General features: G+C 41.2%; 1 protein-coding gene across 1 annotated transcript; it reads left to right on the forward strand.

The window, feature by feature from the left end:
- The first annotated feature begins 1501 nt into the window (after positions 1-1501).
- LOC135698211 (coagulation factor VII-like) lies at positions 1502-48990 on the forward strand. Its single transcript, XM_065218106.1, has 7 exons — positions 1502-1627; positions 1689-2207; positions 2263-2607; positions 3660-3755; positions 47593-47796; positions 47863-48384; positions 48443-48990. Exons 1-7 carry the CDS (start codon positions 1528-1530, stop codon positions 48760-48762), a joined length of 2106 nt encoding a protein of 701 aa, XP_065074178.1. The 5' UTR covers positions 1502-1527; the 3' UTR covers positions 48763-48990.
- The last annotated feature ends 23099 nt before the right edge of the window (positions 48991-72089 follow it).

Here is a 72089-nt window from a genome sequence, read left to right on the forward strand (position 1 = left end):
CAACAATTGAAAGCTCTGTTGATGTTCTTTTCGATGCAGCCAACCACATCTGCACCTTCATGCAGCTAAGAAAGATACACACTTAATCTAGCTCGGTAAAATGTCCAACAGTCGATTACCTCGGCATTTACTTTTGCTGATATATCTGCAAAACATCTGTTTGTTAGCTGATATCTCAGCATAATGATATTTGTTTGCTGAGTCTCGGCAATTGTTTTACTGAATCTCAGCAAAATAAATTGCAGAACTACTCGGCTGTTGGAATCTCAGCGAAAAATTTTAAGTGTGTACACTAGACTGATGCAAAATTTGAAATTTTCACTCCACAGTGCTCAAACGATTTCAAATCAGGTCCTGATTAGTCTTCAAAATTGAAACTTATTTTATAAGAAACTGACTTGGCACAAACTCAGCTACAACTTTGTTGAAAACCAACTTTTCAATCAAATGTAAGGAACAAAAGTTATTAATGATTCAAGTCACTGATGTCTCATGATTATGCTCATTCAACTGTTCAGCAGGCAAAATTGGTGTTTCTGGTGCGAAGAATAGAGCACAAATATCATGGCTACTATGTCACACTGCAAGAGCGAAAATTTCAAATTTTGCATCAGTCTAGTGTACACACGTCGAAAATGTGATGAAAAAGGTGGAAAATGTAACAATAACTCATACAATTGAAATGATAGGAGTACAGTGCCTTTGAGGAAATCGTGCATTTTTATCCTACAAACAACTTTGTTGAACATTGTAAAGCTCTAGAAATTGAAAATAAATACATTCTGCTTTAAAAACTGTGTTTTGCGGTTCATTTTTAAACAAATGTTCTCTACATGGTTAAGGAGATCAACTCAAATTTGAGTTCAGTTTACTCATAATGCGTAGATTACTCAGCGCATGAGTAAGCTACGCTTTTAAAAATTTCTTTATACGAATGAGTAAAAGTGACTCACTCTCTGAGTAAGATTCGTTTTCAATGTACAACACAACAAACACTCCTGTAAAGAGTTGAGTTATGAAGTTCACATATTCACACATATCCGAACAAAAATGTCGTTGTCTCACGTCAACAATGCGCTCGTGTTTTGTACACCACCCTCAAACTTTTTTTTCTTTAGATATCAATTTTTTGACAGCTTCGAATAAATTTAAAAAAATGAGTACAGTAAACTCATTTTATGGGTAATTTTGAATTAGCGTGCAGCTCACGGTTCTATCAACCGGTGGCAATTAGCGATTTAAAATTGGCTCACTACTTGACTAGCCTATTGGTTCCAGGCAAACGATTAACGTACCCCATTCTAGTCGAAATTCAAGCACCGACGTTCTATCCTCTACAAATTCATAACACTTTCGACCATTGATTGCATTATTCAAGGTTACGGCAGGTTCCACGTATATCACGTCGGGTGATGACACTACTTTGCATTTCAATTCACCTACCTGCTTGGCTTGGGATTACGTAAGCTCCTTCATATACATTCTATCGCCTATGGTCTACTGCACTTGCAGCGACCAGTCGTAACGATGCAACCGTCCGGCTTGCTTGGATTGGCAGTGTTCGCAGCTATCGTCCGCTTGACGAGGGCCAGCGACAGTGATGCCGCCAATCGAATCGCTACCTTGAGTTAGTGTTCTGGAAAATCTACGATTAATCATTCTGGTGTTATCCTTTTGTTTTGTTTTAGAATGTCAACACTATCTGGACATGGTTTCGATCCCACACGAAATCATGACCCTGGAGATGGATTCCCGCGTCCGGAAGGTGTTCAGCGTGCATTGTCCGCTGCACAATCCGTACGTCGTTGGCGGCAGGCGGGTCGCGAAGCACGAGTTTCCGCACATGGTTGCCCTCGGCTTTCTAGGATTTGGTCGAGGTACTACTGGAGTGTACGTGTTCGAGTGTGGTGGAACGCTGATTAGTGAACAGTTTGTCCTGACGGCGGCGCACTGCATCAACAATGACCTGATGATCGTTCGAGTGGGAGTGGTGGACCTGAACGATTTGGAGGCCGAGGATTTCCGCATCGAGGAGATGATCGTTCACAAGGACTACTCTCCGGAAACCAGGTACGACGACATAGCTTTGCTCCGGTTGAGTCGGAACGTGACGATATCACTTCACGTGCGGCCAGCTTGCTTGGGTACCGATCGAACGGAGCGTATTCACAGGGCTACGGTCACCGGATGGGGGAAATCCAGCCAAGGTAAGTAGAGGAGATTGTGGGTGCCCGATGCCTGATGGACTGATTTTTCGCGTAGATTCGTACCTTTCCGACAAGTTGGGGAAGGTGTCCTTGGATGTGCCTACCGATCGGAGGAGGTGTGCCCGGATGTACCGGGGCGCTGGCCAGAGTCCACTGATTGATCGACAGATCTGTGCCGGCTCGTTGGAGGGTAATCAGGACGCTTGTCACGGCGATTCCGGAGGACCGCTGCAGGTGTTCGAGGAAGGCGAGTGTCGCTACCACGTGGTCGGGGTGGTTTCCTATGGGAAAATCTGCGGCTCGGCAGAGTACGGACTGTACACGAGGGTTTCGCGGTATCTGGAGTGGATTGTCGAGACCGTATGGCCGAATGAGTGGACAGACAAGGAACATTGGGAAAGCTGGTAGAATGGGGGGGCTTGATGTGTTTTATTTGGTTGACTTGGTCCAGATTGCTATTTCTTGAGGCCATTATATAATATCCACCACCTACGTACGTACAAGCGTGCGCAACTACCGTTTTGTTTTCATTGCGTTCAAGTTCAATGCACCTGCACCAGCGATCATCACCTGTCCCATGATTCACGTTACGATCATGCATTTCTAATGTCGTTTTCGTTTTTGCTACACTACACCGGTGTAGTGTAAGCAGCAATAAGCGCAAGTCATTGACAGCTCATCATCATTTCTTTGTAAGCAAACGCGCAACCGATAGGTACACCCTGAATTTGTTCGGTGTTCGGCGGTGTAACACCGGTGTAGCTACACCGCAAAAACGAAAACGACATAAGTCAATGGTAAAGCCCCTTCCGCAAACTCTATCGCAAAAAACCGGTTGATTAAAATATGTAAACACCGGCTCCCCATGGGAAACCACAATCAATCATTCGGTTGTGGTGGATAAGCCTCTTCGCCAGCTGCGATTGGGTCCCCTCCGCAGTAGCAATAGCAAATGCAAAGTGACAGCTAATGAGCGCTCTCCAGTCAGCATTGTGATTGTTGATTTGTTTGCACAAACCTACGGTGATCGACGCCAGGCTGTTTTGAAGACTGCTAGTTGATCTTCGCACAGGCAATCTTCCTTCTTTCGCTGCGATCGTCTGTGATGGAGGCCGCGACCGCGTAATCCACCGCTTCGCGCTCGCTCGCCGATGACGCTAAAATTCGACAGACACGGAGAGGAAAACCAGCTTTACAGCCTCAATCGAAGATCAGTTTTCATTCAGTTGTTGACTGCGAGCTGCGAAATAAACATCCGTTTTTTTTTGCGCGGCGGCAGGGTGTTAATCAGTCAGTTGCTCGCTCTGTCGGTAGATAATTCGAAACGATAGAATAGGTAGCAAACGTTGAGGCTACTCCTTACCTATATCTTTGCCGGCTCGTTGGTTTGTATTGTTTACGGTCATACGGAGGAGGTTGTTTGTTTTTTTTTTGTTGTTTTTATTGAGTGAGGTGAAGTAACTAAAGTGCCCGATACGATGCAGGCTGGATCACTATTTGGATTGTTGGTCGTTTGGAGCTGCCTGGTGGCAACAAGTGCCTTGACAGGTAAGTTATATGAGCAGCAGCTATCCTAGTGACCGTTGAAATCGAAGTAACGAGGCTAATTACGAGGCTAATGATGCAATCGAAGCTGTGTTCCATTTGATGAATTTTCACTTAAATTTGACACTTCGAACATAAATTATAATGTTCGAAAATCCCTCGGTTGTTGATCGTCAGATTTTCGAGAAAGTGTTTGTCAAATTTGATTCCTGTTCGGTCAGAAATAAGTCTGGTACAATAGCAGGTTTATTTGAAATTGTTCCATCTGTCAAATTGAAGTGAAAATTCATCAAATGGAACACAGCCTAAATATAAAATTAGACAGACTGCGGTAATGAGTAATGTAAATATTCAACGTTTGATTTCTTATTTTCTGCTAACGGACGGCATTCGTTAATTGAAAATGAAACACATTTGTTATGTTAAAATGGTTGAAGCACTTTTGAAACAGATTGATATTTTAATGTTGCTGAATGTTGACAGATAAGAGTTCTTCAACTGGACGGAACAGATAAGTCTTACTAACGGCGAATATTCAGTCCTATTCTGCGAGTCGTGTGACTCTCTGTTACTAGTGAGGTGACAAAAGTCACGCCGTGTGAGGTGGCTCTTCATTTTATTTGCACGGAGAGTCATCTCACATTACGTGACGTTTATCACCTAGCTAGTGACAGAGAGTCACACGACTCACAGAGTAGGTCTGATTGAGCGTATACATAACGGAGGTTATCTTCACTTGTGACTAAAGTCACTGCGATTCTCGGAATAAACCCCAACATTTTCCTAAATTTAAATCCCAGTTTTTCCGTCGCATCAATTGGGTTCTTTAATTTTGAAAAAAATATACATCTAGACTAACAATTAAAATAGGCTTTAGATCGAGGGGGACGAAAGTAATCCATTCTATATATCTGTTAATTTAACTAAAATTTGCTAAATAATTCAGAATTTTTGGATAAACTTGATTCATAATGAATAATAACACGCGCCTGCCGATAACATCCGATTTCATCCACTATTCTTCGATAAAGGGTGATACGGTCAAAATTTGGTCAAGGGAAAACGCGTGTAAATCGGTGAAATCGTTTATTTAAAAAATCAAATTAAATTTCTTTTTCAAGTTCAATTAGTATAAAATTCAGGAAAAATATTCAGTTAGGCTTCCGCTTTTCCAAATCCGAATTGCCGGGCCTTACGCTTGACCCCTGCCATCAGATTTTGTACAGCCACCTTGTCCACCTTCTTCGCCGCAGAAAGCCAGTTTGCCTTGAACTGCTGCTCGCCCTTAGCAGTTTTTTTGGTCTTCTTTAGGTTCCGCTTGACAATAGCCCAGTATTTCTCAATTGGGCGGAGCTCTGGCGTGTTGGGAGGGTTCTTGTCCTTGGGAACCACCTGCACGTTGTTGGCGGCGTACCACTTCATGGCCTTTTTACCGTAATGGCAAGATGCCAAATCCGGCCAAAACAGTACGGAACAACCGTGTTTCTTCAGGAAAGGCAGCAGACGTTTATTCAAACACTCTTTCACGTAAATTTCTTGGTTGACAGTCCCGGAAGCTATGAAAATGCTGCTTTTCAAGCCACAGGTACAGATGGCTTGCCAAACCAGATATTTCTTTGCGAACTTTGACAGTTTCATGTGCTTGAAAACATCTGCTACCTTTCCCCTTCCTTTTGCCGTATAAAACTCCTGTCCCGGAAGCTGCTTGTAGTCGGCTTTGACGTAGGTTTCGTCGTCCATTACCACGCAGTCAAACTTCGTCAGCATCGTCGTGTATAGCCTCCGGGATCGCGCTTTGGCCGTCGTATTTTGTTTATCATCGCGATTTGGAGTCACTACCTTCTTGTAAGTCGATAGTCCGGCTCGTTTTTTGGCTCGATGCACGGTTGTAGCTTATTTGCGGCATCTCGGAGAGAGAGGTTAGGGTTTCGCTTGAAACTACCGGCAACTCTCTTTGTCGTCTCAGCGGCTTCCGGTTTTCGATTTCCCCCCGATCCAGACTTCCTGGCTGTCGACAAACGTTTCCCAAACACTTTAATTACATTTGTAACGGTTGATTTGGCAACTTTTAGCGATTTTGCCAATTTTGCGTGCGAGTAGCTCGGATTTTCGCGATGCGCGAGCAAAATTTTGATACGCTGCTCTTCTTGCTTGGACGGCATTTTGACAACTGAAGAGTGAATTCCAAAATCAAAATAGGAGCAACATTCTACACACACACACCTTCAAAATGAGGGGTGTTCAGGTTTTTTAAATGCAAAATTGAAAGAAATACGTCAAGTTGATATTGACCAAATTTTGACCGTATCACCCTTTAAGTCAGAATTAAGTGTCATGTCGGTTTGTCGGTGGTGATTCGTCACCCCCTGGTTGTGAGTAATGTCAAAAGTTAAGCAGAGTACCACAGAACAGAAGGTGAAGTGCAAACAAATCGGTGAATCAAAAAGTGGTTCGTTTTTCTGCTCAACAAGCGATGTGTTGTGGTTGTTCCACACGGACTTTCTATGTGCACTCATAGCATGCTGCCTATCTTAACTGCAAGCAGAAGATGCCTTCTACCGCTAGGTGCGCTAGCGTTCGCAAATGACAAGTGGAGCCACTTTCCAGCGGCGTTTCCTTAACCTCAATCTACCTGTGCAACAACTCTCAAAACATAAACAATTATCAAAATATTTCTTGCACTGGATAGATATTGAGTAAACTAGAAGATTAAGTGTATTTTTCAACCGATTCGAGTATGAATATGGTATTAAATCTGGCTTTGAAAGTTTGTGCACAGGTAAAAAGTGAGGTTACGCGACGCCACTGCCACTTTCTGATCCGAAGCTCCACTCCTGTGAGAGTACCCACACTGCAAAGCTCAGCATAGAGATTGCTTACGTTTATCGTACGCACACTACGTCACGTATACGTATACGCAAAATGTTTTCATCTGGGAAAAAAAAAAACTTTGCGGGCCTCCGTCCGATGCTGACGCATCCAACCACACAGCCGAGAACCACCTGAACCTCTTTTCGCCCGTTGGAACATCCCTGCCTCTGGTGGGGCTCCGTCTCATTCGGATCGTTTTTCGAGCCCATCAACAGCTACAGCCGCTACATCAACGCCCTGGACTATTGGATCCCCCCCCCCCCCGCCTGGATACCGCGGATCTCCTTCTGACATGGACACCACGAGCGACGCAGCGGGCGACGCGGACGACTTCGACGCCTCGGATCGTTATGATATCCGGCACTCCGCTAATCTGAGCCACGAAAGTGTCGACTCGGCAACCGCCTTTCCGAAGCCAGCTTTACCGGAGCCCGTCAACTCTCTGACTCAATTGAAAATAAATGAGTATCTCCAGCACGATATTGACCAGCCTGATGTCCCCTGGATAATCGCTCTACAAGAGGTCAACAAAGTCACAACCGACTAATTAAATCGTTCGCTGGGAGGGAGATACGATTTGAGTTACAAGCGCTGCGCCAATTTCAGGCACTCCGTGGCCATCGGGGTGCTTAGGAGCATTCCACACGAAGTTCTTGACCTCCAAACTGACCTGCCAATCGTCGGCGTCCGCCTTAAGAACGCCGCTAACTTAGCTATCGGCTGTGCGTACCTGCCCTGCGGACGGATAGCCAATCTGGATAGAGACTTAAGTGCAGTTATTTCCAAGTTTCCGGAACCGCGGCTTTTCGTCGGCGACATCAACGGGCACCATCCGGACTGGGGCAGCCCTCACCCAGATCCCAGAGGTTCTATCCTGGCGAGCATTTTTGAGAGAGAGGACTTGGTGGTGCTGAACGATGGCGCTCCCACCTTTTTTAATGGACGGCACACTACCGCGATCGACATTGCCACTGCCAGCCGATCTATAGTGGACAGGGCACAGTGGAATATCAGTACCGACCTGCACGGTAGTGACCACTACCCGATCCGCATACCGCTTTCCGTAGGTGCGGTTCCCCCAACGACTCGGAGACCCAGGTGGCGCTTCGAGGAAGCCGACTGGGACGCCTTCAGGGAGAAATCCGACGCTCTCTTTCAGCAACGCGAACCGAACGACATCTCCTGCTTCACGGAAGTACTCTACGACGCTGCAACACTATCCATCCCAAGGACTAGTAGCGTACCCGGGCGAAAAGCCCTACGTTGGTGGAACGAGGATACCAAATGTGCGGTAAAAGCGCGACGCAAAGCCTTACGCCGGCTTAAGCGCCTAGCCTTAGACGATCCTGGTAGGGGGGAAGCGCTGAAGGTCTACCGAGAACGCCATCTCTCGTGCAGACAGGTGATCCGTGGCGCAAAGCGATCCAGCTGGATGGATTTCCTGGATTCAATCGACGAATCCCAATCGTCGAGCGACTTGTGGAATCGCGTCAACGCTCTAAGTGGCAAGCGGCGGTCTACTCCACCTACTATCCAAGCTCATGGCACCACGATCTCAGAACCGAAGGACATCGCTGACAATTTAGGGAACTCAGTGGCTACGAAAGCGATTTCGTCCAGCGCGTCAAACCTTCCACAAGCAGCATTCGTGACCTGCGAATTCCACCCGATGTCCCTTCCCTCCAGATCAACGATGCTCTTACCTTCCGGGAGCTTCAGTTTTCCCTCGGCAGCAGTACTGGTAAATCTGCCGGGCCGGACGAGATTGGATACCCGGTGTTTAAAAAACTCTCCCTCGACGGAAAAACTAGGCTACTCGCCCTCTTCAACGACCTATGGCTCACTGACTCGTATCTGGACCTCTGGAAACAAAGCCTGGTAGTGCCCATTCCGAAGAACAACGCGGCGAGTGGAGAAGCCTCCTCGTTTAGGCCGATTGCGCTCACTTGCTGCGCGGCAAAAGTGATGGAGAGAATGGTAAATCGTCGACTTAGGCAGTTCCTGGAGTCTAACAGTCTCCTTGACGAACGGCAGCATGCATTCCGGCAAGGACATGGCTCCTCCACTTACTTTGCAGCCCTCGGGAATGTACTCAAAGAAGCCCAGGACAACGGTCACCATGCGGAGTTAGTATCCCTTGATATTTCAAAGGCGTTCAACAGGACGTGGACGCCTTGCGTCATCAGGCAGCTCATCGGCTGGGGCCTGAAAGGCCACATCACGCATTTTGTACGGAATTCCCTCCTTGATCGTATCTTCCAGGTGACTGTCGGGAACACTCGATCGGATCCGTTCCCCGAGGAAACTGGAGTGCAACAGGGATCCGTCATAGCGGTTACGCTATTCCTGGTGGCAATTAACGGGGTGTTCAGCCGACTGCCCAAGAACGTGCACGTAATCGTCTATGCCGATGACATACTCATCGTCGTAACGGGACGAACGACTAAACGGACCAGGAATATTGCCCAAGCAGCTGTCTCCGCCGTCAGCAGGTGGGCGCTTTCTGTTGGTTTCCAGCTCTCCGCTCCAAAGAGTGTACGGTGCCATATCTGCCACTCGGGCCATCTGATTCGGGGATCGCCGATCACCATCCAGGACCATCCAATTCCGCTTAAGAAAACAGTACGTGATCTGGGGGTACTTCTGGATCGGACTCTAAGTTTCAACCAGCACTTCTGATCGGTGAAAGAAAACTGTCGTAGCCGCATCAACATCGTCAGGACAATCTCCCGCCCGCACCGCTCCAGTAACCGCGAGATCCGCCTTCGTGTCGCCCGGGCTGTTATCGACAGTCGACTTTTCTACGGCATTGAAATTACCTGCTTAGCCACCGAGAAGCTGAACCGCATCGTCGCTCCGGTATACAATACCTACGTACGCATCGTATCCGGCCTACTACCTTCCACGCCTGCAGACGCTGCTTGTGCGGAAATCGGAGTCCTCCCTTTGCGCTATCGATCTGCTGCAGCTACTGCTACGAAAGCCGCTGCCCTCGCTGCTAAGACATCCGGGAATGATAGGGTCTTTCTCCTCAACGAGGGGAACAGAGCCCTCCGCACTGCAGCCAACCTTGACCTCCCCCCGGCATGGAGAGAAAAGTTGGCGATCTAACGTTATCAAAATAGATAGGCGGATTAAGAGAGGATTCCAAGCCGGAGATAACTCTGTAGCGTTGAGGCGTTCAGTTGCAGAACTTCTTGGGTCGGTCTATCCGGGGCACGTTCATCGTTTTACGGACGGATCGCGATCACGGGCTGGAGTGGGACTCGGAGTGGCAGGACCAAACTCCGCAACAAGTCAAAGTCTACCGGAGGAGTGTTCCGTTTTTTCCGCAGAAGCCGCTGCTATTCTTGATGCAACCATCACTCCTGCAGATCAACCGATTCTTGTGCTAACGGACTCAAACAGCGTCATCCAGGCGCTGGAAGCCGAAGCCCCGAGCCACCCCTGGATACAAGCCATTACACGATATGCCCCACTCTCAACCGTTTTTACGTGGATTCCCGGGCACTGCGGTGTTCCCGGAAATGAGGCTGCGGACAGGCTGGCGGGATCCGATCCATCTGGTCCCCGCTTCACCAGGAACGTACCACTCCTAGACGTCAAGCGTTGGATCGCGAATATTATCATGGAAGCCTGGCAGGAGGAATGGTTTCAGTTGCGGACCACTTTCCTGAGAAAGATCAAAGAAACCGTACGACCCTGGCTAGACAGCTACAAGTACAAGGACCAACGGATCATTTCAAGACTCCGGACCGGCCATGCGAGGATTTCCCACAATTTTGGTGGGACACCCTTCCACAAGGTTTGTCCAATCTGCAGCATCCCTGCCTCGGTGGAACACGTGCTGTGTGTCTGCCCAGAGTTTCAGAGGCTACGCGAACAACACCGACTCCCAGAGAACATCAGGGAGCTACTTGGCAACGATCCCTCGACGCTGGCTGCGCTGATTGCTTTCTTGAAGAACGCCCACCTGACAACCAAATCTAGCACTCTCGTCGTTGGCTGCGCTGTCCGTGTTCTTCCACCTTCCTATTTTCCTGCCGTCGGGGTATCTCTGCCGAACTGCGGCACTGTCTCTTACGGTGGAGCTCTATCTTGTTCGCGCATCCATTCCTCACCACAGCACAGTGGTCTAAAAGTGCCAAAACGTGCGTTTTTTAGCTTATGTGAAAACGGTCCATTTAAGCCATATAGTGTCTTCGAAGAAATTTGTGCACTAAAAAAGCCCCTTCTTTTGAGCATAGCCATTTTATGATTAATCCACCTAGCAGGGAGATGAAAAATTTACTTTTTTTGTTTGTCGATATAGCAAAATGGCGTCTTGAGCAAAGTTTTAGACAATTTTAAAACAAACATTTTTTTTCAAGACCTCAACCCTCTATCTCTTATGTTTACAGATATATGTCATTTTTTTGATAAGAGTCTTCAGAAAATCAATTTTTTGCTAATAAATTTTCAGGAAGCAATTTTTGACATTAGTATGTTCTACACAAATGTTTGTTTATTAAAAATACACCATTTCGTCTTGGGAAGCAAGTCCCTATCTTCAATATTTTTTGAGATATTCAAGGTTTTGATCCAAAATTAGCACTATTTCCAAGGCCAATAGCTCGAAGTTGGGCAAAATTGGGCAAACCAGGTTGATTACATTTGAAAGTACACATAAAATGCAGCCCAATGCATACCAAATCATAATTCTTCTTTAGTATTCTCTGCCGATCTGCATATTACCAAACTATAGGGTCACGACTTCCCGTCAATTAATTATATGATTTGAGTAGTAGCTATACTGAAGATCCGAGAGATGTCGCCCCTTCAGTGGTAGGAAAATCATTTTTGCAGTATGGAGAATATCAGAAAATCCACGATTTGTGACTAAACATGCTTTCGCCGAAGGAAACAAATAAACGAGTGTTTACCTTATCACCATAGTAATGTACTCGTGCAATTTTTGTGCATCTAAAACTGCCCATAAAGACGATAATGAATAAAAACTGAAAATTCTCATGCATTTCCAAATGGTTTCCTACCATTCCCATACATTCGAAATGACTGGCCCTCTGGATGTGGATGATGTCAAAAACAACAAAACATGATTAATTGTGTTACTGTTGTTCTTTTTTATGAACATTAAAAACAACATTACTACCTCAAATGATTACTACCTATATCTAAGTATAGTTATATTTCATCAACCATTTCATACAACATCAAAGAAAAAAATTATTCATCGCTACCCATTTCGTCGTCACGTTCAGAATTGTCGCTTACTTCTGTTTCACCATCGGTTCATGCATCGGTAGATGGAACTAGAAGAGTTTGAGCATCTTCGGACAAAAGCAGTTTTGCTTGTTTTGGAAGGGGTCTTATTGTAGAAATTAACGGGTCAGATGATTCAAGCAGACGGTTCAGAAGGTCAACGTTTGTTACTGTTCGGGAGATTTTTCGTGTATGGCCCATGCGAAAGCGCCTGATGTCTTTATTCCTTGACTCCTGGGCCTCCTCGGATAACTGCCCAATTGGCACAAGAAAAGATTGTATGATCGTCGAGCCATGGATAAGTATTTTATGCACCGTTACAGGCAAATAAAACCACGGGTATTCTTCCACGAGCATCAGTGCCGTTTGCAGACAGTATTCATCAAATTTAGTGCTTTCGATTTGGCATCCGGATGCCAATGCCTGCAATATTGACTTGCAACGATATAGCAGTATTGGATTCAGTCCCGTTATTTCCGCAGATTTCTCCCATTCTCGAAAAAAACGCCAAGCGGTATTACCGTCATTTGATGTTCCAGAACCTCCAGACCTCGGCTTATCAATGTGTAAACCCATTTCCACGCGGAACTTCTGTTGAATAAGTTTTTTTCGTCCTCTCATTGTATCACCGTCCGGTCCTTTGGGCTGCCACTTTTTAAAGTCCATGCGATAAGCCAGGTGTATAAAATACTCAAAAAAAACGTATCCATGCATGAAGCGTGGACAGCCCGAACTGAAATACTTCTTCGTTTTCCGTACGCTCCTTTACCTGAGCTATATTATTCATCTGCGATGGAACAGCACCGCAAATGTAGCATCTCTGTGATGACTTCGTCAATGTAACTGCATTACATACCTTCCCGTCCACCATTGTCATCAGCATTTCATATCTATAGTGCAAAAAATTCTAACAGAACAAGATCTTAATACTAAATATAAAATCATACCTTATTACGATTGTTCGTCCATTACGTGAGATTGTTGTTGGATTCAGTTCTGAAATTTGCTGTTCCACGTAAGCTTTTTCCAGTAACGAAATCTCTGCCGTTTCAGCAACGAATTGTATACGGAGAGGCCGGCAATATCTAGTTGAAGAGGGTCGTGGGTTTTGAAATAAACATTTTCCTCAGGTATCTGCCTTAATAGGCACGATGGATGTAATGAAGACGTGTGAATCAGAAAAGGACCCATCATCACCTATAACAGTAGTGGTATTTACTCAAAAATAGAGGCTTATCATAAAGTTCTGGCATAAGTAGAAAGGGGATACACCAGAATAGATCAAAATATTGGTCGTGGTGGTATTATGCCTCCAACACAGAAAAAAACCTCACCTGTAAATTTTTGCTTGAATTCATTATGCGATGAGCTGCCGTCGAATCCCCACTTGATTGTAAACACAACGTTGAGAAGCTCTTCATCACTAAAGTTTGGTAGTGTTTCGGAAACCGCTTCAAAAATTCTAGTGGATGTGTGGTCAACCAGTTCTTGCAGTTTAATTTCGGCAACAGTTTCAGTCACGGTTATTGCATCAGGGTAGCAGTTTTTTTTCGCCGTCAGAATTGTATGATATGCTGGATATATGTTCGCATTCCTCACCTTAGCTTCTTTTTGAAGTTTTGTGTACTGCGACTTTGTTAGGTTAGTATCCAGCATCATCGCCAAAGCCTCTTCTGGTGTATATTGTACAATATTGAGTTTGGGGGATGTTTTAAAACTCGACACTACTTGTTCTGCTCGCGAAGGAGTTGCCTGAATAACGTCTCTGATGAGTGCAGCTTCGTCTTTTCTTCCGGATTCTCGAAGCTTCATCTGCGCAGCAAAGCAAAGCTCATCTGCTTCATGTTCGGCCCGCAATTCGGCCGTTTTTTGCCGTTTCACACTGTCTGTGCTTTTATCAAAAGGCAATACTTTTCGGCCAGGTCGTTGAGAATTGGAAGAAGATGGAAGCTTAACACGTATAGCTTGAGGCAGTTGTACCGGATTATCAAAGTATGCCTTATTATAGCCAAAAACATTCTTAGCTGTGCAATTATGTTTGACCCACAGCTTTTGGAAGTAGTGACAGATGCTCTTGACATATGCCTCTACTTCTGAAACGACATCTGGCATGATGTTCATATCTATTTTATGAAGAGCCATAACCTCGGAGGCTACGCAGCCCCATTTTGTATGTTGGTTCCCTGCGATTCTCCTCCAAAGATTAAACAACTCACGTTTGTCAATAGTTTCTAAATATTTGAAATAAATCACATATTTGTGCTTCGTCACTTTTTAAATAGTGATCTAAACAAATTGCACTTACCTGAACCAACCAAAAAAGATATTTCTTAGCTCATTATCGCAATTAGATACAACCGCTCACGTTCAAAAGCAACAGACACCGGGACTCAAATAGTGGGAGGAACAAGGACCAATGTTCGTTCAGTTAACCGATTAATACAACAAACACCGAGAATCACATTCCGGGAAGAACAAGGACCACTGTTCGTTCAATCAATCGGTCACTACTACCGACACTGTGAATCACCTGCCGGGGGGAACAGAGCCCAATCGTAGTTCAGTCATTTTTTTATCACTACAATAGACACTGGGACTCACCTGCCACGAGAAGCAAGAACCACTGTTCATTCAGTCAACCAATCACTACAATAGACACTACGAATCACCTTCTTGTGTTGTCAACCGGTCACTACAATTTAGAATTTGGAATCAAAAGTTTTATCACACGCTGCTTTGCAACGCCTACTCTTTTTTTGCATGCCTACTTCGATTTAACCGAATTCGAATTTTCTTCCTTCAACACCAACAGTAAGTGACGTATGAAGTAGCTGCTCTATGTACAAATGACGGATTTCACGCCAACTCGTCTTCGGAGTTGGCAGCACCCTCTCAGAACCTTATGAAACTTTGTGGGTGTGGAGACTTAGCAATTTTAAGCAACTTTGCGTACTTATTTTTTTCAAAATTTATCTCGCCTAACATTTGATAAGGGTCAAAGTTTTTTGTCGATTTTTTTTTCAAATCGATATAGCTTAAAAATGACAAGCCCTACAAAATAGTGATGTATGGCGAACTTTTAGCAAATAATCTGAAATTTTATAAAAAAATTTAAATAAATTAAAAAATTGGTGTCTACACTCCAAAAAAATATATTTAAAAATTAAAAGTCATTTTCCCAAAAATGGTACCCCTCAGATTTGCTTGATATTTTTTCTCATGAAAGGCAATATAATTACCTAACTTTTCTTCATACATCGCAAAGTGGGCGCTTTTAAGGAAAAAAAGTTGTTCGAACAGCAACTTTTTCATGTTAATTTTTTTTTAGCGTGTTTCACTCAAAGTCGAATAGTAATACGCGCACAACCTTATTAAAATCCGTTGAAACTTAATGAGCATAAAGATTTTGACCTTTTGATAATCTGGGCGTGCTTAAAACAAAAATCTAGCCTAACATTTGAAAGGGCCTAATACAGAGGATTTTCCTGCATTTCGAATGGTGTTTTAATAAATGAAAACTCTAGTGTTTTTGTTTAGTGCATAATTTATTTTCCTATAATTCTCCATACATAATTTGAGTTTTTCATTGATTATTAGTCTATCGGAAACAGAATGAAATTTTTGTGTACCAGGTATAGTTTTTACATGACTGAACAGCTCCTTGAGTTCATCGGACATCTTTGTGTATTGATCATTTGATATGAAGCAGAAGTTCAATTTTGTTATGCTTGTATCTGTTTGTTTAACTGCCCAGTCATACAGTTCTTGTGGAGTTGTGATTGTGTTTCCATAATCTCGAGCAAGACTTGCTCTCTTTGCCATTCGTTTGAGAGTTCCTCCAATTGCGTCACATGGGCCTTTCCCATGAGACGTTGCGAAGAAGTGCCAATCTGCTTCCAATCCATACTTGGACTTGAAGTTGCACAAACTGGCAAAATTCTTTTTATTTTTGTAATGAGCCGCTGCTCCATCTGACATGAAAGTAATTTTTGTGAAACTAATAGATTGTTTAATGAAATCTAACAATTTTGATATAAATAATTGAACTGCTATTGTATCATGGGTCAATACTTCTGAAATAATAATAAAGCTTAAATTTTCCAACTTGTTTTCTTTTATGTAGTAAATTTCGAAAGGATGTATCGTAGCTTGATTATTGTCGCTGATATTGTTGATATATCGCTGATATTGTTGATATTGTTGAAAAGTCGCAAATCACTAAAATTTCACCGTTTTGAAGAGAATTTTTTTTATTACTTAGGTAAGATGATTGCTCTTTATGAATAGAATCATGGGTTATGAGCTTTTCAACTTTTTCCGTCAAATATTGAACAAACTCATCTGCAGGTTTAATAATAGTTTCCAAATTACAACGGTCGGTAGTCAACCACTGTTGAAATAAAACTTCTTCCATATCATCTGCTTCTAATACTGATGTAAGTTCCCTCACGATACTATCTGTGGAAATGCATTCTTCACATGTACGATAAAAACAATCTATGGTTCTAATAGGACTACTGCAAAGTATTTTGTCTGCAATTTCTTTATATGAATCAAATTTTACACTATTAATAATCAATTTAACATTTTCATGTATAGTACAGACACATACATTATGTGTACCTGTACTATCCAACAGTATGCAATGCTTTGGTCGGAGCTGAGTGAACGAAGTAAATCCGATTTTAACACTTTTGTATTTCTCTTCAAAAATCATAAAAGCCTCTTTAAGAGACATCATCAATAAACGTTTCTGAATATGCTCTTTATATCCATTTCGATATTCAGAAACATAATCATTACTTCCTGGCATAGGCCTACTAATATCATCACTGTCAAAGAAATTTAAAACAATTTGTTTTTCAGTATCATTAAATCCATGACCACTTCTTGCTTTCTTACTACAAAGAATACCTTGTTCTCTGACTAGCCTTTTCATCTGTTTCACTGTATGATGGGGTGCATTAAACTCATTAACTATTTGATTCACTGACCATGATTTAGGGAGCACTGATAACACTTTTAATTTGTCATTTGTACTCGTAGAAGGCAAATTAAATTTCTCCTTTAACTGCATGATCATTTCGTCAAAATCATTTGATTTGTTGACATCGTCTGAATCCATCCCAAATATATTTTTACGCACTGCCTTTGTGATCTCTGCAGATTTTTGAACACGATAATTCATACTTCTCATACTTCTCGATGAAATTGGTGATAACTGTAAGGTTGAAGCTATACAATTGAATTGTTCCACATTATATGGACCTTGGATCTGATCCGCTGATGGGATTGATTCTAGCGATGGATCTGTATCTGTAAAATTAAAGAAAAGAAAAAAAAATATTACCACACATTAATATATAACGCTGTTAAGGTGATAGTACCATGAACGGGGGTGGTTTTGATAATAGGGGTAACTTTGGTAATGCAGCTAAGCCAAAAATTTATGACTTAAGGCACATCGTACGCAATATTTTGGATAGGAAACCGATGTTCCCTTCCAAAATAATGAATACGAAGAGCATTAAGTCATAACTTTTTGGATTAGCTGCATTATCAAAGTTACCTCCATTATCAAAGACATCCCCGCATCTGAATTTTCCCCATGTTTGTGGAGCACGAGCTGCATAAACCGCATATCGTACAGTCGTGAAAATTTGATAGATTGTTCACCGAGGTTGGCCTACCAATCGATCAAATTTGTACGATAAGCGGTTCATCCAGCTCGTGCTCTAAAAAAATGTTGAAAATGAAGTTGTATCTTCGATGTACAATCCTTAAACCACACAGTTGAAACAGTTAAAGTTATTATTATTTACCTAGTGTATCATCAAATTCCTGATGTTCTGATTGCTGATGACTTGTTGATGGTTGCGGCTCTTCAAACTTCCGAGCATGGCTTGATTCTTTTCCATCCGATCGCCTCTTTTTCGGGAGAGGTGTCCTATTGTGCACTAAAATTCCACGACACGATTCACAAATACGCATTGTTACATCCAATTGATGATCAAAGCCCCATGAATGTATTTTCTCTATGAGACTTGATGATAAATTACGTAAATTATTGCGGCTGCAATTGGGATTGTTTATGTTGGCACTACATTGCACCCTTTTAATAATCAATTCAGCAGATTTTTCCATTGTTGTATATATAAACACTTTTTCGTTTCAACAACTATGCAGCACTACACTTTCAACAACTATGCACTACAGCAACTATGAGCATTGTTGTGATATCACCAAACTTAAATATTAGATTATGTCGGTAGAAACAGACTGCAGTGCTTTAAGTTTATACCTTATATCTCTCATGTGACTACCTGCGTTGTTATATAACTGCTATATAGCAGGTAACTTAACGATTATTTTAGGCATGCCTTAAATAATCGTTAAGTTACCTGCGCTATTATATGTATTCACTTGAGATATGAGGTATAAACATATATGCATATTGCTTACTAATGGACACACCTAATACATAAAAATAAATGAATGATTATTTTTCTAATTAAATTAATCACAAATACATGAATTGAAATCTTTTCATGAATAAAACATACTAAGTGATTTTTACTTAGTTTACCTGTTGATTTGGAACAATTTGAGGGTGGTTTTATAGAAGTTGGATAGAGTGTATGCATATATTATAATACAATCCATCACAGGAAAGTGCAAACCATGCTGAGATGGCTGTTCCTCATTAGAACGTTTTGTTCTGAACTCTTATTGGACGATTTGCAGGTAACTTCTCTGTACCCTTTTCAAATGTTAGGTTAGATTTCGCCCAGATTATCGAAAAGTATACCCATAAAGTTTAATCGAATTTTAATAAGGTTGTGCGCGTATTACTATTCGACTTTGAGTGAAACACGCTAAAAAAAAATTAACATGAAAAAGTTGTTGTTCGAACAACTTTTTGTCCTTAAAAGCGCCCACTTTGCGATGTATGAAGAAAAGTTAGGTAATTATATTGCCTTTCATGAGAAAAAATATCAAGCAAATCTGAGGGGTACCATTTTTGGGAAAATGACTTTTAATTTTTAAATATATTTTTTTAGAGTGTAGAAACCGATTTTTTATTTTATTTAATTTTTTTTATAAAATTTCAGATTATTTGCTTAAAGTTCGCCATACATCACTTTTTTGTAGGGCTTGTCATTTTTAAGCTATATCGATTTGAAAAAAAAAATCGACAAAAAACTTTGACCCTTATCAAATGTTAGGCGAGATAAATTTTGAAAAAAATAAGTACGCAAAGTTGCTTAAAATTGCTAAGTCTCCACACCCACAAAGTTCCATAAGGTTCTGAGAGGGTGCTGCCAACCACTGGATGAGTTGGCGTGAAATCCGTCAAATGCAATAAAACGATTATCTGAACACGGGTTGCTATAGTTTGGTAATAAGCAGATCGGCAGAGAATACTAAAGAAGACTTATGATTTGGTATGCATTGGGCTGCATTTTATGTGTACTTTCAAATGTAATCAACCTGGTTTGCCCAATTTTGCCCAACTTCGAGCTATTGGCTTTGGAAATAGTGCTAATTTTGGATCAAAACCTTGAATATCTCAAAAAATATTGAAGATAGGGACTTGCTTCCCAAGACAAAATGGTGTATTTTTAATAAACAAACATTTGTGTAGAACATACTAATGTCAAAAATTGCTTCCTGAAAAGTTATTAGCAAAAAATTGATTTTCTGAAGACTCTCATCAAAAAAATGACATATATCTGTAAACATAAGAGATAGAGGGTTGAGGTCTTGAAAAAAAATGTTTGTTTTAAAATTGTCTAAAACTTTGCTATATCGACAAACAAAAAAAGTAAATTTTTCATCTCCCTGCTAGGTGGATTAATCATGAAATGGCTATGCTCAAAAGAAGGGGCTTTTTTAGTGCACAAATTTCTCCGAAGACACTATATGGCTTAAATGGACCGTTTTCACATAAACTAAAAAACGCACGTTTTGGCACTTTTAGACCACTGTGCACAGTCCCGATGTAACTCCCATTTTTACATTAAGTTTATTTTTTTTAATGTTGTCTCAGAGCCAGTTTTTCGTTACGTTAATGTTAGACTGAAACGTTTCCTTAGAGGCAGGCCCTAAGCCTGACCTTCTACTATCAAATGTGATGAACTAGCCATGCCTCATGTTTTTCCAGGTAGTTCCAGGAAAAAAATCCCGAATATGAGAAGACTAAACATTGCATTCTCTCAGTCTATTGGTACTATTCCTAGACAGGGTAAAATTTTCGCCAATTCCCCTCATTTTCCGGCAGATTTTTGAGGTTTTCCACAGGGAAACATGAGGCAAATTTACACATCGCTGAGTTCCTGCACTTTCTGCGATTATGAGTAAACTAACCTCAAATTTGGGTTGTTCTCATTTGCTATGTAGTCACACTTTCAAGAATTGACAAGATTTTTTTCTTCTAGAACCTCGAGAAAAGTAGCCAACATTTGTGCGTTTCATAAAAAAATAGAAATTAGTTGGTCCAGTTTTGTGAAATCGCTGGTAGAAAGTCACGCCAAAACTGCTTGACAAAGTGGTCAATTAGGAAAAACAAAACGGTGTACCTAAAATTCCTTGGAATGTTTCTCGACGTTTGATCCGAGTATCCGGCTTCTTCATGCGGTGGTGTTGGTGGTGTACGTTCCCGAGCTATTTCACTGATACAATCACACAAACCGTGGTTAACTTTTAGGTACCTAAAGCTTTACAGCCAGATAACAATAATGCTGCTCCCACTGCGACAGTTCTTAATTTATCTTGAAGTAACAGGTTTTAATCGATCAGAAATTCAAGATCAAAAATCAAATGTTTCACACGAACATTCCAAATGGAAATTCAAATTTGCCCAACCTTTACGCGTTTAAATGGTAGCATTAATTCCTGATCGATTGAGGAAACCTGTTTCATTAAAAACGTTTAAGAATTGTCAGTTAATATCTGTTTATTTTTTTTGGTAGAATGTTTGGGTGTGTAAAGCTGGGTTTAGACTAGGCAAGTCAAATGATCAACTCAGTTTAATTCAATCGGCTTCAAAAGTTGAGTCAGGTTCAACTTTTTTCAATTCAAGTGAGTTGATCAAGTCAGTTGAATCGCATGGTTTACACGTTCAATTCGCGTTCAAGTCAGTTGAATTCAACTGACTTGATCAATTGACTTGCTCTATCTAAACCCAGCTTAAAGGATAATGCATTCAATCAGATGCTAGCTTCAGTGTTGGTGAGATCTTGAGCAGAGAAGTCAATTGCGAGAGAAGAAACGAACGGTGAAAGACATGGAAAACTCGTTTCAGGTGGTTTCATATATTTTAAACACTGTGGTGCATCGTATTGGCAATTTAAAAAGTACTTTTGGGGGGTTTCCCCGCAACATGAGACCGAAACTGAATTCGAGTTATAATTTGAAGATGGGCCTTTTTGACATGTTACGTGGAACCCCATTGAACCTTACCATACTTGAATACTTGAATAACTTTTCGAAGAGTTATATCAGATCCTTTAAATCTAAGAGATAAAGGAGACAATAGGGGGCTTTTACCACGCAAACCAGCGCCTAATTGGTCGGTCGAACGTATAGAAACGCGAGAATTTTTACAACAGGGAATCTATTTTCTTGTATTATGACAGTCGACTGCGTCGCCCATAATGAAATAATTTTTGCACAGTCGTTTCCGCGAGAGAAGAAGAACACGTTACAGACAAAAAGGAGCCAGTTGTCTCAGCTTCTTCTTAGCTTTAAATATGGTTCGTTTTTTCTTGTCCAAAGTAAATACCCGCTTCACACTAAAATCGGATTCCCATTACAAGTTGAAGCGGTGAAACAAGACATGAAGAAACTTGTTTCGGTGGTTTCGAATATTTTGAAAGGTGTGGTGCATTATGCAAGCATTTAGATTTGCATACAAAAAACCAAAGATTCCCCAAAACGTGATACCACCATAGCCGGATCGGTTTGGAAGGCCCAGACGCAATGACAACGGAAAAGCCCGATCTTAGTAAGCCTACTTGTCGGATTGAAAGCTAGTTAGTGGGGATGCACATATTATGCCACACTCTAAGGGGTGAGGGGGAGGGGTTATGATTTTGTGACAAGCAATGCATTAGGTGTAGGAAAAACGTCACGAAAGGGGGGAAGGGGGGGGGGGGTTTAATTTTTCCTCGTGACATAATAAATGGATCACCCCTTAGAACCAAATCGACTTCGGTTAGGCATCTTAACGTCATTTGTGACAACTTGAACGTTTGATTCGCTTCCGTTCCGCTTCCGCGGAACGTTTGGGCATTGAAGGAGCACCCACATTGGATCCATTTGCGTTGGGTTGACATCAATTTGACAGTTAGACAATAGATTTAGCTGTCGTTTAGCCGCAACGCATCAGATTCCGATCTAATGTGGATGGCCCTTAAGTAGCGTGATTGCCTGAGCTCGAAAAATATCCATCTGTTTTTTCCTAGGAGAACGACACTCATTTGGATGTATTTTTTTCAGTCTGGTAATTACTTGGGATTTTCGAGGAAAAACATAACCGAAATAAATCAAAACACTCAAAAGCTGTTCGTAATTGATGTAATTTGTTTAAGTGTGTCGTGTTGACGAAAATAGTGCAGAGATAGAAGAATTAAAGGCCCATGCATTATTTGTCAAAAAACCCGAAAACGTATGCATTGTGCGCCGGCCTTAAGGGTTGTGTCCCAAGCACGACCGCATTGTTGACGTAGGACTACGAGATTGTGTTTTGCTTAATAATTTAATTATTAATTACAAAATTATCGATTTATAAATCTTATTGTAAAATAAACAAACACTCCATTCAAAGTTTTTAAATTAGGAGACATTCAATATGCTTAATTTGTTAGAGTTCTTTTTCTCTGGGGACTGCTTTTTGTCCCTCTCCAGGTTTTGTTTAAAGAATCAGGTGACCAGGAAGAAATTGGTGGTAATACTTCCCTTGAAAAAAAAATGCAAGGTGGATCAAGCAAGAAAATAGATGGAGGAAATAGGGAATAGCGTGGTTAAATAATTCGGTAACACAGAAATAGCTTAGTTTAACATGCTGTATTCGTGTTTTTCATGCTTTATGCGTTCAATGTTGGGAAATGAAATGGCGAAAATGAAGGGATCAAAGGTTACATGGCACATTACCGATTTGATGCGTGGTTTGGCTGGCCGACATCGACCTAGCTATGAATTTCCACCTGGTTCAAAGGGGAATCCCCCAACGCTGTAGCTTGCAGCTAAATTATTACTTACCTCTTGGAGCTCCTGGGAATGAAAGCCACGAGTTCTGGGTCTTCAAATATATGAAGCAAAGCCTACTTTGATCAACTCAACATAGAGTGTACGTCGACTTTAGTTCCGTATACATTTCTACCGAATCATTAATACAGCTCATTTCACACTTTCTTAAGCTCATGACTGTATACCGCACACTAGCGTTGTGGTTTTGCCAAACGATTCCTCCCAAGTAACATTGCAACTTTTATGGAGGTTTTAAAACATGCCACAAGTCTAAATTATGGTCTACTGAACCCTTATAAAACCGAAATTGTTTCTTGGGCTCCTTCCTTGTGGCGTGCTTCAAAACTTGGCGGCCTTCACAAACGATTCAGGTACAAACGAGGTGACAGACGGAGCGACTCGAAAACTTTGGTGACGCACCTGCTATTGCAATTTTTCAGTGTACCACATGGCAACACCACTACTACTGGCTTGTACCACATGGCAACACTAAATGTACTAGAATATTTTGGTTCTATCTCTTTCACTCTACTCTAAACTGAAATGCATAAAAAATGACAAAACGATACACTCTTTGCACACTGTCAAAGATCATATTGCACACAAAATCAACTATGTTCAAATCAAAACAAAAATACTAGCCCATCATCGCACAAGCTTCTAAGAAAATTCTATTACAGCGAACTTCCGGTTTTGGAGGCGAACCAGCCTAAGGCTGAAAGCCTCCTAAATAAAGCTAAATTAATTAATTAATTATTACAGCGAACCACATTATTTTCATTGATTTCTTCACCAGTTAGTCATCTGTCACTTCGTTTGTGATATTAATAAGAAATTCGAAAAGAATTTTAGGATGAATTTTAGCGAGAGACAGTTTCCAGATGGAGTTCATAGATGGTTGTATGGAAATGCATAATGAAAATCAAAAGAAATGCCACAGACAAACAGACATAACTCATTGAATATTTCTCACTGTAAAACATCGTCGCTAAAACATTAACGCCATCTGTTGAGTACACTATGGTGGGTAGTACGCTGAACAGATGGCGGTAGTGTGCAAACGTCAAACGCAGGGGAATTGACTATGCGCGCCACAGGTGGCGGTACTACCAACTATGATACTTTTAAATTGACCGTTAAATGCTTGTTCGATGAACAACTTGCGAGTGTTATGTCTGTTTGTCTGTGGAAATGCTATGAAGGGTTTTAAAGTAAAGTACTTGTTCGCTAACTGGGTGTTCTTTAACTGGACTGCTTTTAAACTGGGCATTCACTAACTGGGCTGTAGCTCAGTTAAAAAACCGTGTTGTGCAAAGCGTAACGTTTGTATCCACGCACATGTGTCGTTAGTGGTATACGCGAGGTATACGCAAGTGTTTTGCCCTAAGAGGAAGAGGTGACAATTGGCTTCTTCCTCTTTTATTTCTATCTCTATCTCTATCTTACGCACATGAAATCGGCCAATCAGGAGCTGGTTCCCGTTTGACAGAAAAGTGGTTCATTTTCGCCACCGTATTGTTAGCTCTTCTCTTAGGTTTTGCCTTGTGTCTTGCTCTGTATATAAAATACTGTTTTGTATTGTGATGAATGATGAACGACAGTAAATAAATAAAAGGTTCGTATGCCTCCGCCATACGAGGACAGGACGGCCAGACAATCGTTCGTCTTTTATTTATTTAATTGATTTGTAAAATAACACAACGTACACGGTAAGAAAAAAGTACCCAAAATTGAGTTCCTTTCACCCAACTCGTGGCTTCCGTGGGGCTAGGTAAAATTGAGTAAACATACAAAACTCAATGTTGAGTAATTTATTTTGAGAATCCAATAGGTAAATAGTACCCAATTAATTAATGAAAGAAATAGGTAAAATTTACCCAGCTTTGGGAAGAAAATAATGTGTATATGAATAATCATGTTTTTTTTTCAATTATTATGTATTAAAAGGCACGGATATCAATTTTATTCAATTTAATTTGCAACATAAGCAAACAATTATTTTTAACATTCGATGAATGAGCATTCAATCTATTGATCTTCGAGTTTCGATTAAAACGCGAACTTTAGTTTTTTTATTACAAAAATCAATCGTGTTCGAAAGAGAGAAATTATGCATTCGAAAAAATAACATGGTGTAACAATGGTTTTCATTAATCATATTCACGGTACAAGGCACAGACGTCTGCCACGGTAATAGTGCGACAGGGCGTTTTAGTGCCCCACACTAGAATGGAGACTAACTCGTGAAATTTCCGCAGCAATACGGGTACTTTCACGCCAAACACCGCAAATGATTTTAAAAGTACATCGATGGCCAGCACCGCAGAATCACCCACAACATTAGGTAATAAATTCCAGCTTTCATGTAGTCTGCTACGCAGACCAGATGTAACGGATCCTCACCTTAAGTGTCCTGAGCGCCATCCCTGGCGCAAAGGGCCAACGTGAAAGATCTCCATCCTGGGCGATTGTTTGCTTTCGCCTTGACCTGGGCCCAGATCAAATTCCGGTCGACTTGCTTAATCTCCTTGTTTAGGCTTCGCCGCCATGAGCCCCTGGGTCTGCCTCTGCTGCGATGTCCGGCTGGATTCCAATCCAGCGCTTGTTTGCAGATTTCATTTCCGCTCTTCCGTAGAGTGTGGCCAACCCACCTCCACTTACGTTCCCGAATTTCTGTCGATATCGGCTTCTGGTGACACCGTCGATGGAGCTCGGCATTCGAAATCCAGTTGTGAGGCCACCAAGCACGAATTATATACCGCAGGCATCGGTTGATGAACACCTGCAGCTTCTGTGTGATCTCCGCTGATACGCACCATGTTTCGCTAGCGTACAGCAGTACAGATTTCACGTTAGAGTTGAAAATTCGGATCTTCGTGCGGAGACTAATCTGATTTGACTTCCAGATGTTTCGTAAACTCGCAAAAGCAGCCCTTGCCTTCTTGATCCGTGCACCTATGTCACTCTTGGTTCCGCCGTCCGACGCTATCTGGCTGCCAAGATATTGGAAACTTTCAACCTTCTCCACTTCCTGACCAGCTACCGTAAAATTGGATGGATTTCCCGTGTTGATATCCAACGATTTAGTCTTGCTGACGTTGATGTTGAGACCTGCCGCTGAGGAGCGTTCGGCGAGATCGTCGAGCTTACTCTGCATGTCAGAACGCCGTTGTGATACTAAAGCAACGTCATCCGCCAAATCTAGGTCGTTTAGATGCTCCATTGTAATAGGCTGCCAGAGCAACCCACGGTTCGGCACACGGTCGATCGCACCAACCATTATCTCGTCGATTACGATGAGGAACAGTAGCGGTGATAGAATACATCCTTGCCTCACTCCAGCGACTACCCGAATAGGGTCAGATAGGGCTCCGTTGTGCAGCACCCTGCACGTGAAAGCCTCATACTGAGCTTCGATGAGGTTGACGATTTTATCCGGAACTCCCTTGCGCCTTAGGGCGCCCCACAGGTTTTCGTGGTTGAGTCGGTCGAAAGCTTTTTCGTAGTCAATGAAAACCAAGTAAAGGGACTCTTGGAATTCGTTGACCTGCTCCAAGATTATGCGGAGCGAGACAATATGGTCCACACAGGATCTTCCAGCACGGAATCCCGCCTGCTGCCGTCGGAGAGTCGCGTCGATCTTCTCCTGTATCCGGTTGAGGATAACTTTGCATAGAACTTTGAGAACACAACACAGTAACATAATGCCACGCCAGTTATCGCATACAGTTGGGTCCCCCTTCTTTGGGACCTTCACTAAGACGCCCTGCATCCAGTCAGCCGGAAAAGTCGCGGTGTCCCAGATATTGCAGAATAGTTGATGCAACATTTGTGCAGATAGCATGGGGTCAGCTTTGAGCATCTCTGCTGATATGCGATCGACCCCGGGAGCCTTGTTGGATTTCATGGTTCGGATAGCAGCTTCGATCTCCGGTAGGGATGGCGCCTCAGAATTGACGCGAGTGATGCGTCGCACTCTTGGCGGTTCATGCCGAGATGTTGATGGCTGGTTGACCGACGAAACTTGTAGAAGCTGTTCGAAGTGTTCAAACCAGCGTTTCAGCTGATCAGTGGGGTCGGTGAGCAACTGACCAGTCGCGTCCTTCACTGGCATCCTAGGATTCATCCTTGCTCCACTCAGGCGTCGTGAGATATCGTAGAGGAGACGGATATCGCCTGTTGCTGCGGCTTTCTCACCTTCATCGGCTAGGGAGTCCACCCACGCTCGCTTATCCCGCCTACACGAGCGCTTCACTTCCTTCTCGAGAGCCGAATACAGTTGGCGGGCCTGGTTCTTCGCTCCTCTGGTTCTCGCCCGCTCTATCGCGGCTTTTGCATTTCTCCGCTCCTCTATCTTCCTCCAGGTGTCATCCGTGATCCACTCCTTTCTCTGAGCGCGCAGCTCGCCCAGGTTGTTTTCACTCGTTTCAGTAAAGGCATCCTTGATCGCCGTCCATTGCTCTTCTACGCTGCCACCATCAGGAATATCCGCAGCTCTGGTCTCCAGTTCCTCGACGAATGACCTTTTTACTGCTGGATCTTCCAATCGGCGTGTGTTGAATCGCCGTCCGAGCCGCTCCTCCCGCCGCTGGACCCGCGCGATACGAAGGCGGATCTCTCCAACGAGGAGATGGTGGTCAGACGCGATGTCGGCACTGCGTTTGTTCCGAACGTCAAGAAGGCTCCTTCTCCATTTTCGGCTGATGCAGATGTGGTCGATTTGATTTTCGGTATGTCCATCACGGGAAACCCACGTGACTTTGTGCACTGGTCGATGGGGGAAGAGCGAACCCCCGATCACCATGTCGTTATTGCCACAAAACTCTGCCAACAGCTCACCGTTTTCGCTCATTTCGCCAAGACCATGGCGCCCCATGACACGCTCATAATCCGTGTTGTCGGAGCCGATCTTCGCATTGAAGTCGCCGATGTAGATCTTGATGTCACCTCTCGGAATTTTATCCACGACTGCATTCAGTTGACTGTAAAAGTTCTCTTTGTCCTGTAACTCGGCAGCATCGGTTGGCGCATAACATTGGATTATGGTTAGGTTACGAACCCGCGTTCTGAATCTGGCAACGATTATCCTCTCATTGATAGGTTCCCACTTGATGAGCGCCGCATTTGCTTGGGCGCTAAGCAGGAAACCAACTCCACGGTGGCGGGGAGCGTTTTCACCTCGAATACCAGAATAGAGTAGTACCTGTCCCGACGGCAGCTTGTGTTCTCCAAAGTTTGGCCAACGGACTTCGCTTAGTCCCAGGATTTCGAGCTTCATGCGTCGAGCCTCGCTGGCGAGTTGTGCCAGCTTCCCCTGTTGGGCTAGCGTTAGTACATTCCATGTTCCAATTCTTGTCCGTTGTTTTGCGCTAAAAGTCGTTGCCGTAATATCAGTCCGTGATCTTTCTCTATTGGTTTCTGTAACAGTTGTAAAGTTTCGGGGACAGTAGGTAGTTAGCCTAAGGTCTCCTATCCGCCGTGATGGGGCTGCCATCTTGGGTATAGCTTTCGGGGATAAGCATTTCTTGTTTCAGCCGCTGGATGCCAGGCAGACGCTGTTTGAGCCGCACCTCCATGGTGGACAGACGCTCAGTTATTGTGTAGATGGGGCTGCCATCTTAGATTTAGCTGACACAATACAGCATTTCTTATTCAGCCGCTGGATGCCAGTCAGACGCTGTTTGAGCCGCACCTCCATGGTGAACAGACGCTCAGGCCGTGTAGGCCGAACCCGCTAGGGGCCCCCTTCCCTGTCAGCATATGACCAAAGCTCCCACCGGGGTTGGTTACCCGATCTTCGCTAAGGTTGCTCATATCCCAGGAGACACCACGAGGAGGTAGGGATAGGAGTTACTGGGTAAGAGGCTAATGGACCACTAATGGGGTCTATTTTATCCTTCAAGTACTCGCGGTACTGGTGGTACGCATTACCCAGTCGTTTGCCCCGCTGGCCAATGGCCAGCGGTGATGAAAAGAATATGATACTTTTACATCATCCCAAAATCCTCACCGTTGGTGCGTAAATGTTTCACTACGTGTTGATACTCCGGTTTTTCTGTACTCGGCTGAAAATGGATTATGATATAATTACAAGTCCTAAATATAATATGTAAGATAGTAACAAACCTTTATCCAGCGAATTAGAGGGGCAGCAATCAACTCTTCCAATGTGCTTTCAACATCATCTTTTCGCTTTACCCCACGGTTAGTTAACTTTTTGATGATCCTCAATGCTCCCTTCACGGATTCTGTAAGAATATAATTAATTTCTCATACAATTACAGATTTATAGCTAGTCTTTGATTTAATTTTGACGTACGTAAAACTAAAATTAATTCTTAATATAAACAAGCCCCTTTATTCTGCGTAGTATACTCAAACTATTAGTATATTCCTAAACTAAGTAAAATTTTCATGGACAGGAAAAAAGCGGAAAATTGTAGTCACTTTGCGAACAAATCCACTTTTGACGAAATTCAGTCAACTTGACTCACGTTTGAGTCGTTCTGAATGTCCATTAGTGGGTCAACTTTACTGCACATAAAAACATAGCTGTCCCATCTCTGCTTGATATCATATTCATATGAAACAGTTTTGCTTTTATGGTTTGTTAATACAAATCGAAATAGCAGTTGGAACCCGAGAGTTGTGGTATGTGTGGTGGACCTAACCTTAACCTAATTTGCATATTTAAATGGCGTAGCATACCATAAACCAGTTAAAACTACTTCCCTCTGTAGCGTATTTTATTCATACCTGATATACGATCGGTTACAAATTTTGCAGTGCTTTCCCACCAAATGCTACGCCACTTAAATATGATCCCATTTATGAATACCAGTAAATTTTCAATAATAATAATAATTACTATCTTCAACAGTAATCCAACTGGAACTGTCCATGAGAATTCCGATGTCTAGCAACTTGCTTATGGATCCATTGCAGTTGAAATCAGGATGAAGTTTTGCAAACATTTGTTAAATCTAAAAAAATAAAAAAGTTTTAAGAAAATGTGTTGTAAACAGTGTTAATTGTATTATTCATACCATTATTCCGTTATAGGATAACAAGTGTGGAAACGTTGTTAAAATTCGCTCATACTCGTTGTTCACAATCTGTAGTTGAGTCCACTTTAATAAGTCGACGCAGCTCATCATACCATCAGAAATGCGTTGGCAGTTCAATGGCGTAGGTGGTAACGATGCTAATGATGCTGCCATTTCCTCGATTCCTTCTGGTAACTTTAAGACTGTTTTTGATTTTCGACGGAACAGTCGTTCTTCGGGGGGAACATCTTTTCTCATGTTGCCAACTCTCGTCTCAATGATACTTGTATGGCAGCCTTCATTTCGCCCTCCACACCTCCAGAAAAAATAAGACTAGAAATTCAAATAAAAATGGTAACGTAACATGAAGAGGTGATACACTAAAGTATTTACCTCTGGGGGAGCTCCAGAACCCACTCTTGTTTGCTCCAGCTGTGGGAACGCTTCAATTATTTTGAGTGCCAAGTCATGTTTTTCCTGCCAAGACGGATATCTGATGATTTGAAAAATAGAAAACTATTAATGCATGTTTTAATAAGTCTAATACCCCGGTCATAGTACAACCTATATTTTACGTCATACAGCATTATAATATAAGAATCCATACATCATGTTTTCACTACTTTGTATGATCTTAACAGCAAGACTCTGTTACGTTATATAGTTCGTAGTGTCACAGTGAACGGGGTATTAATTACTGACATTCAATTTTACCTTATCTCACGTAGTATTTGATGTTCGAAAAAGTAGTTCGACAGAATTCGATTCATGAGGCGTAGACCTTTCTTGTCAGGAACGAGGCTGTGATTTAAATGTCGTGTCATCACCTTATGAAATTTCGGATCCCGTGAGAGAATTTCTCGGATGGCTGGAGGCTAAAATTAAAAAAAAAAAAAATTATTTAGCTACAAAACTACAGCGTTTAACTAAATCGTGGAAACTTCATACAGACATAGCTAATCAAACCAAAAATAATAGTATGAGCGATTTGTTGGTATAATGGACCAATGCATGGAATAAAATGTAAGAAAAAATTTGACATTTGAGCGGTGCCGTGTTTACTAAAAATTAATACATGACGAGATGTTGTTGTAACTTTAGAAAAGAGCCTATCAACATTTATAAACAATTTGTTAGGCTCTTTTCACGTGAACCGAAGAACGCCCACGCAAACCAAGAGCACTATCGGGAAGAGGAGAATTTACCCTACCCGATGATGTTGTTGGTTTGCGTGGGCTTACTTCGGTTCGCGCGAAAAGGGCTTAATAAGTTTTGTGACAAAAGTTCATAGGCCATTTCAAATGTTACGCAATCATTATGCATGTGTTAATTTTTATTAAATAAGGCACCGCTGTTGTGTCAAATTTTTATCAGTAGATGAACAAAAGTTCCCGTGCACAGGACCATACCTACGTAGAAAAAGCAGGTAAGATAAACGCTTCTATAGTTGCGGTACGTTAGAAGCGTTATGTTCTTAATTATATTTGCGTATGAAGTCTCCAACAACTATATGAACGTTTACCCTACTTATACTACTTACTTTAATGAATCTTTGTACGTTGTACCTGTTCTGGTTGGTTCGATGTATTGATGTTATTCTCTTCTTGTTCAAGCTGCGCTGCGACACTGAGTATTATCTTTATGGGTCCTTTCTCAATTATTCCCATATCCATCAAATCCGCTTCGTTCAGGTATGGTAACGAATCATCTGATATGAGATTAGCTAAAAAGACAAGATAAACACACAAATATTCTTAGTACATCTTTTTGACGTAGAACTACGTCTTTGTCGACTATACTGGGGTGCAAATCAAAAAATATGTGTGGTGAAGAAGTGTTAGGTTTTGAACGCTTGTAACTTTGTCATTTATAGATGAAATTAAAATCCAAATACGGCAATCGATAGGATATTACAATACGAACCTGCTGAAATATACATTTTTCCAATTTTTCTGTAATTAGACTATTGAAAATGTACAATTGATAATTTTATTACTGTTTTCATGAAATAAGCCTTTTTCCCAAACCCAGTCATCATAAACGAATACCACTTGGTTGCACATCATTCTGCTTATACATGAAAAGATATAAATCAGCGCTGCTCTCCTGCCTCTGCTCATTACCGCTTCGGACGGCGTGACACTAGGTCCTAGGACTAAGTCAGCGGCTGGAGGAATGAGACTTGAAAAAACGTGCATGTAAAACCCTCTCCCCCTTAACAATCTCTCCCCCTCCCCCCTTAACAATAACCCGAAAAAGACATGGACTTGGACGATCATGTTTTCCGGGAAATACATTTTAAGCAAACCACAATTATGTATAAACAATTTATTTTTTACATGCAGAGCCAACATTTTCAAAAAAACATTTGCTTAACAGGGACATACACTCGATGGATTACCAATAACTGACTGTTAAACATATCTGGTACCTCTATATATGCAATTATATTAACATCCAAAGTCCATCCTTTTTTACATATTCTGCACAAAAGAAACTTTTTGCTCCGCCCCATTCATAAAAAAACGGTGGGAAATCCTATCAGGTTTGGTTGCAGCAAGCAGGACCAAGTCAGTGGCTAAAGGTGGATCACGGCGTGACCGCAATGAGGAATGCGACACAATGAGGAAAATAAATGTTTGTAAACCCCCTGCCCCCCTTCACAACAACCTCCCCCTCCCTCAACAATAATCCGAAAAAGACATGGGCTTTGACGATCACTTTATTTCTGGGAAATAAATTTTAAACAAACCACAATTATTAATAGTAAAAACAGGAGTTTTTCCCTTAATTTCTTCCCGCATCATAACTTTCAAATTTGAGAAAAAAATTGCTTGAAAGACATATTCGATGATTTGATGCTGATGAATTACACACCACTGACTGTAAAAGTAGTAGTAGTAAAATTTCGTTTATTTCTGTTGATTATGGTGTATACATTGATTTTACATTTCAATTGATTTGCCTATCTGGCTCTTCATCTTTGTTCATTGGGTATTCTAATTTAGTAGTTGCGTATTTCATCTAGTTAACAGAAAACCCCTTGGGGGTGTGTTTTGTTTTAATTGAAAAATTTGATAACCTACCTAAGTACGAGTCTAACTTAACTAACGTGCCAGATCACCTATGATCTGAAGATCTGATCTCAGACGGGTGTCTCTGAACCTTTCCAAGGAGACCGTTCGTCGCTCTTCGAGAGGCTGAAGACCAGCCAGGCAGTGAACCTCAGAATTTCGGGTTCTGGACTGTTTATCCTAAGGATCTTGTTCTGGAGTTTGTATGTGTTCCACACATGAATTGTTGCAACGTGATCAACAAATCAATATCTATGTGTCGGCCACATATTTAATATATGTACATATAAAAACCATGCGTGACCACACATACTATTCATTTGCGTATAAATTTCATATGTACTTCTGAGTGGATTCTGTTTATGTGTGGTCAAATAAAAATCATGTGAAATTTCACATTAATATATTTGTCAAGAAAAATGTTTAAATTGTTTTGAGTGAACCATAACCGAAACATTGAAATACTTGAAAATTTTAAGATAAAGTATAATAGTCAAAAATGCATGAAAAACATCAATTTTGTGTGGTTCTACGTCATACTGCGGTCGTGTCTAGGACACAACCAATTTAATTTTTTTTCATCAGTATCTAGGTCACACTACCATTAACCCATGTTACATTACGGAATATTTAAAAAGCATCTAACAACTTGGGAGAGCAACTCTGCTGCATAATTAAATATGTAAGTGGTGGAAGGGAATCTAATGTTGATTTATGGATCTGAACCTTGGCCTTAACGATAAAAATGTTCTTTATTGATTTTAACTAGATGAAAGCTTTATTTGGGAGGTACAAGTGTATATTTTGCTTGATAATAAGGTAAAGGTATTGCCAAAACCGGCATACCCGAGCGAAGTCGGAGATCAAAATATCATCAAAATTAAACTACATTTTGTTTTTGAAAACATATTGATAACTTTTTTGGATATTCTTTTATTTTTAACGAGATTGAAATCATGTTTTGATATCATTTTAATATTGCTAAAAATCTGAATTGTAAACATAATTTGAAGTAATGTAATGTATTTATAATAATATATTGCTTTTATTATGCTCTTAACATTATAATAATCATCAATTTTGCACGTTACAAATACATTGCATTTTTATTTATGTAATTTATTAGGCTAATCATCTTTGTATTTCAAACTTATATATGTATTACAGTCATTACTTCCGTCACCGTAGTTTTGCCATAAGCTATATGTTTTTTTTTGTATACAATTTATCCTTATCAACGCGAATAATATTCTGAGATATATTTACTTTAACAGCATATAATGAAGTATCAAAGTCAATCATTTCTAGTTCTTGTATGATAAATGCAAAGTTATTGATATGCTGCGCAACCATTAAAAGAATTCCCAAATGTAGTTCAGAACATAATTCGAATTTAACCACAAAACCTGGTTTAAAATCTGTACCATTAATCTTCAAATGCTTAACTAGTTTAATCATAGTAGGATAATCAAAAAGTAAGGCGGATGAATCAATATCTTGTTTACTTATAACACAAAATGAAATAACTGATGGTTTATCCAAAGTATAGTTATGATGTAATATTGAATTGGCTTGTTTCAAACTCAACCTTTTAGCGAGGCTGTACGGAAGATTTCTTACATTATTGCAGCTTTTTCCCTGACTTTTGGATTCTTTAAACTTGGATTCAAACATCATACAACTACTATAACAAATTGGACCGATTTCAGTGCACTGTTGTGGATAATGTGAAATATGGTGACATTTATTAATGGGTCTGGCTGTAGGAAAACATTCTTTGAAAAGCTTTTGGAATTTATCAATAGCATCTTGTAGATCATTTACCATGGCTGCAGTTATTTTGTTCGAAAAGCTTATGAAACAAATTTTCAACAAAGTGCTCACCAGACATGCAAATATCTCACTCTGCCTTAATATTTTATTAAAAATAAATGGAAATGCTCGCAAAAGCAGCCAACATTGAGCAGCTGATTGGCTTATAGAGCATTTCCTTTGGACTGTAAATTTGTATGTGAAAAATTTGGAGATGGTTTATCGGCTGATTCAGTTTTACCATATTCAAAATTAAGTATCATTTGATTTATCTCGGAACAAGTAATCACATTTTTCTGAACAGAAATATTTAAGATTTTTTTCAAAACCATGGGAACCACTCCTTCCAACAGATCATGCATGGGATCAAAACAGTGATTATTTGTCCATCTAAAGTATTGCAATCTATGCAATACACATCGTTCCTTGATTCCACAGTCCTTTTGAGATTTGTATTTATTTTCAATCGCATCTAGATCATCTTCCACATTGTTGGCGGTTCGATGGACGTAGTTGTCACCGAGCGCTCCCATCACTAAATCCTTCCGTGTAATTAGACACGTTCTACAAAATAGGTTAGCCGATGGCCCTAGCAATCCAAAAATGTCATGTATTGCGAGTGTATCACCTAATACGCTTACCAGAACTCCTCGCAGTCTAAAAAATCCAGTGTTCACTTTAATGTTTACTCCTTCTTCTGATTCCAATATCAATAACTCATCAATGAGAGGCGTCAAAACTTTCTCGTACCCATGTTTCTTTAAAACACTGGATTTTACTACTAAAGCAATGTAGATGCGGTCCAGCGATGAATTGATTCGTGAGTCAAAATTTTGAATTAGTTTATTTTTACCCTTTCGTGATCCAAGTGGGTTACTGTATTCGCCTTCGTCTATATGAATGGAAAGCCTGACTGCATCTGTATATCGGCTCAAATATTCGTGATTCCTGTATTGCTGACCGTCCTTGTATGTGTACATTTCTCCATCTTTTTGATGCTTTTCAGCCCTGATCATCGCACGTGCCTCCGGGTTTAAAACGATAGTTCGAAGCGTGTCAATGATGGAAATGTATTGTACCACTTCCTTTTGAACTAATTTTTTTGTGGTGTACTTTATTTCTGTCAGACGTTGATGATACCTGTTTCCCGTCGGCATCACTCGGGTGGTCGTCTTTGTTTGTCCTAATACAATTTCCCTTGGTTCTGCAATGGGGCATCCAAGTTTAGCAGACAGGTATACTACATTATCCTCAGGTGTTTTTACATCCGAAGTGATGTCAGGAATAAGCAAGTCGTTAATAAAATCAACTGTAGCTTCATCTTGGATAGACCCATTTTTAGCAGCAATATAATTTTTCACTCGAGACATGGTGTAACGTTGAGCCCAGTGCAAAGCTGTTACAAACCCTTTCATAAACTTTTGGAGTTTAGACTCGGGAAGCGCTACGTCGCATCTGAGCTCGGTAATCAATTTAGCAAACGCAGCTTTTGCTTCTTCTGAAGTGATATCCTGTTCATAAAAAAAAGGATTTTGTATTGAACAGGAAAGCTCCTCTGGTTCTGAAGTTTGCAGCGTAGAGTCAGATGGATTGAGTATTGTAGACATCAATGGTACAGAATCCGCTCGTTCTGTTTCAGTCACTGACGCCGTTCGTTCATGTGCACGCACAGGGTGATATTCGAGAATGTGCTTTTTAAAATTTTTGAAGTACCAGTAAATCGATCCACATTTAGAGCATTTGAATGGAAACTTTGCTTTCCGACTTGTAGCTATCCCGTGCTCTCTGACGAAGTGTTCCTTGATCTCATCAATGTATCCATCGATCAACATGCCGCATTCATCCAAGTGGCAGTGAAAATCTTAAATATGTATGCAGCAAAATGTCATTCATCAAAGAAAAAATTATTGGATTCACTTCTAAAAGAACTGAATCACTTCAGATATGTTTGGATTCTCTTTGAAAAGTGCTGATTTACTTCAGAAAAGTTCTTAATCACTTCTGAAAGTACTGATAAATACACTAGCACTAAATCACTCATCCATCTCCCACTGATTCATCCTTTCACATATACAGTCAAGATTCCTATAGTACGGATTCGTTCTTGCCGGATTCCTATAGTACGGTTACCCCTGGATTCCTATAGTGCGGTCGATCCGGCATTAACGAATACACGTAGCATATGGGATTTGACCTAATTGGGACCAAACACTGATTGTAGGGTAATTTGAAGAGATAACTTCCTGGTGTCTTCTGAACAGTTATTAAACAGAATATTTGCCACCTTTTGGGAACATTTAGCATCCGGAAAGTCACAAGTCTGATCCTGTGGAAGACCCGGAACATCCGTAAAAGTGGTCAATTCATGAAACTAATCCTAGAGCTCCGCGGTTTTTTCGAAACTGCTCATAGACGTTTTATCAGAATGAATTCGGAGTTGTGACTTGAATAAGAACCCAGAGGACCACGGGATGGTCCACCGAAAGATCCGGAACATCCGTAAAAGTGGTCAATTCATGAATCTGATCCTAGAGCTCCGCGGTTTTTTCGAAACTGCTCATAGACGTTTTATCAGAATGAATTCGGAGTTGTGACTTGAATAAGAACCCAGAGGACCACGGGATGGTCCACCGAAAGATCCGGAACATCCGTAAAAGTGGTCAATTCATGAATCTGATCCTAGAGCTCCGCGGTTTTTTCGAAACCACTCCTAGACATCTTATCAGAATGAATTCGTAGTTGTGACTGGAATATGGACACTGGAGACCACGGGATGGTCCACCGGAAGATCCGGAACATCCGTAAAAGTGGTCAATTCATGAATCTGGTCCTAGAGCTCAGCAGGTTTTTTCGAAATCCCTCCTAGACGTCTTATCAGAATGAATTTGAAATTGTGAGTGGAATATGGACACTGGAGACCACGGGATGGTCCACCGGAAGATCCGGAACATCCGTAAAAGTGGTCAATTCATGCAATTTATCCTAGAGCTCCGTGGTTTTTTCGAAACCTCTCTTAGACGTCTTATCAGAATGAATTTGAAGTTGTGACCAGAATATAGACTCTACGGACTACGGGATGGTCCTCCGAAAGATCCGGAACATCCGTAAAAGTGGTCAATTCATGCAACTGATCCTAGAGCTCCGTGGTTTTTTTCGAAACCTCTCGTAGACATCTTATCAGAATGAATTTGGAGTTGTTACTGGAATATACACTCCGAGGACTACGGGATGGCCCTCCGGAGGATCCGGAACATCCGAAAAAGTGGTCAATTCATTAAATTGATCCTAGAACTCCACGGTTTTTTTCAAAACCGCTCGTAGACGTCTTATCAGAATGAATTTGGAGTTGTTACTGGAATATACACTCCGTGGACTACGGGATGTTCCTCCGGAACATCCGGAACATCCGTAAAAGTGGTCAATTTATTAAATTGATCCTAGAACTCCACGGTTTTTTCAAAACCGCTCGTAGACGTCTTATCAGAATGAATTTGGAATTGTTACTGGAATATAAACTCCGAGGAATACGGGATGGCTCACCGGAAGATCCGGAACATCCGTAAAAGTGGTCAATTCATGCAACTGATCCTAGAGCTCCGTGATTTTTTCGAAACCTCTCGTAGACGTCTTATCAGAATGAATTTGGAGTTGTAACCAGAATACAGACTCTGAGGACTACATGATGGTCCTCCGAAAGATTCGGAACATCCGTAAAAGTGGTCAATTCATGAAACAGATTCTAGAGCTCCGCGGTTTTTTTAAAGCACTCATAGACGTCTTATTACAATGAATTAAGATTTGTGACCAGAAAATGGACGCTAGGGACTACGGGATAGTTCACCGAAAGATCCGGAACGTCCGTAAAAGTGGTCAATTCATGAAATTGATCCCAGAACTCCGCGGTTTTTTCGAAACAACTTATAGACATCTCATCAGAATGAATTCGGAGTTGTGACCTGAATATGGATACTGGGGACCACGGGATGGTTCACTGGAAGATCCGGAACATCTGTTAAAGTTATCAATTCATGAAATTGTGTGGCCTCATAGCCTAGTCAGTAAAGGCACGGTATTACCAAGCCGGAGGCGGCGGGTTCGATTCCCGGTCCGGTCGAGGGAATCTTTCGGGTTGGAAATTTTCTCGACTTCCCTGGGCATAGAGTATCATTGTGCTTGCCACACAATATACAAATTCATGCATTGGTATTGGCATCGAAAGCTCTCAATTAATAACTGTGGAAGTGCATTTAGAACACTAAGTTGAGAGCACGCAATAAGCTAATATGCGCTAAGCAATAAGCTTGAAATGCGAATAAGAAGAAGAAGTCATGAAGCGATCCTAGAACTCCGTGGTTTTGTCGAAACCACTTATAGGCGTCTTATCAGAATGAATTCAGAGTTTTGAATGGAATATGGACTCTGGGGACTGTGCTATGGTCTTCCGGAAGATTCGGAACATCCGTAAAAGTGGTCAATTCACAAAACAGATTCTAGAGCTCCGCGCTTAATTCGAACCCACTCATAGACTGGTCCATAATTGAAATTGATCCTAGAGCTCCACGGTTTTTTCGAAACCACTCATAGACGTCTTATCAATATGAATTAGGAGTTGTGACCAGAAAATGGATGCTGGGGGTCACGGGATGGTTTACTAAAAGATCCGGAACATCCGAAAAGTGATCGATTCATGAAACCGATCCTAAAACTCCGTGGTGTATTTGAAACCAGTCATAAACATCATATCAGAATGAAATCGGAGTTGTGTTTGGAATATGGACTCTGGAGACTACGGGATGGTCCTTTGGAAGATCCTGAACATCGGTAAAAGTGGTCAATGCTTGAAAATGTCCTAGAGCTCCGCGGTTTTTTTTCGAAACCCTTAATTCAGAGTTGTGACCAGTAAATGGACGTAAAGTATACCATAGTACAATCTGTTAAATATGTTTACTATTTCAATTGCTAAAAAAAATATCAAATTCTCCAAAAAGTGCACAATCCAATGGTCTCTTCAATATTTAGATGGTTATAAGTAGTATGGGTTCCCTTCACCTTTCTAAGTAGATGGTCACGGTAACCCCTATACCAGGTAAGTATTTTTCTAAGTAGATGATTGATAAACTTTACATCCGATCCCTTGTGATTGTAAAGATTGTGGCCATGTGTATAGTGCGATCTTGTATTTTGTTATTCAAAAATCAAAAAATATGTGCAATAATTTAGAATCTCGTTTCTAGCGTGTACAATTGGTTTAAAAAATCGACAAAATTGGTAACGTGGACACTAAAAGAAGGTACCATAAAATGTAGGTAACTTTGAAAGAAGAATATAATGATTAAATTTACCTTCTGCACTATTTACCAATTGGAAACATTAGTTCTATTTTGTAGCTTACGGTATAACCACAGACAAACAGACATAACACTCACAAGTTGTTCATGGAACAAGCATTTAACGGTCAATTTAAAAGTATCTCAGTTGGTAGTACTGCCACCTGTGGCACGCATAGTCAATTCCCTTGCGTTTGACATTTACACACTACCGCCATCTGTTCAGCGTACTACCCACCACAGTGTACTCAACAGATGGCGGTATTATTTTAGCGACGATGTTTTACAATGAGAAATATTCAATGTGTTATGCCTGTTTGTCTGTGGTATAACCTTTGATATGCTATGGAGTTTTTGTATAGTTTGTGTAACATGTTTTACAAATATGTGAATTTTTTTTTATGTTTTTCATTTGTTTTAAAAGACACTCAAACACTCACTTATACATTTTGATGTGATAAATAAAACGTATGACAACTATAACAACATAAAAGATAGTCTCTCGTTAACTTGTAACTCCAAAGAAAAATCTACAAGAAGTCAAAAGAAAGCAGTCCAAGAAATCCAAAGAATAATCTTCAAAAAATCAGTTAAAAGTGCCTTGATGCTACTAAAATGCTTAAATACCACCTAGAAATCATCCATGAAAATATATAGAAAAATCATACCAATGAGCGGTTCTAAGAAAACCACACAGTGCTGAGATCAGTTCCATGAATAAAACATTTTAACGGACGTTCTGGATATTCCGGAACACCATCCCATGGACCCATTTTCCAGTAACAACTCCAAATTTATTCTGATGAGACGTCTATGATTCCATGGTCTCAAGGGTCTATTTTCCGATCACAACTACGAATTCATATTTATAAGACGTCTATGAGTGTTTTCGAATAAAAAAACACCGAGCCCTAGGATCAGTTTCACGAATTGTTAACTTTTACGGATGTTTCGGATCTTTCGGAGGGTCAGCTGGTCCCCAGGGATAATTTTCTGGCAATGACTACAAATGAATTAATTAGACGCCAATGCGTAGTTTTGATAAAAAATGTGGAGCTCTAGGCTCACTTTCATGAATTAAACACTTTTACGGCAGTTCCGGATCTTCCTGGTAGACCATTTCGTGGAACCAAGGGTTCTTTTTCCGGTCACAACTCCCATTTTGTTCTGATACGACATCTATGAGGGGTTTCTAAAAATCGAAAAAGCTCTAGGATCAGTTTTATGAATGAACCATTTTAACGGATGATCCGGATCCTTTGGAAGGCCATTCCGGGGTCCCTATGGTCAATTTTCCGAACACAACTCCCAATTCATAATGATAAGACGTCAATAAGCTGTTTTGAAAAAAATTGGATCAGTTTCATGAATTGAACACTTTTACGGATGTTCCGGATCTTTCGGTGAACCAATCCGTGTTTTCTACGATTAATATTCCGGTCACAACTCATAACATTAGAATAGGACGTCTTTAAGAGATTTCGAAAAAACCGCGGAGCTCTAGGATCAGTTTCATGGATTTACCACTTTTAAGGATGTTCCGAATCTGCCGGAGGACCATAACGTGGTCCCCAGGGTTCATATTACAGTCACAACTCCAAATTCATTCTAAATAGTCGTCAATGAGAAGTTTCGAAAAATCTGCTGAGCTCTAGGATCAGATTCATGAATTAACCACTTTAACGGATGTTCCGGATCTTCCGGTGGACCATCCCGTGGTATCCAGTGTCCATATTCCACTCACAATTTCAAATTCATTCTGATAACATGTCTAAGAGTGATTTCGAAAAATCCGCTGAGCTCTAGGATCAGATTCATAAATTGACCACTTTAACGGATGTTCCAGATCTTCCGGTGGACTATCCCGTGGTCCCCTGGGTCCATATTCCACTCACAATTTCGAATTCATTCTGATAAGACGTCTAGGAGTGATTTCGAAAAACCTGCTAAGCTCTAGGACCAGATTCATGAATTGACCACTTTTACGGATGTTCCGGATCTTCCGGTGGACCATTCCGTGGTCTCCAGTATCCATATTCCAGTCACAATTTCGAATTCATTCTGATAAGTTGTCTAGGAGTGGTTTCGAAAAAACCGCGGAGCTCTAGGATCAGATTCATGAATTGACCACTTTTACGGATGTTCCGGATCTTCCGGTGGACCATCCCGTGGTCTCTAGTGTCCATATCCCACTCACAATTTCAAATTCATTCTGATAACATGTCTAAGAGTGATTTCGAAAAATCCGCTGAGCTCTAGGATCAGATTCATGAATTGACCACTTTTACGGATGTTCCGGATCTTCCGGTAGACCATCCCGTGGTCTCCAGTGTCCATATTCCAGTCACAACTTCGAATTCATTCTGATAAGATGTCTAGGAGTGGTTTCGAAAAAACCGCGGAGCTCTAGGATCAGATTTATGAATTGACCACTTTTACGGATGTTCCGGATCTTCCGGTGGACCATCCCGTGGTCCTCTGGGTTCATATTCAGGTCACAACTCCGAATTCATTCTGATAAGACGTCTATGAGCGGTTTCGAAAAAACCGCGGAGCTCTAGGATTAGTTTCATGAATTGACCACTTTTACGGATGTTCCGGGTGTTCCGGAGGATCAGGCTCTTGACGTTCCGGATGCTAAATGTTCCCAAAAGGTGGCAAATATTCTGTTTAATAACTTTTCAGAAGACACCAGGAAGTTATCTCTTCAAATTACCCTACAATAAGAGTTTGTCCCCAATTAGCTCTAATCCCATATGCTACGTGTATTCGTTAATGCCGGTTCCTATAGTGCGGTCCCTATTAACCGTACTATAGGAATCTTGACTGTATACCATATTGATATTTTTAAAGCAACCATCAAAATAAACAGACAATAGGCTAGTTGCCTCCCTAAGCGGACCCCCGCATCCCAACTCCTTTTTCAATCTACTTAATGTCATTAGGCTGTCTAAATTTTCGTTTGATGATTATGATATCTCATTAGCCTAATTTAATAAATAATTGAAATCTCAAATCCACCCAATCAACCATAACACATGCTTCATTAAGCACCTGCACTTGTGCATGCTATCCAAAATTTAACGTGTCTTAAGTTGTTTTTGACTTTGACCTATACTTATTATATATCAGTTTGTCCCAGGTGACGCCCTCAAGTGACTAAAATGCTTCACTTTGAAGTTAGTTTTCTAGCTGATTTTTAAATTATATAGGGTATATGCTTCAACTACGCTCACACGTTTCCACTATGTTGCTCCACAAAAATACGTATGGGTATGTCACAATAGAAGAACGTCACAGTGGAAATCCCGAGCCATAGTTCAAACACTTATCCCAAACCAAAATGTAGCATATACCTATAAGATTAGTTACAATACCATGTTCAAAAATGGTGTTTAACATTGTTCCTTGAGTTCCTTGGAGGCATATTGTTGGAGGCGTTATTGGTAGCATCCGGAAGTGGAATATTCATTTTCCATATTCATTGGTATTTTTACCGATAACACCAGTTGCTTCAAAAATACATCCCACTTCGCAACCTTAGTTGATATTTTGTACTTTAAATCTTCAAGTTTCTTAAACAATAATATCAATAAATAAAATAAAATCTTAGAATTAAGTACTTACAAAATTTCTTACAACGATGATTATTTTTGGAGGCTAGAATTCCAACATTCAAGGGTACTCCCTCCCCATGGACATGGAGGTTGACGGTACTGAAGCAAAGGGCTATGTTTAATTTTTTTATATTTGCAACGATGATGATTTCCTATAGTGACACATATCACCTTCTTAATGCTTCAGTATGCCTCAAACGATTAATTCTTGGTTGTTAATAGAACTTTCTTGATGAAATCGGCTGCTTCATGCAGACTGAGCAATTCTGATTATAATATCAGATTTGTTCTGTATACAGAGGAACTGGGAGGGCTTATTACAAAATTCTCACCAATAAAGTAATGATCTTCTAGTAAATTTTGCACATAATTTTAATAATATTTTATTTTTTAAGCAAATTATTTTTGTTACAGTCAATTAGCATTAGCATAATATTACTTGCTCGTTTTTGCGTAAAATAATCAATATTTATTTTATTTGTTATTACCTTTGAAAGTTTTTTTCAAGTTTTTTTTTTTTTTTTGTGATCTGAAAATTTTCCCAGTTTGGTTAGAAGTTTCGAAGCTAACGCATGTCCACAGGCCTAATAGAAAGATAGGCAGAAAAAGTGAAGAATGGTTGCATGCAGGGTTGCTTCCACTCACTTGCTATAGATGAGTGATTTTCAGAGTTTTGAATTCGTTAGATGTTGTAATGGAGATTTGTGTTAATGGATGCGGGAGGGGATTGAAGGGCGGGTGTTTGACGCATAGAGCTTATCAATTTCGCTTTCAGAGTGTCGCAGTCAGCGGTTTTATGATTCGTGAGCGCTCGTGATTCGTAGAATCGTTGATTGTGACTGCAAGTGGATTTGGCGGGTTTTGTGTGTTGGACGCTTGCTTTTTGGCCTCTTTTTGTGTCTAACATGTGCAGAGTATCATTATAGCGTCTAATGGTTTTGAGATTCCTGGTTGCGTGAAATACATTTGTGAGAATATCTTTTTGAGATTTAGTAGTCACGTTTTGTTTGTAGTTTATATTTTATTTCTTTCATGTAATTATGGTAAATAATAGTTATTCAATAATAGTTAGTTCATCCATATATTTGTACAATGACGCGAAGCGCTGTGGATTATAAGATGCTCGATGACCCTCGAGGGATCGATTTTGCTTACTGAGCAGAAAATCATGGATTTAACCCCAAGCTCTTCCACAGCACAATAAATCGCCACCATCATTTGTATTATTAACCTCGGAAACTATTTGCATATCAAGCGAAAACGTAGTCCTGTATTGTCGAGAAGCGTTATGGTTCTGAGATGCTCGATGACCCTGGAGGGATCGTTTTTGTTTACTGAGCAGAAAATCATGGGTTTAATCCCAAGCTCTCCGTCATGACTCTTAAAATTCATTATCACTAAACAAAATTAATATGTTCTTTCGATAGCCGGCTATCGAGAGATTAAATAAACAACAAATAAACAATACATACTTTTGGTTGCATCGCCAACTTGAGGTGAATCCTAACCGAATACCCTACTCAACCCTCCAACTCCGTAGCACTTATGAGGGTGTCGCTAAGTCGGTGGCCTCTCGTTAAGTAAGTACTACATCAACATTTCCTTCCCTATCCCTAGTTATGGTAAAGATGGGCGTGGCCGGGAATAGCGACAGTCATGCTTCTGTTACTCTTGTTTAGATTGGAACCAATGTTTACTCCTCAGCATTATTCCTGAAAGTAGTCTAACTGAGAATTTCAGAAGAGACGTGAGTGTCGCTAGTATCCAATCTACGAAGTATATCATAACAACGCTAACGCTAACGCTAAAGCTAACGCTAACACCAGCAAGCTGCCTGTTGTTCCAGACCACTAAGCATAGTCACATGGAACGCTTGCTCCTTAAGAGCAAAAACCATCGAGCTTGCGAACTTCCTCCGCAAGCATACCATGGACGTGGGCCTCCTTACCGAGACCCACCTCAAGTCCGGCGACAGTTGCTGGTTACCGGACCACAACATCATTCTACTTGATCGTACCAGCTCCAGGGGGGGGGGGGGGTGTTGCGATCATGGTCAGAAAAGGGATAAGGAGGTGGAATCGGTGACTGGATACGTCCAGTTCATCGCCGTCTACTGCCCTCGACAGTATGCCGCCAGCAGCGGACTAGCGGCTAAATTCAAGAAAGACCTGGCCGCCATCACCCGTAGCGGTTCCCGCTTCGTTGTTGGAGGAGATCTGAATGCTCGCCATGAGGCCTGGCGGAACTACCAGCAGAACCAGAACGGTCATCTGCTGTTCGACCATTCGCAGCATGGGCTGTACTCCGTTTGGTTCTCGGACGAGCCAACATTCATCTCACCGGCAGGCAACCCATCGACGCTAGACCTGTTTCTTACAAATACCGGCTTGTCATAATGGAAACGTGAAATGGCCGATCTTAACAAGGAGATTGCTTCCAGAATGGTCTCACTCAGGAACGAAAGTTTCGGGCGGCTCATCCAGAATCTGGACGACCGCTCCAGATCATTCTGGAAGGTTGCCAAGGTCCTAAAGACGCACCCCAAACCCATTCCTCAACTTAAAGATGAAAATGATGACGATCGGCTCATAATCACCCCTCAGGAGAAAGCAAATGCGATTGGTGAGCATATTGCCAAATCGCACTTGCTTGGCTCCAACATCCAAAGTCCGGTCGAAGTTCAGGTTGAGCAATGCGTACTCAACCTTGATTCCTCCCCTTGTGCCATCCCTCCGGAGGATAGAATCACAGTGGAACAGATTTGCTCAGCGCTGAAATGCACCAAAAACATGAAGGCCCCCGGGTTTGACGGAATATTCAACTTGGTATTGAAGAAGCTGAGCACGAAAGTGTACTCGCTTTTGACTGCTATCTTCAATAGATGCTGCTGCAATAGATTTGCCGCAGATCCCGCCTCTCAAGGGTGAACAAACTGGCTGTCTACAAACAAATCATAGCACCTGCGATCCTCTACGCAGCTCCGGTGTGGGAATCATGTGCTCAGACTCACAGGAACAAAATCCAGGTTGCTCAGAACAGAGTGCTTAGGATGATCCTTGATCGTCCCTTTGAAACAAGAATTTCAGACCTCCACCAATAGGCGAACATTCCAAAATTAGATTTCAAAATTGATGACATTAAGACTAGGTTTATGCAGAAATGTGATACATCAGAACATGCTTTCATAAGCAATTTGTATATAGTAGGTTAGGTGTATATAGTAGTTACAGGTTAAATGTAGTTGTAAATAGTAGTTATAAGTAGTCTCCTTTTTCAAATTCAAAACAAACCAATCCCACCAAGGTGGTCATACTCTAATAACAGGCCTGATAGGACTAGGAACTGTAAATAATAATTAAAATTTCAAACGTACTAAAGTTGAAAAGACGCATCTGTGTCACTTGATAATCCTTACATGTAAACCAAACAAATACAAGAAATAAAGATCATTTAAATGTCAAATGTCCCAATGCATTATCTTTACCTCGTAGTCTTCATCTAATTTTTAAATAATTTCTTTGGTCAGTTATTTTTATTACATGCTGTTACTAATACCCGAATTGTTGTTTCCATTCCATCAGAGGGCGACTCGTGCCGCTTCCGCCGTGGCACTGGAATTTGCGTCAGTTATAGCGAGTGCCGTCCACTGCTGGAATCCCTGGGAGGCCGAATCAACATTTGCACCTTCAACTCGCGGGAAGCCGTCGTTTGCTGCCCACCGGATTACCGAACCCAACTGCAGCAACTTGCGCAAGAGAACGCCGATCTGAGCGTCAGCGCCAGAAGTAGGTATCGCAGCTTGAAAGTGCAATTAGATCGTGAGATTCATGTTCTTAAATTTTGATCCGTAGAATGCAAGGAGTACCTGCGCGAGGCCACACCCACCGTGTACCTCAGCTCGTTGAAACCGAACGCCGAAGTGATCCAGAAGCGCGGTAAGACGTGCTCCACCGATAACAAACTGATCGTGGGTGGAGAGGCGGCTAAGCTCGGTGAGTTCCCGCACATGGCCGCCCTCGGTTACCGGAGCGCACCGGACGAACCGCTCGAGTTCAAGTGCGGTGGTACGTTGATCAGTGATCGGTTCGTGATGACTGCGACACACTGCTTCACTCAGGAACTGCAGATCGTTCGGCTGGGGGATTTGAATTTGATGTCCGATGCGGATGGAGCGTTTCCGAAAGATTTTGCTATTGAGATGGCTATCAGACATCCGAAGTATTCGGCCAAGTCCAAGCACAACGACATCGCACTGCTGAAGCTGGCCGGTACGGTTAAGTTCAGTACGAAGATCAGGCCGGCTTGTCTGTACCAATCGGCGGTCGTAGATGAGCAAAAGCTGACGGCCATTGGGTACGGAGCTGTGGAGAGTTGTAAGTTAGAATGAGTTAGAGTTAGAGATTACAATGATACATACTTTCCATTTTGCAGACGGTATGAGTTCCAACATCTTGCTAAAAGTGGTCCTGAATCAGTACGATCAGACAACGTGCATGAACTTTTACAGAAGTAGAGGGGCACGGGGGATCATCGATAGCCAGATGTGCGTCGGGTATGATGACGGTGGTCGGGACACTTGCCAAGGCGATTCCGGTGGGCCGTTGCAGATCCGTGACGCCGAAAACGACTGTCTATTCCACGTGGTGGCCATCACCTCGTACGGTAGCTTTTGTGGTGGTTCGGTACCGGCCGTCTACACGCGTGTCGGAGCCTTTATTCCATGGATTGAATCGATCGTTTGGGGTGTCTGAGCGGAGCTACTGCTGATAGCGCAAAATGTTAAATAGGTTCACATCGTTAATAATAAAGGAAACCGACCATTTGTGCCATTTGTTGCTCATCTAATGGAGACGTAGCGACAATCGACACGGCGAAGAGTCGTGTTGGTCGGTTAATGGGAAGAACGTGTTTTGTGTAGTGATGAAAATTCCCATGCCAATCGGGAAAAACCCGTTCCGAGCGGCAGGTTAAACCTGTTTTACCCGGGTACCGTCCACGGGTGAGGATTGGACTCCGGTGTTTGCTTTGGAAATGGATACCAGTAGCTGAATTCCGAGCATAAATTTAATCGAAGACAAATAAGTTTCTACGTATTAGGTATATGTAGAAAAATTTTTTTCTTCTTTGAAATGGCCGAAATTCAGCTGCAGATGTATAAAGAATTAAATTTCTCATATTATGTTATCTAATCTCAATTCCATCTTATCCCCACGATACGGTATTCATTCGTTTCAAAGTTTCATCTCTCATGTTTTTTGCTGTCCAAAAGCACCACCGAGTAGCAGCAGTCTGTCGCCAGTTTCGACTCAGTTAAGAGCTCAAGATGAATCCATCCGCCTCGATTGTCGCTTTGCTGCTGTGTATTTTCTTCGTAACTGCTGCTCGGAAGGACCCCATTCCCGATCGGGACATTGTCTTTCCCATCTTGAACGAGAAGGGCCTGGGTGACCCATGCCAAATTCAGTACCCGGGTGATCGAGAGCCCAGGACCGGGTTCTGTATGCGTGTCCGCGAGTGTAACACCTTCCCGTTGAGGGTGTTCTATCAGCCGAACTTCAACGTCCACCGGGAGCTGTGCTACTTCGAGATTCACGATCCGGTCGTTTGCTGTCTGAGAGCACGGGATGCCGAACCGGCGATGGCACAGAGGACCGACCTGACCCAGGAATGGCCCTACGAGTACGATAAGATAAATTTGGTTTGATTTTTGCTTGGTCATCTCATGGTGGAATAAAGAGACTGGTCTTCTCCGGATGGAGGGAGATGTGTGTGTGTTTTTTTATGATGGGAATCTCCGGATCAGGTGTTAAATAAACAATGCTTTGTTGATCGGTCATGGCGCGGAAAGAAGTAAACGACGAGTGTTGATTTTAGGATTTTTTTTTTCATGCATAGCTTGAACAAATATTAGGGCGAGACATTGTTCAAATAGATAGAGTTAGACCGTAATTTGTATTTAAAAAAAAACTCAAAGATTGCTAATCCAATATTGCCTACATTTAGTATTGACTTTCTGAAGATTTATTTAAATTTTAGAACATGTTCTTTGTGGTTTAAGCTTGTTTTGGATGGAAACGCAAACTAGCTGATAGTTGCCCTCATGATTTCGATAGAATTCCATCTCCATATGCTGAAGCGATGAATTTATTTTATTTCGATCGATCCAGCTTATAAAGTGCAATTTTTACAGAAGCAAATTTTAAATGATAATTCTAGATAGAACAAGATTTAGGTAAAGCCCTACAGTAAAAGTATGGACGACTGTCACCACAAAACTGAAAAAAAGCTGTTCCAATCGAGCAAAGCGGTGCATTTTGACGGTTCGATTGGAACAACTTTTGACAGACGTCCATACTTTTACTGTAGGGCTTTAGATTTAGGGCGTAATAGCTTTTGTAAACAATGACGTCTCTCGTTGATTTCTAGCAACTCAAGGCACGCCTACACAAATCAACATATCCATCGGGTAGGGGAAGTCCAGTAATGTTGATTTGCCAGGGAGAGTAATGTCTTTCGAAAAATCATCGAGAGAAGCCATTGTTTACAAAAGCTGTTATGCCCCAATTCCAGCTCTATCTAGAATTATTTTTTTATTCAACTTGGATAGCTTCAAATAGGGCCCTATGGACGAGTGCACCGATGGATTTGAACTCACTCCCTCGAGAAAAAGTGACACAAGCTGCGGGCAATGTATACTAATCATGAACACTATATGTTCATGAATAATGAATAATGAACATTTAGTGTTCATGATTATTAAACATTGCCCGCAGCTTGTGTCACTTTTTTTTCGAGTGAATTAATAAATTCATCGGTGCACTCGTCCAGTGACGCTCGACTTGACTTACAGAATAGGGTCCATAGAATCGTGACCCGGACAATTAGCAGTAGGCTCTTCCGCCAATTGACGAGTGCACGGATGGATTTGAGTTCACTCACTCGACAAAAAGTGACACAACAGCGGGGCCCTGTTTACTAAAAATGAACACATGAATAATGCTCACGTAACATTTGAAAAGGGCCTATCAACTTTTGTAAATAATTTGCTAGGTCCTTTTCACGAGAACCGAAGTACGCCCACGCAAACCAAGAGCACTATCGGGAAGGGGAGCATTTCCTCTGCACGATGGTGTTGTTAGTTAACGTGAGCGTATTCGGTTCGCGCGAAAAAGACTTAACAAGTTTTGTGTACATAAGTTGATAGACCCGTTTCAAATGTTACGTGAGTATTACCCATGTGTTCATTTTTAGTAAACAGGGCCCCGCTGTTGTGTCACTTTTTGTCGAGTGAGTGAACTCAAATCCATCCGTGCACTCGTCAATGGCTCACTTTTTTGCTTGATCTGTCAGATTTCTCTCGTTCCTGGTGGTGTTTCGTCTTTAGATCTGTTTTTGTTTTTGTGTTGCCCAAGTGTACGTATCATAGTTAGAGCATAGAGGTAACTCTAAGACCAGAAGGTCCCGAAGAAACGAGCTCAACTTTTTGGCTCAGCTCTGGTACTATCTTCGGTCCCAAGCTAATCAATTCACCCCTCGAAACATAGGAAAATCCACTAACCCCTCATTTTATCTGTCAAACTTTCATAGCGAATCAAAACAAACATTGCGTAGTACTAGAATTTCCACTAGAAAGGGTTACGTTTATCGTTTGCTTGGGACCAATAGGCTAGTCAAGTAGTGAGCCAATTTAAAATCTTTAGTTTCGTATTGATTGTTGGTTAAAGCGTCTTCTGTATTTTGTTGTTATATTAGTTTTGTTCTTGTTCTTCTGTGTATAGTCAAGTCTTCTTTACACGGTTGCAGGGCTGTTACAAGATTTTCTAAATTTGATCCGCGAAATCCGCGATTTCTCAAAAGAAATCCGCGACTTCAAATACTCACCCCTATTCTGTATTTCGTTTCGAACGAAATTCTCGCACAAAAAAAAAATTTTTTGTATGAGAATTTCGTTCGAAACGAAATACAGAATAGGGGTGACTAATCCGCGACAAAAAAAAAACTGTTTTCATTGTCTAAAAATAGCATTTATATACTACTACATGGCATTTCAAGCCTATTGCTTATATAGAGCATATTAGATTTTTGTCTGCTCTCAACTTAGTGTTCTTTGAAGTACTTTCACATTTTAATTGAGAGCTTTCTATGCCTGTACCATCCTATGCCAAAGAAAGTAGAGAAATTTTCCAATCCGAAAAATTTATAGACCGGACGGGAATCGAACTCAGCAAGCATGGACTTGCTTTGTAGCTGCGCCTTTACCGACTGAGCTAAAAGAGTATCGTTTGTAACCTTTGATTTTTTTAAATAGCTTTTATCATCTTCAGTTATTTATGTATAGTATAAATTCTGAGTAATTAGTGAACATAATAAAACACCCTTACATTATGAGATTCCATTGAATAATACCGGCCTAGATTTGATGAAACATTATTTAAAAAAAATGCATTTTCATTTGCAATGCAATTTTTTTAAATTTAACCTTTGCGTCTCTGACGTATTTTACTGTCCTAAATGTTGTAGTTAATTTGGCTCTAGTTTTCTCAATTTTGTACCGATTCAAACCAAATACCCTGCACATAATCGAGAAATTACCAGAGTTTCATAAGTCACACTTGTTGGTCACGTCACGGTTGTGTATTTACACGGATATTCCTTGGGTTCTGTCCAATGGTGAGACATTTTCATGATTTTTTTTATTTCTAATGTGAACCTAGCACTTTTTGTTGTCAAATAATAACCGAATCGTGTGACTTTATGGATCATGCACGACTTATTACTATGTATACCGCAAATTATAGGTTTTCCAAATCGTCCAGGACATCAGTTGATTTGTTCTACTAGATCAACCAAGACTGCAATAATGTGTGTAGTATCGAAACATGTCCAATCAGATTCAAAGTGTCTATGTGGATCATGCATGATCTATTTCCGAGTAATCCAGATGTTGTAGGTTCTTCAAATCGTCCTGGAGTTCAGATAATTTGATCTACTAGATCAACCGTGATTGGGACAACGTCTTTAGTATCGAAATATTTCCAGACAAATGCACAGTGTCTATGTGGATCACGCATGAACTAATGTCATGTATACCAGATGTTTTAGGTTCTCCAAATCGTTCTGGAGTTCAGATGATTTATTCTACTAGATCAACCATGACTGGGATAAAGTATGTAGTATCGAAATATGTCCAAACAGATTCATAGTGTCTATATGGATAATGTTAATGTCCTGCAGTTCAGATGATTTGTTTAACTAGATCAACAAAGACTAGGATAATATCTGTAGTATCCTACAACATTTGGCATACACGGAAATAGGTTGGCATGATCCACATAGATACTGCCAATTTGTTTGGGCATATTTCGATACTACAGATATTGAATTAGTCTTGGGTGATCTAGTAGAAAAATAATCTGATTCTCAGAATGATTTCAGAACCTATAACATCTTGTATACTTAGCAATAGGTCGGGTACAATCCGCATAGACACTTTGAATCTGTTTGGATATATTTCGATACTACAGACATTATTGGGGTCTTGGTTGATATAGTAGAACAAATCAACTGAACTTAAAGACGATTTGGAGAACCTAGAATATCCGCTATACATATTACTCACATATATACGATTCGTTTATGATTTGACAACGAAAAATTATATGTTCATATTGGAAAAAAGGAAAAGGTCTCACATTGGACAGACCTCAGGGAATTTCCATGTAAATCCGATGTGACTTATGGAATTGAGATCATTTCTCGATTATTTGCAGGGTGTTTGGTTTGAACCGGTAAAAAATAAAGAGCCAAATGAACAACAAAATTGATGACAGCAAAATAATCCGGGACGGAAAGATTGCAATGAATTCCACAAATTTTTGTGACAGCACATCAGTTCCTTCGCGATTTTCACGACATCATTTAATGTTTCCGCGATTTTCGCGACTGAAAATTCAAATCCGCGACTAATCCGCGAAAATCGCGAAATCCGCGCCTGTTGTAACAGCCCTGCGGTTGGCGCCGCTGAGTCGCAATTTACACGGTTTGAGTTTGTGTGAACTGTTATGTAAACAAACGGTGCATGAAATTGGTGATTTTTGTGTGCTTGTTTTTAACATTTAAAATGAATAAACTGCATAATTTTTGTAAGAAACCAAAATTTAAGGATTCTCTTACTTTTATTATACTGAGAATATATCAGTTTAGAGTCGATTTCAATCTGTTTTGTGGTGTTGAAAATTGTTATGCCTAATGGTACCGTATGCGTGATAACATTTGCACCATTGAGCAATGTCAAAATTAAAAAAATTCTCAAAAATTTCGTTTTCGAGTTTTTTTTTATTTATTCAAAGGGGGAATGTTTCTCAGAGTCTTAAACTATGTTTACCATCGATCGAGTTTCTACTTGCTGCAATTACGGCCTCCACACGCTTCCGGAATGCACGGCAGGTTTTAATAATGTAGTCCGGATCCATTTCTCTCCAGGTACGGGTCAATGTTTGTCTGAGGCTTGCTGTACTCGGGTGGTGTTTAGAACAGGCCTAGGCTTTCATGACGCGCCATATTGAGTAATCCAGCGGATTAAGATTGGGGCTGGATGGCGGCCACATTCCTGCAACCACTTCTGAGTGCGGTTCGAGGTGTGGCACGGAGACCCATCTTGTTGAAATACAACATTTGGCTTCGGACCGTACTGTTCTTTGATCCACGGAAGAACATACTTACTTAAAATCCCGATGTAGACTTCCGTGTTGACCTTGTCGCCTTCTGGAATGAACACCGGGTCCATTTTTTTTTGCCATCGGAAACCACCAATACAAGCACCATAACGCTAGCAGGATGCTTGGTCAGATACATGTTATTGTGCTCGTCGGCCACGTCTTTTACCGGAAGAGAACTAATATACCGGTCGGTTTTGGAATTTGATACGGGATCGGCGGTAAACATGCTCTCGTCGGTGAACAGGATTACCGGATTTTCTCACTAAGGAAGTTCAAGATTTTCTTGCATCGTTCGACTCGTAGCTCCCGGATGCGGTTGGTAATCATGTGAGTTTTTTCCGTGCCCTCGACTTCGCCCCGCAATCTTCTTTTACGATCTTCCGTGCCGAAAAGTCACTGATCCCGTGTTCCTTTGCCATTTTCCTTATTGAACGCACTGGATTCACCCGAATCTTCCTTTTGATAGCAGCGATAACCCTCGGAACCCGAGCTGACCTCGGACGACCTGTGGTGGCCACCTTCGCGGATAGTTGTCCTGTCTTTTCTCGGTCACCGGGACACTCCCACGGCGATTGAAATGTCTATTGCAGCATTTGCGCGTGGGACAAATCACGAATACGCTGCCACTTCGTCATGGTGCAATTGTCAAACTAAGTAAATCATTTTCTTTGATACACAGCCTACTACGGTATGAGTTATACACTCAAAATTTTTTTAAACTATTGGTTCGAATTGTGACGCACTTGGATTCTAAGTGCCTCACATGCTGATATCAATAGCTTTGCACTTCATAGTTCAATTTTCTACAATATTCTACTTTATCGACTTCTACTTTACCGACTCAAAAATTAAATCGACAAATATATAAACAAAGCTGCCTGAGGGCAGAGCATACACATGCCTTTTAATTAATGGGTCTGATTTGGAAATTGATCCTGGGCTGTTGGGGTGGTGCTGCTGCAGTTGCCTTCGTTCGATCTCACTGGCCCATGGTTGTTCTCATATATGAGGCTGGTTGATTAGTATGAAGTCACAACTCATGTTTTCAATGTTTACCTTGCAGAACAAGCATTTCACATTGCATTGCAATAGAAAACACTTCAAATCCATCTGTTTTGAACAGTAGTGCGATTCAATGTGCAATACACTTCAATTGATAGAGAAAGATTATCAACATTTCATAGTTTGAAACACAAGAAATCAACGTGTAGAACACATTGAACCATGGTGAAATACACTTAAAATAAATGTGATTGTGCATATGAAATATCAAGTGTTTGAACATATCTATCAAACGTGTTGAGTTTTTTGAGTGTAGGTTACGTGCATGCAAAGAAAACCAAGGAATTGTATGCACAGGTGAAACGGGAACCTTATTTGTACGATGGTGCAAACGGTAGATGAATTTAAATCAATGAAATTGAATGAAAATTGCCAATAAACCACAGCGGTGGAAAACATGGGTGCAGTACGAACCACAGACAAACAGACATAACTCTAAGAAGAAAATTCTTTAAAAATATCGTCAAGCGTATTTTGTATGCACACTAGCACCACAAACGAAGTGACAGACGACTTACTGGCGAAGAAATCCATTAAAATAATGTGGTTCACTGTAATAGAATTTTCTTGGAAGCTTGTGCCATCATCCACCAGATGGGTTAGTTTTTTTGTTTTGATTTGAACAAAGTTGATTTTGTGTACAATGATTCTTTGACAGTGTGCAAAGAGTGCGTATCATTTTGTCATTTTTTTTATGCATTTCAGTTTTGAGTAGAGTGAAAGAGATAGAACCAAAATATTCTAGTACATTTGGTGAAAATGCTAGTTCAATCCAATAGTAGTGTTGCCATGTGGTACAATCCAGTAGTAGTGGTGTTGCAATGTGATACACTGAAAAATTGCAATAGCAGGTTAGTCACCAAAGTTTTCGAGCCGCTCCGTCTGTCACTTCGTTTGTGCTAGCACCATAGAGGTAACTCTAAGACCACTGGGTCCCGAAGAAAATCATTATTATTTTTGGCTCACTCAGTACCAGAACAACGGTCCCAAGCAGTCCCGAGCTATTTCACTCACCCCTGCATGTTCTGCATGAATCCACACACCCCTGATGTTATCTGTCAAACTTTCATAGCGAATCAAAACAAACATAGTGTAGTAATAGAATTTCAACTAGAATAGGGTACGTTAATCGTTTGCTTGGGACCAATAGGCTACTAAAGTGGTGAGCCAATTTAAAATCGTTAGTTTCGTATTGATTGTTGGTAATAGTACGTTCAGACTATAGCTGATATCATGTAATATAGGCTATCTTGCAATGAGCACTCATACATAGGATTTCCAGTGAAAACTAGATGTATGAGTGCTCATTGCAAAACAGCCTATATTACATGATATAAGCCATAGTCTGTCCGGGGTATAAAGCATCGACAAAACATCGCAAGTCAAATGACATTGTTCGAACGCGCAAGGTATATTGAATGCGCGGGTAAGGTACATCAGAAAGAAATCGACGAATTACTGCGTCTAATGCCCATTGTTTGTACACGAACTACAACCATAGAGGTAACTCTAAGACTAGAAGGTCCCGAAAAAACGTGCTCAACTTTTTGGCTCAGCTCTGGTACTCTCTTCGGTCCTAAGCTAATCGATTCACCCCTCGAAACATAGGAAAATCCACTAACCCCTCATTTTATCTGTCAAACTTTCATAGCGAATCAAAACTAACATTGCGTAGTACTAGAATTTTGACTAGAATGGGATACGTTAATCGTTTGCTTGGGACCAATTGGCTAGTCAAGTAGTGAGCCAATTCAAAATCGTTAGTTTCGAATTGATTGTTGCTACAACTCTCGAACCGATAAGATCAAGGACTGGCGGAGAAAAATAACTCGACTTGTTATCCCAAGAGACATTCAATCCGCTGCAATTGCCCATGGCGTAAGGTGTGAACATAGTGCTTATGAACGTGACTTCAATAAAATTGTAAGCGTATGTGGCTTTGTAATTCCACCTCACATTCCGTGGCTGGGATGCTCGCCAGATGGTATCATCATTGACGAAAGAAAAATTATCGAGGTTAAGTGCCCTGTATTAGGTGCAGACCATCCACTTGGTGAAGTATTGGGAAACGTGCCATATCCCACTGAAGCTATTGAAACGTAATCACCACTACTATACACAAGTATAGTTAAATATGTGTATTTTAAAATGTACTACTGCGGACTTCGTAATTTATTCTGAAGCAGAGGATAAATGTCATGTTGAAACCTTGGGGCAAGACAGCTTTTGATCATGAGTAAAATCGGAGTTAATTTTGAGTAGCTCTGAGTAACTCGCGTTGCTCAACATAAAATACACATAGCAACCGATACTGTCAAGCAAAGCAAAGCAACAACATTTTAAACGGTGCGCTCGCAATGCTTTACTGGGAAGATCTTTCAGCAATGAAAGGGAAATTGCACGTGTATGAAAGGATCTACAAGCTGCCCCTCAAAATCGATGGAAGATTTTTATGGTGACCTTACGGAACAGTCAGAGCTGTCTTGATTTACTGCCATGCCGATGACGTTCTATTACAGGAGGATTTTGTACAATCTCTATGAGGGTTCCAGTCAATCGCAAAGGGGATATATGGCAGTCTCAGTAGAGATTCCGAACAAGCCTAGGGGGAATTTCAGACAATCCCAGTTCGGTTTCCCAACAATATCAAAGGTAACTTCGGAAAAAACAAAAAAAGGAATATGAACTATCCCAGGGAGGATTCCGAACAATCACAGGAAGAATTTCACTTAATGTTGAGGGGGATTCATGACTGTCCATGGGGGGATTCCAAATAATCCAGTCAATCCAAAGGTAGATTCTGGACAATCCCAGTATGAAAACATGGTATGTGGTGGTTCCTACATCCCTTCGACGATCGCTCATTGACAAACTTCATATAAATTTCAGAATAGAATCAACTATGAAGTTGGCCAGAATTAACCTATTTTGACCTGGGATGAACAGTTTTTGTGAGATTGAGTATTAATTTTCATGAGCTAAATTAATCTTCTGAAAACATTTGGCCAAATTCTTACTTCCTAAGTCTTGAAATCACACCATCTAGTGTTTCCTGCCCGGGCAATTTACCAGAATTATCATTCCACGATTCCCAGTAAACTAGTTTGACTTCCCGAGAAGCAGTTTTTTTTTTGTACGAAAACCATGTTCAACATATTTTATTTTAAAAATGACCACACAGCTTTTGGGGAAAATTGATAGCAATTTCCGGAGAAAGTTTGACGAATCTTTAGTGCGAAGTCAGGAAAGCTTCCTGGCGAAGAATCTTCCAAACGAAACCGGCAGACGCTTCTGACACAATCTGTGAGAAATTCCCGGGTGAAGTTAGAAGAGACTTCCATGCAAATTTAGGCAGCCGGATGAAACCTTCAGAATAATTCAGAAAAGTTTTCCGTGGGAAGTCCGGATGAAATGGGAAATAGTTTCCACTTCTAGCGGTAGGACTTCTGATTGTAATCTGATACTGTTGGAATGAAAAGATGATGAAATTTCCGTTGAACAAATGACGAAATTTGCGGGCAATTTTTTAAAAAACTTCCAGGAGATGTTGGAAGAAACTTTCGTGCAAAGTCAGACGAAACCTCCCAGAGAAATCATAAGAATCCTTCCGAAGAAGCTGGTCAAAATCTTCAACGGGGCAGTTGGAAAAAACTTCCAGAAATTGTCGGAAAAATCTTCCGGGGGAGATCCTGACGAAGTTCAAGTTTTAATAAATAACTATCGAAAATATTTCCCGATTCCTGGGAAGAGTCTTCAGCTATTTTAAGATTCCCGGATAGTTAGAAATGGCTGGAATATGGAAACACTAACACCACCACATCATTAAGAACTTCAAAGACATAACACTTTAGTCAGCCATCCTAGAAAGCAAAAGAGACCTAAACATCCCCTGGCCTGGACAAGAGCCATCTAACTTGGATCTTTTAATGAATGAAAACTAAATCTTGAAATCAAAACATTCTTTGAACATTATTTATTTGATGAAAAATATTAGACTACTTTGTTTGTTTTTACTCACTGCAAATATATTAACTCTGAGTACAGTTGTCTTACCCCTAGGGGCAAGACAGCTCTTAATCATGAGTAAAATTTGAGTTAATTTTGAGCAACTCTGAGTAACTCGAGTTGCTCAACAAGCGATGCACGGTAACACAGCAACCTGGTTGTGTTTATTCCCCAACTGTCAAAGAAAGACGTTCAACGGTGATAAATATTCCTAAATTCTGCAGCTTCCCATTGTTGAAAGGTGAATCCTGATGAATGTGGGCATCTAAGTGGAAAAGCTGTATAAATAAAGAGAGAAAATTGTGGTTTACACTGGATAATCATCCATAGATAGATCCCATGACCTTCCTACCGCTTCGTGACAATCCTTTGTAAGTCGTTCTCATCCAAATCTAGTGCAGACCACATTTTGAATATTCGAAAGGCATCAAAGTTACGACTGCTACTTTGAAATAGTATTCTCTAACTTTTGTCTGAATGCCCAAGCATTAGTGCAGAACTTTGAGGTAGTAACCTCATAGTTCTGCACTAATACTTGGGCATTCAGAGAAGTAAAGAAAAATAATCTATTTGGCTACTGGTTGTCATGATTTTCAGAAAAATTAACTATAAGCATTTATAATTGCCACTAGGTTCGACCCGAGATTAATAGAATGCAATACATTTTCATCGTATAGCCACATTTAAAATGTTAAGTTTCCATAAAACCAAATCAAGCTCTCATCCATCTTGAATTTTCAACTTATTCATTCCTATTTGAGATGATGCAATTTACAATTGTAGACGTGCAGAACCTCTGATTTGCCAAGCACATGAAGGCCTCATAAATTACGTCTAGCTGGGTGATACGGATACATTTATCATGTTAGGCCATCTTCGAATATGGCACTTTTTACCTTATTTCCCTTCAAAGCACAATTCTTAGATTTCATGCTTTGAATGAATTCAATTGATTGAATAAGGATTTGTATCAAAAATATAATAAAATAATTCTGACTCACCTCCTCCTCTGACACATAATGTTTATTCACACTGCGGTTTGTATTTGTTGATGAATATACATAAGGGATGGTCCAATAATTATGTCACGCAAATTTGGCCCATTTGCCTCCCCCCTTTGTCACATTTTTTGTATGGACCTTAATTTTTTTGTATGGCTCGTCACAGTTTTCAAAAGCCCCCCTCCCCCCTAAATGTGTGACATAATTAATGGACGACCCCTAATACCAGACTACTTTGATCATTCTTGAGTAATTATGAGTTACTCAAATTTACTCGGAGCAAAAATATTAACTTTGAGTACAGCTGGCTTGCCCCTAGGTTCACAGCCTTAATGAGTGTACACGGTAAGAAAAAATACTCACAATTAAGTAAAAAAAAAAAAAAATTAAAGGGTTGTGTCCTAGACACGACCGCAGTATGACGTAGAACCTATCCATCTATTTCTATCTATGATGCATGATATATGCATTTAGGTTAACATCCAACGTCCCTTCTTGTTTACATATTTTTCAGAAAAAAATACATCCAAGTCCCTCCTTTTTTACATATTCTGCACAAAACATACTTTCTAAGCCCCGCAACTGACAGGATTTCTCGCCGTCGTCGCCACATTCGCTGCCAGACTGTTGAGCAGTTCAGTCGATTTGAATTCTCTCTAGTTTCGTTCGTTCGTTCGCAAGTCGAATTAGCTCCGCGTTGTGTAGTGACGCTCTCGCTGACCCAGCCATGGGTAAGAAATCGCGCGGTAACGCGAGTGCCGGTTTACCGGGAAAACAGACTCTCCCAGGAGACGGCGCGACCACCGAGCCAGCTCAGAAGAAGCAGAAGAAAACCCCATTGCCCGTCCCGACAGGCGTTGCGGACCCGCAGCCGGGGCCTCCCGGAACTAAACGACCCAGACCTGAAGACAGCAGCGCCACCGTATCAGCAGCAAAAAAGCTGCTGAGCAACAATCCGTTCTCCGCCCTGCAGAACGGAGCCCAGCCGCAGTCGGACCCTGAGACGGTGCCGAAAAAAGTTAAGTTGCCACCCTTCTATGTGAAGGGCTTCCCTCCCGGGCTATGGGAGCAGCTGGATTTCTACATTAAGCAGGGCCTTCGCTGCACCATTCAACGGTGCACGGAAGGCTACAAACTGATGGTCTCGGCCGAAAATCACTACAACGCAGTCCAGGCCCTCTTGGACAGGATGAAGCTGGAGTACTTCTCCCACGACATCGAGGCCACCAAGCCGCTGAAAGTGGTGCTGCGCGGGCTCCACGACATGGACACCACCACCTTAATGGACGAGATTAAGGCGAACGGCCTCAAGCCGGTCGAAGTCCACAAGATGACCCGCAGCAAGGCCATCAAGTATCGTGACCAGCTCTACCTGGTCCATCTGGAGAAGAACTCCACAACCGTGAAGGATCTCCAGACGACACGCACACTGTTCCACATCGTAGTGAAGTGGGAGCGGTATAAACCCACCCACCGTGGCGTCACTCAGTGCTCGAACTGCCTATTGTTCGGGCACGGCACCAGGAACTGCCGCATGGCCAGCCGCTGCATCAAATGCGGCAAAAACCACAAGATCGACAACTGCGACAGCATCGAGGAAGCCACTCCCACATGCGCCAACTGCGGTGCCGCCCACAAGGCCACAAGTAAGGCCTGTCCGAAGCGGGCCGAATACGCCGAGATCCGGAAGAAGGCCTCGTCCAACAGCCAGCCCGGTCGCAAGAAGGTTCCAGAAAACAACGCGCAGAACTTTCCTCCGTTATCACCGGTCCAATCACGGCCAATTCCAGTGTTGCCGCCGCTCCCGCTCAACCAACAGTTGGCTGCCGCTGCAGTTCCCGGTCAAGCCTCCGGGCCATCGACGGATCCCCCTGCTCCGGGATTGGCCGGTACAACCGGTGAAGCTACAGACGATTCTCCGCTGTCAACGGATGAGATCGTCACACTGTTGGCCCAGGCCATCATCATCAAGCGCACCTGCGCAACAAGAACACAACAGCTCCAAGCTATCATCTCCTTTGTCGCTAATTATGGACCGTGAACCCATAAAGATCGCCAACTGGAACGCTCGCTCCGTAGGGGCGAAAAACATTGAGCTTGCAGACTTCCTCCGCAAGCACGACATCGACGTGGGCCTTCTCACCGAGACTCACCTCAAGACCGGTGACAGCTTCTGGCTGCCCGACCACAGCATTGTCCGGCTTGATCGCACCAGCTCCAGGGGGGGCGGTGTCGCGGTCATCATCAAGAAAGGCATCAAGTACTGCACCCTACCCCACTACCGCACTTCCATCATCGAGGCCGTCGGCGTTGAGGTGGAAACATCGACCGGAAACGTCCGGTTCATCGCCGTCTACTGCCCCCGGCAATGTACCGTTAGCAATGGTACAGCACAGCAGTTCAAGAACGACCTTGCCATCATAACCCACACCAATGCCCGCTTTGTAATCGGAGGGGACCTGAACGCCCGGCACGAGGCCTGGCGGAACTACCAGCAGAACCAGAACGGCCGCCTGCTATTGGACCATTCCCAGCATGGTCTCTATTCCGTCTGGTTTCCGGACGAACCAACCTTCACATCACCGACGGGCAACCCATCGACGCTGGACCTGTTCTTGGCAAACACCAGATTAGCCAAGCCGGTTGCCGTCAACGACCTGAGTTCGGACCACCAACCGGTGCTGACCGAGCTGGGCTACAACGTGGCCCCTGCACCGTGCCAGCGGAAGAACTACCATCGAGTCAACTGGGTCCAGTTTCGACGCGTGGTCGACCGCCACATCGACGACAACCCACCGCTCGACACAGTGGATGACATCGACCGGGCCCTGGAGGGTCTCCATCAAGCCATATCCGTGGCTGACGAAGAGTGCGTTCGACGAGTTCCTGTGAGGGGTAAGTTTCAAGCAATTGATTCCCACACCAAACTCTTGATTCGGCTCAGAAATGTTCGTAGACGCCAGTTTCAGCGGACTGGGGATCTGCAGCGTAAATACGAAATGGTCGATCTGAATCGGCAGATCGCTTCCAGAATGGTCTCAATCCGGAACGAGAGTTTCGGACGGCTCGTTCAGAACCTGGACGACCGTTCCAGACCATTCTGGAAGGTTGCCAAGGTGCTGAAGTCTCACCCCAAGCCCATTCCACCACTTAGAGTCAATGACGAACGGCTTATCACCAACGAAGAGAAGGCCAATGCGATTGGGGAGCACATTGCCCAGTCGCATTTGCTTGGCTCTAAAATCCCAAGTCCACTCGAGAACCAGGTTGCGCAGTGCGTCCTGACGTTAGATGCCTCCCCTTGTGCCGTCCCTCCAGAAGAACGGATTACAGAGGAACAAATTTGCTCAGCGCTGAAACACAGTACGAACATGAAGGCTCCCGGGTTTGACGGAATATTCAACCTAGCGTTGAAAAATATCAGCCCGAGGGTCCACTCGCTGCTGGCTGCCATCCTCAACAGATGCTTGGAGCTGCACTACTTTCCAAGCATCTGGAAGGTGGCAAAAATCATCCCGATCCGCAAACCTGGGAAAGACCCTTCACTACCGTCAAGCTACAGACCGATTAGCCTGCTCTCAGCGCTGAGCAAGCTGTTCGAAAAATTGATCCTCAGCCGACTAAACAAGTTTGTGGAGGAACATGACATTCTTCTTCCGGAACAGTTCGGGTTCCGCAAGGGGCATTCCACCAATCATCAGCTAGTGCGGGTGATGAATAACATCCGAAGTAACAAAGCTGTATCCAAGTCCACAGCCATGGCCTTGTTAGACGTCGAAAAGGCGTTTGACAATGTCTGGCACGACGGACTTATATACAAGCTTTGTAACTCCAACTTTCCACCATACCTTGTGAAAATCACCCGTAACTATCTCCAGCAAAGGTCGTTCAGGGTGTCGTTGAATAGTTCCCTTTCGGGACAATTTCCGATCCCAGCAGGTGTTCCGCAAGGGAGTCTGCTGGGACCACTGCTTTACAGCATCTACACGTCGGACATCCCTCCTCTAGGAGACGGTTGCGTGTTCTTTCTGTTCGCAGATGACACCGCGATAGCCGTCAAGGGTAGGATGCCTCGTAAAATTACGAACAAGCTCGAACGATGCCTTGACACCTTTACTGATTATGCCACCACGTGGAAAATCAAAATCAACGCCTCGAAAACCCAAGCGATCATGTTCCTTCACAGACAATCATTAAAACTTAAACCGTCTCCCTCCTGTACCGTAATAATGGATGGTACAAGGGTCGAGTGGTCCACTGATGTTACTTATCTCGGGATGTTGTTCGATGAGAAGCTCCTGTTCCGCTCGCACATAGAGAAAACCCTAGTTAAGTGCTCCGCCTTGGTTAGGTGTTTGTATCCGCTCATTTGCCGCAGATCCCGCCTCTCAAGGCAAAACAAACTGGCTGTTTACAAACAGATCATAGCCCCCGCGATCTTCTATGCCGCCCCGGTGTGGGAATCGTGCGCTCAGACCCACAGGAACAAAATCCAGGTTGCACAGAATAGAGTGTTGAGGATGATCCTAGATCGTCCATTCGACACAAGAATAGCAGACCTCCATCAAGAGGCAGAAATTCCCAAAGTAGATTCCAAAATTGATGATATGACAACTAAATTTATTCAAAAATGCAATCTTTCTGAACATGCTTTGATAAGCAATTTGTACATAGTAGGTTAAGTGTATATAGTAGAGTAGGTTAGTTTTAAGCTGTCAATAGTAGTATTAAGTAGTTTCTCTTCAAATTCTAAAAACAAAACAAACCAATCCCACCAAGGTGGTCGACCGTGTACTAAGTCTAGGACTAATTCTGTAAAACAAATTTTGAATTTTGCCCATACCTAAAGATGAAGAAAGCAATTAAATCACTTAGTAAAAAATTTATATGGTAATCGTCCAAGTTAAACTAAAATAAAGATCATTTAAACTAAAAAAAACTAAACTAAGGATTTCTCGCCATTTTATTATGAATGGGGGCGAGGCAGAACGTTTCTTTTGTGCAGAATATGGAAAAAAGGATGGACTTTGGATGTTAATATAATTTCATATATAGAGGTACCAGATATGTTTTACAGTCAGTTGTGTGTTATTCACCTACATAATATCATCGAATATGTCTTTCAAACAATTTTTTTTTCTCAAATTTGAAAGTTTTGGTGCGGGAAGAAATTAAGGGAAAAACTTCTGTTTTTACTTATAATTGTGGTTTGTTTAAAATTTATTTCCCCGAAAAAAGTGATCGTCAAAGTCCATGTCTTTTTCGGGTTATTGTTGAGGGGGGGGGGCAGAGGTTGTTGTGAAAGGGGAGGGGTTTACATGCATTGCTTTTCCTCATTCCTCATTGTGTCGCATTCCTCATTGTGGTCACGCCTTGATTCACCTTTAGCCGCTGACTTGGTCCTCCTTGCTGCAGGACCAAGTGCCACGTCGTCCGAAGCGAAAATGAGCAAAAGCACGACAGCAGCACTGTTTTATATCATTTCAGGTTCAAGCAGAACGATGTGCAACCAAACCTGATAGGATTTCCCGCCGTTTTTTATGAATGGGGCGGAGCAAAAAGTTTCTTTTGTGCAGAATATGTAAAAAAAGATGGACTTTGGATGTTAATATAATTGCATATATAGAGGTACCAGATATGTTTTACAGTCAGCTGTTGGTAATTCATCGAGTGTATGTTTCCTGTTAAGCAATTTTATTTTTTTGAAAATGTTGGCTCTGTATGTAAAAAATTAATTGTTTATACATAATTGTGGTTTACTTAAAATTTATTTCCCGGAAACAAATGATCGTCAAAGTCCATGTCTTTTTCGGGTTATGTTAAGGGGAGGGGGAGAGGTTGTTAAGAGGGAAGGGGAGAGGTTGTTAGGGGAGGGGGAGAGGTTGTTAAGGGGACGGGGATTTTACATGCACGTTTTTTCAAGTCGCATTCCTCATTGTGGTGGACACGCCGTGATCCACCCTTAGCCGTTGACTTAGTCAAGACCTAGTACCACGCCGTTCGAAGCGGTAATGAGCAGAGGCAGGATAGCAGCGCTGATTTATATCTTTTCAGGTTCAAGCAGAATGATGTGCAACCAAGTGGTATTCGTTTATGATGACTGGGTTTGGGAAAAAGGCTTATTTCACGAAAACAGGAGGTACAAAAAACGTTCCTAATTTATCGCTAAATCCTGTAAGTAAACGAAAAAGAATGAAATTTAGTTAAGTTAGTGTATGAAATTGAATGTAAATATTTACCCTCGTTTACTAACCTGCAGCGACGGTCGATGGTGGTGGATACCTGTAAAGGATACATTCACCCAAAAAGTATCTACCATTCCTCGTTGGATTTAGATTGTAAGTAAAATAAAGTATGATACACATATTCTTAGTAACTAGAATGTTTTTGATAGCACCTGCAAATAGGTCGAGCGTATAGCCCAACAACGTTAGGGTAGTTGGACCGAAGTTCGGATCAAGCGCAAATTATACAGCAAATCGTAAGTTTCGTAGCGTTAGTGATGAGTGATCATTAATTAAAATTAATTAATTTAATAGGAATAACAGAGAGAGTGTAGGAGGAAGAAAAGGAAGCTTTATACAGTGGGAAAGGAAACCACTGTATTGTAAGTAACATTTAATAATAATCCAAATTGTAAGCTAATGATAATAAATGTTTACAGTTTGAGCGTTGCTGAAAACAAGTCAGCTGCTGTTGAAAATTTGGTTTCTCTACGGGAACACGTGTAATATTGTATCCACTTTTACAATCAATGAGTTCAATACATCGTCATGAATAACATTGATTGATACATATTTTATTTTTTTGCTGTGTACATATTAAAATGATGGGCGGTGGTAGAAAGGTTATACATTATCACGATTAAAAGCTTGTTTCCAGCAAAATAAAAATCACGCAAAACAAATAAAACAAATCCCTAACAGTAGACTGATGAGCTTCTGTCCTACGGATCATTTCTGCTAAATTCAATCAATACTGAACCCTTCGTAGAACCGGCATCACTGACTTGCATTTGTTTTGTTTTTATTCAACACCCGTTGACAGAACGATGGAACGAGCAACTTGTGAAAAAATGGCATGGACGAGGGATGCTTCGGTTGCAAATCAATGCTTCGGAATGAGCAAGATAGAGAGTTGTAGCAACAATCAATTCGAAACTAACGATTTTAAATTGGCTCACCACTTTAGTAGCCTATTGGTCCCAAGCAAACGATTAACGTACCCTATTCTAGTTGAAATTCTATTACTACACTATGTTTGTTTTGATTCGCTATGAAAGTTTGACAGATAACATCAGGGGTGTGTGGATTCATGCAGAACATGCAGGGGTGAGTGAAATAGCTCGGGACTGCTTGGGACCGTTGTTCTGGTACTGAGTGAGCCAAAAATAATAATGATTTTCTTTGGGACCCAGTGGTCTTAGAGTTACCTCTATGCTATTACGGTTGAGCCGAAGGGGCTATAGAAACGAGAAATATATAAGATGTCCACTACTCTGAAACGTGAAGTTGATTAGCACCACAAACGAAGTGACAGACGGAGCGGCTCGAAAACTTTGGTGACGCACCTGCTAATGCAATTTTTCAGTGTACCACATGGCAACACCACTACTACTGGATTGTGCCACATGGCAACACTACTAATGAATTGTACCACATGGCAACACTACATGTAGTAGAATGTTTTGGTTCTATCTCTTTCACTCTACTCTAAACTGAAATGCATAAAAAATGACAAAATGATACACTCTTTGCACACTGTCAAAAATCATATTGCACACAAAATCAACTATGTTCAAATCAAAACAAAAATACTAGCCCATCTAGTGGCTGATGGCACAAGCTTCTAAGAAAATTCTATTACAGCGAATCACATTATTTTAATTGATTTCTTCGCCAGTTAGTCGCCTGTCACTTCGTTTGTGTTAGTACTGTGTTTATTTATCCGAAATCCTCTCTCGTAGTTATTGTCGGTAAGTTGGTAGTGTGGTGTTGGAGTCTGGCCACAGGACAGAAAACTTTCTTTTTTCCAAACTGACGATATTCGCTGCTCAATTGTATCTGAACATATTTGCAATGATTCGTGTTATGATACACATACTTGGACTTCATAATACACATTCAAGTGGGCTTTTAGAGGGCCTATGAATTGCATGTTTTCTCCTTTAATTTCGGTATATAATTGGCTGGCAAAAGAATGGATCAAAAAATTTCTTAGCGAAGTCATTTTCTCAGAATCTTCAACAGATACTAATTAATCGATCGAAGAACAGCGATTAAGAAACCGAATATCAAGTACACGCAGAAAAAAATATTTAAACTTAATAATATTTGACGTAAAATCAATAAGAATTTTATTTTGTTTTGGCTTCAAAAAGAAATCATTATTGTTTCAACAATCCAGGGCCTCGGATCGATAGTCGGTTTTTCAAGTGATATCTATACCCTTCTTTGTAAGAAGGGTAAAAAGTGGGACATGGCTATTTGCGATGAAACTATTGAGTATAGCTTTTTAATGTCTTCTAGAATGTTTCTTTATTTTTTAAGTACTTTATTTTAGTAGTGAAAATTTTTTGGTAAAGAGAGTATACACTCAGATAAAAAAATAAACTTTTTTATGTCTTGTTAAAATTGATGAACACCTATGGAAACATTGAAGATGAAGTCTTTTTAAGAAACTTTGTCTAAGGTTTAAACTTTCTATCTCTCAAGTGGACAAAGTTATAGGGTGAAAATGGACTACAAACGGTAGTACCAACAATCAATACGAAACTAACGATTTTAAATTGGCTCACCACTTTAGTAGCCTATTGGTCCCAAGCAAACGATTAACGTACCCTATTCTAGTTGAAATTCTATTACTACACTATGTTTGTTTTGATTCGCTATGAAAGTTTGACAGATAACATCAGGGGTGTGTGGATTCATGCAGAACATGCAGGGGTGAGTGAAATAGCTTGGGACTGCTTGGGACCGTTGTTCTGGTACTGAGTGAGCCAAAAATAATAATGATTTTCTTCGGGACCCAGTGGTCTTAGAGTTACCTCTATGGTAGTACCCCCTGATCTGATGTGACCACTGTACGTCGGGAGCATTGGTACTCAGTACGGAAAAAAAAAATCAAGGAAAAATTGATTATATTTAGCAACTGCAATTATTTCCCGAAATTCACAAGTTTTGTTATTGTTTACATTTTTGTCCGGGTGAAAACGAGGGAATTGTTGGAAGTTATTTTGCATTCATGGCTCGGGGAACACAGCATATAAATGTTAACTATTTACTATTGTTGGCATAATAATAGAATATTGTTATTTTTACAATAGTTGCAGTTGAAAAGTGGCTTATTAAAACAAAAAGAATCCTATTTTGAATTTATATGAATAAGTATTATTGAAACAACAAAATGCAATATAATTTCAACCGGAATTGTTTGTTTAAATACAACTTAAGTTTTTTTGGTTCAATGCAAATCATTTTCTGTCCGTGTAGGTCGTCCAAGGCGTCAACATTAGAAGTCTCTTTCTCAACATTTTCTTTTTATGTTGGCCTACCGTTTACTTCATAAAATAGATTACTTTCCGGGAGGTCTAGAATATCATAAAACAATCAAATATTATTTGACTTCTGAATCATCAATTTTTATTATTATAACGTAATTCTTACTATGTAAAAACATGTCCAACACGTGAAACAACTCTTCAGTGCTAGGGGAAACAGTTTTTTTTTATCGACACTTTTTCCAGGCGACTCCGATATTTGTTGCACAAATCACTCAGCTTTGTAGCCTTATAGATATCACCGGTAATGCGTAGATCTTGAGCGTAAAACTACGGAACTTCAGACAACTTTTCAGAACTTCAAAGGTATTTGCAGAACTTCAGAAGAGTCGATATTTAGAGAAATCTGTCGAACTGCAAGGAATTTTGCAGATCTTCAGAGACATTCAGTGATTCAGTGTTTCAGAAAAGTAGTTCAATGCCAAAAACAAATCTAAGCAAAGTACGAATGTCCAAGATTTTGCAGAACTTTATAGTAGTTGAAAATAGATAGATCTGAAGAACTTCATAAAAGTCCGTAGACCTTAAGAAAAGTCTGTAGAATTTCAGGAGGTTCGTACATTTTTATAAAAAATGCAAAACTTCAGCAAAACTCACAGTACTTCTGGAAAGTTCGCCGAATTTAAATATTTTCGGATAATTTGTAGCGCTTTAAGGAATTTCAAAGAATTTCAGATAAATCTGCAGAACTTCATGGACGTCCAGGAATCCACAAAGAAATGTACAGATTTTTTTTTGATTTCTTTATTAAAGAGACTTTTAGCCGTAGGCTGGTTCGTCTCTGGGAAATGTACAGAACTTTAGAGAAGATCTACTGGAAAATCCGCAGAATTTTATTGAGGTTCTTGGTTTTTAAGTGAAATTTACAGAACTTTTGGGAAGTTCGCTGATCTTTATAGATACTTGCACAAATTCAGAAAAATTAGTAGATCTTAAGTGTGCTTTCTTAAATTTCCGGGAAGCTCAAAAATTTCTAGATAAAAATTTTAAACTTAAGAGAATTGCGTAGATGTTCCGAGATGTTTGCAGATATTAATTGAAACACGATAATCTACAGAGAAAATTATACAACTTTCGAGAAGTTCGTAGATTAAAAGACATTTAGTGAACATCATAGATAGTTGTTGATACTTAAGGATCTTAAATCTGCATGGATTTAGGAGCTTTGTAATTTTTTAGAGAAATTTGCAGAACTACCGAGAAATTTGCAGTTTGTTGATCCTCAAAGATATTTTACCAGAGACTAGAAATAAAACTTCAAGGACGTCCGAATGTCTTCAAAGAAATATGCAGAATTGAGATCTTAACAGAAATTTCAGAACTCAAGGAATCATGTAGATCTATAGAGAACTTTTCCCACTAGCTTGTTGAAAGTTGGTATCGACATCCTGGCGAAGTTCTGAAATTCTTTTTCGTCTTAATATCGCAGTTCTTGAAGGACAAGATGCGCAAGATCGCTGCCGGTGTTCCTCCTGAGCAACCATTTCCAACTCCACAAAGTTCACCTTCTCCTTCTCATTTTATTTAAAATAATAAAAGCAAATACGCCTGCCAAAGCTAGAGAAATTCATTATGGAAGCATTTGCTTTAGATTTCGGATACAATTTTGTTTTGAAATCTAAATTGACCACTTCATTCGAGCAGTTAAAATGACGTTTACTACCACTTAAACTTTCAAATAAAACATTATTTTGAGATTTTTTCTTCTAGAACCACGAGAAAAGTAGCCAACA

This window comes from Ochlerotatus camptorhynchus, unplaced genomic scaffold (assembly GCF_037179485.1).
Source record: "Ochlerotatus camptorhynchus isolate MF236.1 unplaced genomic scaffold, CSIRO-AGI_Acam_v1.1 ptg000084l, whole genome shotgun sequence".
In the NCBI taxonomy this organism is placed as follows: Eukaryota; Metazoa; Arthropoda; class Insecta; order Diptera; family Culicidae; genus Ochlerotatus; species Ochlerotatus camptorhynchus.

What these genes read in the sequence shown, in the direction of transcription:
- LOC135698211 (XM_065218106.1), top strand. Translation starts at nt 1,528, where the DNA reads ATGCAACCGTCCGGCTTGCTTGGATTGGCAGTGTTCGCAGCTATCGTC. An exon ending in AGACAAGGAACATTGGGAAA is followed by an intron (nt 2,608 to 3,659) that starts GCTGGTAGAATG and finishes TTATTGAGTGAG; the next exon opens with GTGAAGTAACTAAAGTGCCC. An exon ending in GGCAACAAGTGCCTTGACAG is followed by an intron (nt 3,756 to 47,592) that starts GTAAGTTATATG and finishes CCATTCCATCAG; the next exon opens with AGGGCGACTCGTGCCGCTTC.